Source organism: Mustela putorius, unplaced genomic scaffold (assembly GCF_011764305.1).
Source record: "Mustela putorius furo isolate JIRA1106 unplaced genomic scaffold, ASM1176430v1.1 tig00000174_pilon_pilon_pilon, whole genome shotgun sequence".
In the NCBI taxonomy this organism is placed as follows: Eukaryota; Metazoa; Chordata; class Mammalia; order Carnivora; family Mustelidae; genus Mustela; species Mustela putorius.
This window is the reverse complement of record NW_025421304.1, coordinates 36,494,571-36,566,659: the sequence shown is the minus strand read 5'-3', so window position 1 is coordinate 36,566,659 and position 72,089 is coordinate 36,494,571. Positions and strand designations below refer to the sequence as shown.

At 44.7% G+C, this 72,089-nt stretch overlaps 2 long non-coding RNA genes across 2 annotated transcripts; both read right to left on the bottom strand.

Annotated features, from left to right (window-relative positions):
• Nucleotides 1–30,534: 30,534 nt before the first annotated feature.
• On the bottom strand, nucleotides 30,535–49,810 carry LOC123391050. Its single transcript, XR_006605690.1, has 2 exons — nucleotides 49,679–49,810; nucleotides 30,535–30,884 (listed from the first exon to the last, which is right to left on the bottom strand). It is a non-coding gene; the product is annotated as an uncharacterized LOC123391050 (long non-coding RNA).
• Nucleotides 49,811–51,150: 1,340 nt separating this feature from the next.
• Nucleotides 51,151–67,793, bottom strand: LOC101678364. The gene is made up of 3 exons (XR_199551.3): nucleotides 67,713–67,793; nucleotides 54,552–54,634; nucleotides 51,151–51,392 (listed from the first exon to the last, which is right to left on the bottom strand). It is a non-coding gene; the product is annotated as an uncharacterized LOC101678364 (long non-coding RNA).
• Between the last annotated feature and the right edge of the window lie 4,296 nt (nucleotides 67,794–72,089).

Below are 72,089 nucleotides of genomic sequence, written 5' to 3'. Positions count from 1 at the left end.
CACACCAATGGGCTCGCATATGGCACCCTACTTATTTTCAGACAGTGTTTTGAGGTCAGTGCCATTATCCATTTACCAATAGGGATTGGGGAGGCACATAAAGCAACCTGCCCAAGAACACTCAACAATTAGGAAGTAGCTGTGTTAGGATCTGAACTGGGGTCAGTCTGGAGATTAAAGCCATCATATTATATCTAGCTCCTGATGCAGTATTTTCCAAGCATTTAGCAGCCAGGAGGAGGTAACAGCCAAGCTGCGAACAACCCTATTTTACGAAGGGCTTCCATTTATTGAACACACACACCTACTCAGCAATTAATTTCTAAGCACTTGCGAGTCCGGCCTTGGGCTGCAGCGGGGAAGAGCAAGGGCAAATGTCCGTACCTCAGTGAAGCCAGGGATGGAAGGAAAAGTAAATCCATTCTGATCCTGCTTGCCAAGCCACATAGCTCTCTCCAAAATTCAAGAGTTGTTACCATTGGCAAAAGCCATTACAAATCCACCGGTGCTTGACTGAGGTGGGTCTCGCCTTAGCTGCGTGTGCTCCCCAGTCCTCCGGGCTGCAGTCCAGCTCTGTTCCCAGGTGACAGTGGGGAGGGCCCTGCATCAGAGGCCCCTCGGTCCAGGCACTGGGGAGGCGCAGAGCTCCCCACATCCCACTGGGGCTACAGTGCGACTCTGCAAGTTAGGGTCTTTCCATGGGCTCCTCACTGGAAGCTGGGCCCAGAGAGGGCAAGATGTTGGGTCCAGGTGGGAACTCTGAGGAGGTCAGAAGCGTTTAAGAGCTTCTGCCTGCTCCTGAGCTCCCACCGTGGACTAGCATGCATTCTCTTCAAGGTAGGGCTTCGCAGTTGTCTAAGACATGAATAATGCCTAGAGGTATTTGGTTGTCATAACTGGGGGTGAGAGCTGCTGCTGGCTGACGTCTGGTGGGCAGAGGCTGGGGATGCTGCTAGACACCCCACAAGGGATAGGGTAGGTCCCCCTCCCCCAACAAAGAAATCCTGGGCCCCAGCGGTGACGTGGTTGAGAACACTTCTGCTGAGTTTGGTGTTAAGGACACAAATGGGAGACAGCGAAGTCCACTGTAGGAAAGGAGACCCTATCAGCAGCAGCTTGCCTGGATTCTAGGCCCAGGCTCTGGCCACCCTGGCTCTTAGACAATCCTGTGCCTCCCTCTATGCAAGACAGTTGGAACCGACCAGACTTCCGAGGAAACCATTCTCCTGCCCAAAATTTCTCTCAAGAGGCTTACAGCTTTGAGGCACTGTCAGGGGAAGGCTCGTCCAGGCTGAGGAGTGGAGGTGAGAGAGGGGGAGGGAGGGGTTCTCGTTCTCTAGAAGCATCGAGCAGTTCCAGGCAGGCGACCCTGAGTGCCCGGGCTGCAACTCTAGGGAAACCTCCCGCTTCCCAAGAATCACTGGGCAGTGTCACGGGGAGCAGGGGAGAGGGCCGTGAAGGGTTAAGCGCCTATCTTCCCTTGCTGGCCTGTCTCCCAGGCTAAGTGAAGGCTGCTTCATCTCACGTGGCTATGAAAGAGACAGTGCAGATGGAAAGCAGCTGTCCAGCGAGGGAACGGGCCACATGGCCACGGCGCCATGCCGTTCTGCTCGGCCGGGGCTGTTTTGTTTGACTTCGGAGGAGCAGCGCAAATAAATACAGTAGGTTCTGTTTAAACAAAAGACTGATCAATAGAGGTTTGGATAGCTTACGACCTTCAACCATAAACAGAAATTTGAGGTAAAAATCTACAAATCCCAGATCAATTACCAGATTATTTACCCTCTCGCGCTGCTAATGTTCCACTCTGCCTTGCATATTAAAAAGCCGAGGAAGAAAAGGATTTCTGTTTCAGGAGAGGGAGGGCCGTGTGGATTTATTAGTCGTGGCAATCAAAGCGTGCGCCATACGTTTTCCATAGAAACCCGGCTGTAGTGATTGTGCAAATTGGCTAAGGCAAATTTTAGATGCCCGGACTGTTGAGCCAATGCTGCCGGTAGCTTCCATAAACTCTTTTTCTTTTCTTGGAGGGGTTTTAACCATCTGCCACAAACCCGTTATTGTCTTGTGGTTTGCCACAGAGGAAAGTATGATGTTAGGGGCTTCGGTCCTCCCTGAGGTCCTTGGGGGCTGAGAGTCCCTGAGAAGAGCCGCCGCCCTCAGTTGCTCCCGGCTCAGTTTCCCAAGGTGAAACTGAAGCTTGCACAGAAAGGTCCCTCGGCCACTCTGTACCATGGCAGGTTGTCAATCTCTTGAAGCCTCTGTTTTCTCCCGTGTAAAATGGCAAAACCCACCACAGTTAGCTCCCAGAGCTCTGACGAGATTAAGCACTGTGTAGCACGTGAGAGCATCGCCCACAGCCGGCATGCAGAATGGGGCACTCGGTGGACAGGAGCTACTGTTCTTGTCACCGCTAGTGTTGGGGCTCCTTCTCTTTTGGCCTGACCTTGAACATCTCCACGATGTTTTGGGATGAACTCTCTGAGTTTAGGGCTTGTAGGGAGAACCTGGGAATGATGATCCGGGGACTAAGGGAGAGGGGCCTTAGTGCCACTGGGAAGAGAGGAGGAACATTCTCCTAACAAATACCCCTGAAGAAAGCCCCCCCCCAACAAGGAAAGGTGATGGGCGTCTTCATGGGACCCCACACCCCCTCCCATATACCCATAAAAGTCTTCTGGATGAGTGTCTGTTCCTCAGAACCTATAGATCTACTCTCTCAAAGAAATGGCTTGGGTGTTCCCTCCCGTGATACCTCTCTGTGGGATGCTGGATATGGCAAACACAATGCTCACTCCATCTGCTAAATTGTTGGTCCTTCCGAGGCCTGGGGGAACTGTGCCCATCTTGTTCACCTCTGGTGCCCAGCCCTAAGCCTGTGAAAGGCTCTGAATGAGCTTCAGAGCACATCTGTCAGATGAATGGCTCCTCCGGACTGTCCAGGAATCTCTCCTTTCTTCCATCTTGGAGCACGGACTCTAACTTTTCCCCATCATCCCGAGCCCTTTTTACTCCCCTACTCTGACCTTCTGAGCCAGTCACAGGGAAGATGTGAGGACTTGCTCTATGCTCCACGTTTCTCTTCCTTTCGCCCACTATCAGGGAGAGACAGAGAAAGCATTCTGTGCCTCGTGCTGTCTTGAGAGCTTGACACCTATGGACTCATTAATTCACACAAGGACACCACATTATCCCCATTTTACAAATAGGGGAGTATGAAGGCAATTATTTATAGGCTGCAAGCGTTAGGTTTTAACAAGGTCTGTGGAGCGCTTAACCAGTGAGTGGTTCTCAAACTTAAGCAGCATCAGAATTACCTGGAGGGCTTATTAAAATGTGGGTTACTGGACCTCATTCCAGAATTCCTGATTCAGGAGGTGGATGTGCATTTCCAGTAAGTCGGCAGGTGATGCTGATGCTGCTGTCCAGGGAACAACTGTTGGAGAAACGTCATCCTAAGTACGTTTCTTCTTCAGCCAAGGTCCCAGCAGCCCTTCCCTCACTCCCAGAAAGCAGGGGCAAAAAGTCCTCACCAGGGCACAATCCATCCCTTTCCTAAGTTTCTGGATATGAAATGGAAGACATTTACATCGTCAGGTGGAAGACAAGTTGAAGCCGTGACAGACTACGATTGTCATTTTGCTTCTTGTATTTTGCTGGGAGAACCAACTTAACTTCGAATCATTTGTGTCTTATAATTCATCTTTAAGTATTATATATAAGTTGAACTGAAATTGAAATTCTCATTATCCAAGTCTTGGAAAACTTTGTTGGGACATTAAAGAGTAGGGAATGGGAGAGAGGTCCAGGAGGTGAAAAAAAAAAAAAAAATTCTTCCAAATTAACCTTAGAGTTCTAATTATATAGCAGAGGTTGGCTGTTTCTTTAAAAGAAAGCCATTTCTTGAGTTGTAATTATTCTGCATATTATAAAATGTGGAAAGTAATGGGGTGGGAGGTAGGAGGCCAAGAGACTTGCATTCCTTAGTAATGAACTACATAAGCAGTAAAAGCCCAAGTTAGAGTATTTTTTCCAAACTTTTACTCAATAAATATCCTGTCTCCAAAGTATCACAAATTCCAAATTAGCAGTGTGTAGATTCATGAAATCCATTCATTTCTCCATTCATGCATCCCACAAACATTTACTGAATCCTCTACTCTGTGCCAGGCATCTGCTGGGTGCCAGGCCAGGGGAGGGACATGGCGGGTGTGTGCCGTTCTGGGATGCTGACGTTAAGGGAAATAAGATAGAAGCCATATCCTGGAGGAGCTCACAGGAGAGTGTGGGAGAGAGTCAGGGAGGAGGTGTGTTGCGCCTTTGTGAGGGGTTGGAAAGGTTGGGGAAGGGGTTTCCAGACAAAGGAATAGCATGTATTGGCAGGAGCTATAGATTGTGCTGGTGCTTCTCCAGAGACCCTTTATGGGGCCACTGCATCTGTCCCACAGCTGCGGGCTACAGCCCTTCCTTCCATCTGCTGCGTCCGTGTCAGGTCATGTGTCTGGCCAGGACCGATACCAGTTAACAGGAAAACCTGGGCTCTGATGGGCTTAACTAAGGGAGCCGCACCTCCAGAGCCGGGAATGAGATGAAGGTGGTGATTTGCCTTCAGTGACTAACAGCTTGGACTTGGGAGCCAGAATGCTGGCGTCCGAAACCATGCCCGTGCCGCTTACCAGCTCTACGACTTCAGGCACCTTAGTGACCTCTCTGGCTGGCCACGGGGCGTGAGAAACAAGAGAGCTGTGGTTAAGATCAAGGCAAAATATCAGGAGAAGATAGAAAGACTTCCTGGCAGGGGTGTTTATAGATGTCCGGTTCGGTGAATGGTCTACACCAACCCTAAAGTTGGGAGTTATACGCTGGGGCATCTGCATGGAGTTCCAGTGACCACCGAATCCCTTTACTTAGGCACATGCAGGTGGGCCTGACCGCTGGAATTTCCTAGTGGGAAGGGCTTCAGCTTCCCATGGATTCTCAGAAAGGTTGAGATCCACGGCACTGAATGAACTCCCAAATCACAAAATTAGCCACCTCTGTTTCTTGCTCATTTTCCAAGGGCTTCTCACCTCCAACAAGGACGTGTGAGCAATTTGTGTCCCTCAGATCCAATAATCTGTAAATCTGAGGCCAGGACCTGGGGGATGCCAAGTACGCCAGAGCATCCCACGCAGGGGTCCTCCAGCCCACCCTGTCTGAGCCATCGACAAGAGTCAGACTACGATTGCTGGGCTTTCACCTGATTCAACATTAATTAGTGAAAAGCCTGGCCTCTGTGACCAGGCAGAACCCCATTTCCTACTCAGCAAGGCTCCGAATCCCACCATCACGTCCCCCGGGACAGCTACTCCAGTGCGGCCTGGGTCATAAAGTAGCAACATAGAGTTCCTAACCAGGGAAACAGACATGGCAGGTCTGCATTAAGGAAATTTTATAGGAATCCGACCCAGTACTTTTGTTTGCTTCATCTAATGTTTAAAAATGCGGCTTGCTTTGATTGTTCCTTTTTTCCTTTTTCCAATCATCCACCTCTATTTTTTATAAAAGTGTGAGCCTGAGAAAAACCCCTGCTCTTCTCACAGAGTTTGGGAAGCCATGACCCGGGGAGCCTGGCCTGCACTTTCAAGACAGTGGCTGGGCAGAGCCATAGAAGCAGGGAGCAGATGAGCCTGATGCGGAAATTCAGAGGCGGAATTTCTGCAAGGCCTCCTGTAACCTGAAAATTTGCAGAAGTTCCACTTCATTCTACAATATATGCACTTTTGGTTTCATATAAACACTGGTTTGCTATTTTGTTTCTATTCATGCAAGTTGTCAAGTAAAATTTTAGCTCCCAGAAGAAACCCAGTGAGTTTTTGGTTTGAGTCTCTGAATCAAACACACAAGTTACATGAACGACTCTGAGTACCCTTTGAAACATCATTGTACACCCCTAGGAAATAGCAACCTGTGTCATCCAGGGAGGCAGCTTTGAATGGGTCTTCCACAGCATTTGGATCTCATTTTTTTTTAAGATTTTTTATTTATTTGTTTGACAGATAGAGATCACAGGTAGGCAGAGAGAGAGAGAGGAGGAAGCAGGTTCCCTGCTGAGCAGAGAGCCCGATGTGGGGCTCGATCCCAGGACCCTGGGATCATGACCTGAGCTGAAGACAGAGGCTTTAACCCACTGAGCCACTCAGGCACCCAGGATCTCATTTTGAGATTTAAAAACAATTGAATGGAGGGGCACCTGGGTGGCTCCATCAGTTAAGCGTCCGACTATTGATTTCAGGTCAGGTCATGATTTTAGGGTCGTGAGATCGAGCCCCAGTCAGGCTCCATGCTCATTGGAGAGTCTGCCTGAGACTCTCTCCCTCTCCCTCTGCCCTTCCCCTCCACGTGCTCTCTCTCTCTCTCTCAAATAAATAGATAAACAAATCTTAAAAAAAAAAAAAAGATAAAAGCAATTGAATGGAAGAGGGGGATTTGTTTTTGTTTTTCAAAAAGCAAATCTAAGTTCCATAGTCTTATACAAGCTTGGGTTCCAATGCTGTGTTAATATCTGGTCAGTATATACGTGCAATGCAATCTCAGTATATACGTGCAAACTCTTAGTGTTCACTGGGCATTAGGGAATGAACATTCTAGGTGCTTCTTCTACATCAGCCCATATAATCGTACAGCAGTCCTTAGAGATAGGTGCTATTAAGACATCTCCATTGTATAGATGCACACATCTATAGATGTATGTAGAAATGACAGACAGGGATGCTAAGTCACTTGCTCAAGGTCATAAAGCTGGTAGGTAGTCGAGCTCAAGTTTTGATTCAGGCATCCTGGGACCAGACACTGCCTCTGCACTTATCCAGTGAACTGTGCCTCCCCAGAGCTCCAAATGGGACGATCTTAGAGGCTGTGTCAACTTAAAAAGTCATGCTGCATGAAGAGTACTACTAGTACAGGGAAGCTATACACAGGTCTGCCATAGACTGTGCTCGGATAACACTGATTGGGTTATGAAACCAGCAAATGGAATGGCTTCTAGTGCCCAGTCTGCTGTGTGTCCTGCCAGCTGGGTGATGCGTCAAGTCGGTCCACCTGGGGAAGAATTGTGTTCGGGGCTGTCCAGTTCAAGGCACCCTGGCTAGAGCAATTTGCTGGAAAATTGGGGGCAGTTTAATAGCCCCAAGGACATCCCATCATTTCCACTAACTCTTCTGGACACGCCTGATTTTGTCGCGGCTGTGAAGATTCAGCCCTCACGAATTATCCACACACCAATCCACATCAGCATTCGATTTGGTGTTTCAGGCATCCCATTTGGTTTTGAAATTAGTTGAAGACGATGCTATTTAGGGGCCATGTGAAAAAATATATATATAATCGGTCTTGTGCTTATGAAAAAAAAAAATTGCCGTGTTCTGATTAACTGCACGTGACGCTGAGATATATCCCCGCGAAAATGACCTCCATTTGCAGTCTGGTTTTGATTTGCAGGCTGTGGAATTAGATTCCACCTCATTGCTTTTATGTTTCTCCCATCGTTTGTCCATGCATTCACCAAACATTTATTGAGCACCAACTACAGCCAGGCCCAGGGCGAGGTGCTTGCGGGGAGGAACAGAAGGGGAACATCCAGGGGCGATGAAGTCCTGATCTCTGCCCTCAAGCTTAGTTCCGTCAGTGAGACAGACCATGGAAACATGCAAAACCCAAGCCAGCCTCTACGACAGATCCCATGTTAATCCATCTGCTAAGAGCTTGGTTACTTTGATTATTACAAATACCAAGTTGTATTGCCTGAGGGTCTGTTACTGTGCTATCAATTTCTGTTTATCTACAACTAAGATTGAAACAACCAGTCAGGTGTTCATAGGCCAAACTCGAGATGATGAATGGAAGAGGTAGCTGCACTTGCGTACTCGACCCATTCTAGTTAAAACAAAGCCAACCAAGGACCAGATCATGTCTCTGATGTAGCAGCGTCCTTCGCAGTAACACAACCGCTGTCTGCTCCCAGGCTTCACAGAGCATTTCCACATCCACAGCTAAATTACCTTGAGGCAGTAACTGCTGATGATAAGCATTGATTGCTGGCTAGCCAGAGTTAGGTGACTTGCCCAAGGCCACCCAGCTAGTTAACGGTAGAACTGGGCTCTAACCCACGCCCTCTCATTCCCAAAACTGTCCCACCTGGTTCATGACGCTGCCGTAATTACTTACGGAACATCTGTTGTACATTCGGCTCGGGATTCACTTTATCACACGACAGCATAATTCCAGTCTCCGGACGTGGGTCATCTGGGTCAGCTGACCAGTCATTTTTTGACTGTAGGTGAGTGGCCGTTCTGTACTTGGTAGCATCATGATGAATCCAGTTAGGACAGAAGCATCTTCTAGAGGCAGCTCTACACCGTCCACTCCAGTCACTTTCCTGGCCTTGGAACCCTGATGCTTCCCTGTATTGCCTGAAGGAAATGTCTCTCTGGAATGATCTGTAGGATGATTGTTTAAAAAAAACAAACAACAACAACAACAACAAACAAAAACAGATTTTTTTGTTTGTTTTGGTTTGGTTTTTGTTTGACTCAAATGGGAAGCTCAACTCAGCTTTTTGAAAGTCAGAGTGGCCTTTGTGTTTGGAAATTAACTTTTTACAGCACCCTGGGGGGTAGTTATTACCCACTGGATACTTTTAGGAATTTAAATGTGATCGATTAATTGATGGCAAAAATTATATTATGTAAATGCAAATCCAGAGTTGAGTTTGGTGTTCGCAGAGGCCTGAAAACATTTTAAAAGGCCAGGGTAGGCCTGAGGAAATTGAAGTTTTAGTCATTGCTGTGAAAAAAGGGGGGAAAAAAAAAGAATGAAAGAAAGAAAAAGTGAGTTTGCAAGAAACTCAGTAATGAAGGCCAGAATTTTCTTTTTCTTTCCTTTTTGGACAATGTTATCGCGATCTGTTATCACAACCTAACTGTACCATAGAAACTCTGATGTAAGGAATCCTGCGAGCTTTTGTTTGACCCTTTTTGTGAGAGATTCTGCCCTCCCAGTCTTATCAAGCTTATAAAGCTCATAAACACTGGAACCCCAAACAACTTAGGGAGATAGAAAGACAAAAACTGAAAGAGAAGGGGGGGGCGGAGAATGGAGATAAAATGAAATTGAAGAGGGTAACACAATAGAATCTGGAGCCATTAGTTTTTATAGCTGATGCAGCTACTAATATTTTATGAGGTTTGGAAATATGAGCCTAAAAACACCCTCATATCTGCCCTGGCTCTCTCTCTGTTGTTGTTTTAATACAGAGATAAGCCCATCATATTTCGTACCTTGAATATGGCCTTATTACAGTTAAACACCCGATGGTAGAAAAGATTCTGCGCATTGGAGTTTTTCCAAATCGGCATCCTTTTGTTTCTGCTTAGTTTGGTTTTCCACCTTTTCCAACAGAAATTCATGGACCATGTCGTGCTATTTCTCGCGCTTGTTTCTTTCTTTTCTTTTCTTCCTTTAAAAAAAAAAAAAATTTTTTTTTTTTTTAAACTCATCATAGCTTATTTCCAGTTAAATTGCAGCAAGGCTGTGTTCACTAGCTTTCCAGGACTGTAGAGGCTGCAATGTCTCCATTTAAATGTAGATTTTGACTTTACACTGGGGAGGGAGGTGAGAGCCTTTCTGGTGTAGAATTAACATCAAGGTGAAAATATGAGCTTGAGATAGAGGCCCTGTATCCTTGAGCAGGTCTGTGTGAGGCCAGTGTGAATATTCTGAACCATTTATTTACAAGTTGCCTTGTACCCCATGGTGGGGGCTGGGGTGGGCGGACGACATGGCCCAATTTAGAGCTATATTCTTATTGAGGCCAGAGCACCAAGCTTTTTTTTTTTGTTAAGATTTATTTATTTATTTGACAGAGAGAGAGAGAGATCACAAGTAGGCAGAGAAGCAGGCAGAGAGGGAGGGGGAAGCAGGCTCACCGCTGAGAGAGAGCCCAATGTGGATCCCGAACCCAGGACCCTGAGATCATGACCTGAGCCGAAGGCAGAGGCTTAACCCAATGAGCCTCCCCGGCACCCCAGAACACCAAACTTTAGGTCAAGGAAATCAAAATGCTAAAGGGTTGAAAGGAGACTGGTAGGCATACTGAGCAAATGCTGCGGGGACACTTCCCATGACCCTTTGTAATTAATGATAAATAGGAATAAAAGGGATATTTAAGAACTAGTCACTTCTCTTTTCATTTGTTCGGGAGCTATGTCTACTACGAGGAAGTGGAATAAAAATACATGCACTGTAGATAAAGTTTAATCGTGCCTCTGATCTCCCACTTCACATACACTTTGTTTTAGCTGGACTGTGGTAGGTATCTATGAAATGCATTTTTAATTTTTAAAAGATTTATTTATTCATTTTGGAGAGAGAGAGAGAAAGCTGGGACAATGGGGAAAAAAATCACAAGCAGAAACCCCACTGAGCATGGAGCCTTGATCTTACTCTCTTGAGTTCACAACCGGAGCAAAAATCAAGAGCCGGATACACAAACAAAATAAGCCACCCAGGCGCCCCATTATGAAGGGTATTTTATTTTATTAAAGATTTTATTTATTTGTCAGAGAGAGAGCAAGAGTGAGAGAGTGAGCGAGCCCAGGCAGAGGGAGGAGCAGGCTCCCTGCTGAGCAGGGAGGCCGATGTGGGACTCGATCCCTGGACCCTGGGATCATGACCTGAGCTGAAGGCAGACGCTTAACCGACTGAGCCACCCAGGTGCCCCACAAAGGGTATTTTAAAGCAAGTTAGTGAAGTTTACAATTTGCCGCCCACCCCCACCCCCCCGTCTCTCTCCCTCTGCCCCATTTTACTGATAGGCCACTAAAAGGGGAGCAAAGTTAAGTTGCTGTGCTCACATCCAGGTCACTTACACAGGTTGGTTGGTAGGTTTGTTTTTCTCAACTATTCATGAGACAGTTCTGTTCCCCACTGATGTTGACCTGGAAATTTCTGTCCCTTTCAAATGATTGAGTGAAGAAAGTACTTAAGTTTGTCAAGAGTTCTTCAAACATCCTATCCCGGAGAGCTCCTAAAGATACCTGTACTTGTAAAATTATGTATCTTAGTTTGATTGACCAACAATATGGTACTCTGCCTCTCCTAATGCCCTGAATAGAACCCAGATTGGACCATAGGAAAATGGTTCTAAGCTTTCACTATATATGATTCTTAATCGACCACCACATGCAAGCTGTGTGATTTTGTTCAAATTATTTAACCTCTGTGTGCCCAAGTTTGTCCCTCTGTAAGTTGGGAATAATAATAGTGTTTGCACTGTGAGTTAATATGGAGGATTAATTGATTGTGCGCTTAGAAAGACCTTAGAATGCACGTGGCACAAATAAGAGCTCAACAAATGTTCAGAATTCACACCTGCACTGCCCCCCCACCCCCCGTACTGTACACACTTTGATATAGATTCTTTTCTGGAGATTTAAGGAGCCAGAGAAAAGAAAGTGTAGTTGTAAACTAAAGCCAAGTATCATCTACTATTTTGGAGACCTTGATATGGGGAGAGAGAAAAGTACTTCCAGTGATAAGAAAACAGTAAGAGAATCAAGTCAAAACCAGCAGATCCTGGGGCGCCTGGGTGGCTCAGTGGGTTAAGCCGCTGCCTTCGGCTCAGGTCATGATCTCAGGGTCCTGGGATCGAGTCCCGCATCGGGCTCTCTGCTCAGCAGGGAGCCTGCTTCCCTCTCTCTCTGCCTGCCTCTCTGCCTACTTGTGATCTCTGTCTGTCAAATAAACAAATAAAATCTTTAAAAAAAAAAAAACAAAACAGCAGATCCTGGTAGAAATGAGAAAGGAAGAAGACAAAGGCAAGTATTTTAGTTAAGAACCCTGAGGCCCGACTCGGCTCAAAGGCCCAGGATCTCTCAGGGCTAAAAAAAAATATGTAAGATGCCCTTCCCACTTTGACAGACCCAGAAAGCCATCCTTTGCACCTCATCTGGTCTAAATATTCAGTTTACAAATGGATGTTGTTCAGCATCGTGTGTTATAGATGCTTTATGTTTATTTAAGAACTCAGTTTCAAGGAATGTTTTCCAGACGTGTGGTTCACCGCAATAGACAGCTGTTGATATTCAGATCCCATGAGCATTATAATATGTTTAAAAATTGCGACACTTTTAAAACCAGATGTTCTACATAAACTGCACACGGGGGAGAAAAGTAGAGAAGGGAAGAAGAAAGAGAGGGAAAGAAAAGGAAAGAAGGAAGGAAGGAGGGACAGAAGGAAGGAAGGAAGGAAGGAAGGAAGGGGAGAGAAAAGAGAACTGTCAACTGCTCTAACAATAGAGCCATTCATGCTCACAGAAAATGCACAGCAGATTGAAGTGGACCCCATAAAGCTTGTTCTGTGTTTTCTTCTATAGGAAAGATTAAAGGAAATCATTTTCACAGAAAGGAAAGTTCTGTCCTCAATAAAGACAAGCAAGAAAGCCATAGGTAAAGCCTGAAGGTCCACCACTGGCACTCCTGTGGTTCAAGGTTTTTTTACCACAGCTATTTTCTGGGATACACTGAGCATGTGCATACTTAACTGACTTCCAGCTCTTCTGAGGCTCTGGTATGTATTGATCAATTTTACAACCAGCCTCCTCCACTTCCTCCTAAGAGTTCCTTTGGGTGGAAGTGGGCCTTGAGAGGTTGATGTGTTGATGTAGATATGTGTATGTGCCATGGAGTCTCACGGTCACAGGTAGAACATCTGGGGTCAGACTACCTGGGTTCAAACCCCACCTCCACCATTGCTGAGCACACATGGGCAAGATACTTTATCTAAGGCTCTTTGCTCCCTCCAGAGAATGGAGACCATGATGGCACCCACCTAATAAAGGACTAAAGCATTTAGCACACTGCTTGATATATAATAAATACTCAATACACTCTAGGTTATTGATATGTAAGATTTATTTCTTTCCAGTTCAAACCATTGAAGACTAACTTGCTTTGAGAGAAAGGTTGGCAACTCTACATCATCCCCTGGTATAACTGGATAATTTAGGGTGTCCTCAAGTCAGTCTTGAAAATCACTGGTCCACACAGTTGGAAATGATCAGTTTGGGGAGAAATGGAGCAGTAGCATGGTATAATGGAAAGGTTGCATAATCAGACAGCCCTGGGTCTGTGCCGGGCTCTGTACCTCACAAGCTGCATGGCCTTGCAGAGAGCCTGTTCCCCTTGGACCCCAATTGCATCCTTGGAAATACTCTCTTTCTCGGAGGGGGTATGCCAATTTAGGTGAAGTGCCTTGCATAGGGTAGGCACCCAATCAGTGTTCATTTATTTTATTCCATTATTTATATGATTCCTGAAAAAAATAGTTGTATGTATTTATCAGATGGCCTCTGCCCAAGTACAGAATTTATAGAACTATATTCTTTATGTACTATCTCTGCTAAAAACCAACCAACCAACAACCCATCCAGCCAACCAACAAAACAAGCAAATGAATCAAAAATAATAAACAAATAACAATAGTAATAATAAAGAGAGATATCAGAGCAAAATACAGCAAGATGTTTAATGGCTACCCATGGACTCTTGTATAAACGCAAGACCCCTGCTTACCTCTCCAATGCCATCTCTCATCATTTCACCCCATGCCAACCTCTCATGCAGCCACCTGAAGTAAGTTGCTTTTCACACATCTCCGTCACTTTCACCTCTGGCCTTTGCCCTTCATGCCACCTTTCTGTCCCCCTCTGTCTGTAGGCTTCATGTCTCAGCTCAGATCACTTATCCAAGGTGTGCCGCACTCCTCTGTGCTCTCTTAATACTTACTGCTAACCCCCACCCCAACCCAGAGTTCTTTATGGCACCCTTTCCTATTTAATTGTTCCTTTTCTTTGACTGTAAGCCTTTTCAAGACAGAGGTGGCGCCCTATTCACCATATTACTTCACCAATCAGCGCAGTGCCATCCCTGGAGAACTGAATGAATACTTGGAGAATGCATGAATAAATCACTGCATGGATGGATGGGTGGGTAGATGGATGGATGGTTGGGTGGATATTTGAGTAGCTATGTGGGTAAATGGATGGATGGATGGATGGAGATGATGGATGGATGAGTCATCTGGGACTAGAAAGTTGAATCTCTGACCTCAGCTACCTAGAACATATTTGACAGGTTGGATGGAGATCCAGCCACTGAATGTGGCTCATAAAATCAACAGTGACAATGAACTAATTATGAATCCAGACCTTCTGTAGTTGCTAACTGACTTCCCCTCTAGTAAGTTCTATGTACTCCACAAAGGGGCCTTCTTGGCTATGCCAGCTCTATTTCTCCAGCCTCATTTCTCACCACTGGTTGCCTTTTCATCTGTGCTTCTGACTCACCAGCATTATCTCTGCTCCTGTACATCTTTAAATTCTCATTGCCTACAGTGTCTTGGGCATAGTATTCTCCCACACTCATACATAGTGTTCTCCTGCCTGATTCATCCTTTGGGGATGAGCGTCACTGTGACATTTTTTTAGTGTGTTTTTCCAATATGTGTTCCATCTTCAACCCTTGTGTCCGAGCTGGGTAAGGCCCCTCTGGTGTTTGTGCTTACAGCCCCTTCTCCTGCCTGACATAGCACTTGCCACAATTCTAATTAAGTAGGAATTGATGTGATTATTTGTTTAACATCTGTCTCCTCAACCACAGTATAAGCTTGAGGGACAAGTAAAGAACATTCACTGCTGTAACCCCAGGGCATTCAGGACATTGTTGGGGCCTGACAAAGAGTATGCACTTAAGCAATAATACTCATCATTGAAATTAATATATGGTCAGTGGTGTTCCATGAACCCCATTGTTTGGAGAGTGCAGGATTGGTATTTACTTGGCATGAACTAATATCACTGTTCCAGTTGTTTACAGCACACGTCCATTCTGATTAGTCAGATCTGATTAGTTTGTTACAGACATGGTCAGTATGTCAGGTTTTATATCGTATTTTCAAATGGGGTTTGTAATAGATCCCTATCCCCTCAAATGAAGTGAAGAGCTCCTGCTCTGGAATATGAAAAGAGCTCATATCATGGAAAGTTCTGGAAAGCCCTCAGCGCTTTTGCCCACAGTCCTGGGTAATGAGTCAGTCTGTGTTTTCCATCTGTGCCTGCCTTGTATGTGTTCCCTGACACATGGTTGTTCCCAGCTGTATGTTACACATGAGGAATATTCTGGGGCACTTGAAGTCATCGATGACTCATCTCTAGGGAATGAGTGGCTCACCAAGAAAGACATACATGGAAGAGAACAACATGCACAGCAGTTTCTCTCCTTTGAGGAAAAAAAAAAAATGTTCAAAAACGTCTATGGAGAAACAGACCTCAGTGGTGCACGTGGCATATGTGAGCATCTCCCTCTATTGTCACCAGGGTGTGGGGAGGAGGCAGAAGGAAGAGGAAGAAAATGACAAGTCAGACAGCTATCTCTACCTAAAATGAGAATGCACAGTCCTGCCCAGATACTCCATCACAAATGGCAAAGAGAAGGGTCAATAATAAGAAGACAATACATATTGTTTACTGAGAGCTAGGTACTGTGCTGAGTGCCTGCTGGGCATTCTTTACTTCATGAGCTTAGTACTCTTGTTATCCCATTTGTGTATGATCAAAACCAGCCTTGGGGAGCTTAAGTAACTTTCCCAAAGTCATTTATATCACAAGTGGTGAAAGTGGGACTCACCCTGGGATCTGAGTCCAGGTTGGTCCCTAAACTACTTTACACAGTGTCAAGGAATCAAGGGATCTTCTTCTGGGCAATGGGGATAGTGGCATACCTAGGTAATCACTGAGCAAGTATTTACTGTGTACCTACAAATTTGCTGGTGCTCTTCAAGGTGCTGGACATAGAGTGGTGGTCAGGTCACATTTGTTCCTTGACCTCTGGAATGTGGTCTGGGAGAAATTAACTTTAAATGATTAACTACATCGGAAGAGTCTTTATAAAGGGAAATAGAAATGGTGGAAACCCAGATGCCAGCCCCAGGCATTGGATATTTAGTCATAAGTATCCAAAAAGATACACCCTAAAATATACTATTGATCTTTTCAATAGAAAAAAAAATGCAGCCCATGACATCGTGATCAGTGAAGTTTGTACACAGGTCTTCCATTACACTGTAAGTCCTGTAAGCTCCCTAAGAACAAGAATGGTATTGGATCCACTTATTTCTGTGTCTCTGGTGCATAGCACAGGGCCTGGCATATGAAAGATCCTGGCTCAATATTTGTGGATGAATGGTTGGAAGAATGCATAAAGGTCATAGATGCCCAGAGGAAGTATGGTATGAGCCTAGAAAGTTCTTATCACAAGAAAAAAGAAATGATTACATTGGGAAAAGAATGGGGGGAGGGATAGCCATGGCACCAAGGCAATATGCCACTAATTCAGAGGTCTTCTGAGATGTTAGCACCAACGATCTTTCAATCAAGAGCCTGAAGGATAGGAAAGGCTTGAATGAGAGCCCATTTGTTATGACATTCATTTGAGAGGGAGCTGTGGAAACTCATCATGCCTTATCAGCTTCCTAGAAGTCCAGACCCACATAGGAAATCAAGTGAGAAAGCCTGATTGAAAATTCTTGTCTTACTTCTAATTAGGTAAAAAGTTCCCATGGACTGATGGGTCGATGAGCCTACTTACTATTTGATGTTTAACATCAGCTGGTAGACTAGAATTGCTATCCCATTCACAATGCCCCAGTAAAAACAGGAACTGCTACATTCTCACACAGGTATGGAACTAACTATGTAACTGGCATTATGTAACTGATGTTAAGTGAGTAGTTCAAGCAACAACACCTTCAAATGGAGGGAATTTCTTGGGAAATTTAATGACCCAAGAAGATTTATCAGAAACAACAGGACTTGAAAGTATCAGTAGCAATAGTTGTAGTCATCCCAGAAGTAGTAGCAATGATTACCAACAGCAGTAGAAGTAAAACAAATAGTAACTACTATTATTTCAGCCTCAAGTAAGGAACAGGCCTGATATATAGGATACTCGATGTGTGTGTGTGTGTGTGTGTGTGTGCGTGCCCATAAGCATATGTCTAGAGAAACAGAAGGAGAGATCTTATTTAATTCTAACAAAATCTATGATATTATATAGTCATCACAACTATTATTTCCCACCTTTTTTATAATGGGGAAATGGAAGTGTGATGAGATTAAGGGTCTTGCCAAAGGTGATACAGCTAGTAAGTAGCAAGACAGAGTCTGAATCTCCCTATCTGTGCAATACCAACAACCATCTTTCCAATGGTTGCTGCTGTTTGGACACATGCCAGAGTTTCTGAAACTCAGAGGAAAGGAAAGGCTTGCTGCAACTCAGCAAAGGCAATTATGAACAAACCAAGATCATACTTGCTAAATACATATGTCTGGCTAGAGTGGACTGTGAATGTTGGGGACAAAAGTAAAGCAGGGTAGGAAAGGTTGACTGGGTTGTGGAAGATCTGTTACCAGAGGATGGGGTCTAGACTCTACCCTCTTGGCAACATGGAGCCTCTGACCCATTCTGAGCAGCAGCATAATTTGTTAAGAATTGTTTGTTGGACTGAAGTGCTGGGAGAGGATGGAGGCAGAGAGGCCAGCCAGAAGGTTGTTGCAATAACTTACTGAGGAGTCCTAGACTCATGTTGTCATCCCATTATGAAGGAATGTCTGTATTTGCCCAAGTCATTGATGTTAACATCTCAACAAGACATTAAAGACCATGGATGGTCTGTTTCCATTTCTCTCTTTAGCATCCTCTAGTGCCTTCCACCCAACTTTCCTCATGACAGTTTAGACTACTGGTCATTCAGTTGTTCAAGTTTTCTAAACTCCTGCCCTTTGTTCCTGAAAAATACTCTTACGTTCTTCAGAGGATGAACTCCTATGCATCTCACACAACCTTCCAGTCTCAACATCAGCCCCACTTCCTCCTGGGAAATTTGCCTAACCTTCTGAATGCTTGGATGACCCCTTTGGTATATTTGCATAATCTTGTGGCTTCTGTGTTCACCTTACTTATCATCACAGCGTTCCTGAGTTTGGTCATATCGTTTCTCATCTGTTTCTATTGTTCTGTCACTTATTCCTTGAGCACTTAGAGGTCTGTTTTGAGGCCTCACTTCATTAGAGGTCCTGCTTTAATCTCTTGGAACAGTTGGCCGAGTGTACGCAATGGACATTGCCAAGTTCCCCCAAGCTAACCTTCTCACTGGATCATACTGCTTAAGAACATTTTACCACAGGACACAATTGTCTCAGTTTACCACTCAGGAAATGGAGGGTTGTAGGATTTAGAGGGAATCAGTATGCTCAGTGACAGAGTCAACCCTGTAATTGGTCTGTTCAAAACATCACATGTGCTAGAACCTTATTCAGAGGGTGTACCAAGGACTAGCAGCATCAACATCATCTGAGAGTTGCTAGAAATGCATAGCCTCAGGCCCCCCAGACTTACTGAATCCAAATCTGCACTTTGACAAAATTTCCAGGTGACTGACATGCACATAATTTGTGAAGCACTGTCATAGAAGAACACCAGGGCAATGCACATTGCCGTGAAGATCATCCACTCCGGTACTGGTGTCTTCACCAGCTGAGTTTTACCCATATTCTATGAAGAATGTCTTAGGGAAGACAGCCCACAGCTTGAGAGAGAAAGCCTATGACTGTATTTGGAGCTTCAGGGTTTGTTAATATTTTTCAAAATCTGAGTCTATGTCAGCTGAGATTTATTGCCTATTTGAGGGGGAGAATGGCTGCCTGAGCAAACATACCGATCAATAATACAAATTAAGAAATCCCACTTTTAACGCTCACCCCAGACGAAAATGATGGCAGGGCCCAAGTTGTAATTATTACAAACTTCAGCTATTGGAGATTCCACTCTGATTCCTGTAGCCAGGAAAAAAGAAAGATGAGAAAAACCATTCTGCTTCTCTTAAGAGACGTGCTTCTTCAGGACATGACCAATGGTTTGTATTATCCCCATGGGAATCTTTCATTGTGGGCTGTATCATATTCTGAAAGAGTATGCACTTGGTCTCCATTAATGAAGATGGAGACACTGGGTTGAGTGGAGAATATGAAGCTTGCAAACACAACAGATTGTTTCCCAAAGATCCCGATACATCTAACGTCCTAAATGTGTTTTTGAGGCACTCAACACTCTTGGGCTGTAATTTGTTTTCTGAGAGGACAGTTTAAGGGAACATGGTCTTCCCAGGCACCATGAGAAATGTGAGTTACATAGAAGGAATGGTTTCTTCACAGCATAAGGCAGAAATCAATGAGGGGATTGTCTACGAGTGTCTCCACTTTGGGAATGTCTTTATACACATAATGGATGGCCGCGTGCTACAGAAGGATATTCTCTCTGGAGGCTGAAGGATGAAGCTGATGACCTTCAGAGGCATTTACCAATTTTTCTGGACTATAGCTATGTGACAAAGGCAAACTATTTTGGAAATAAAAATAAAAAGGAGGAATCCGTGGTTCAAAGTTTGTGGAACAAAATAGAGTGCCAATTCCACTCACTTCAGTACTCTTTTCACTGGAAATAGAGAAGTCCCTCATCAAAGTAGAGTACCCAGAGGAATCTCACAGTCACTCCTTCCAGAGCTTCAGTGCAGCTTCTCTCCCTTGATTTATACTCTACAAGGGGCCCAACTATACTATTTCCCCATCTTTGTAGCCCCTCAGTTTAAAAAATGTATGCACTACTTGAATGATATATTTAATCCTTTGAAGGGACTCAGAGGCAGATGATCCCTTGTTTACAGATGAGAGTGATGGGGCTCAGAGAAGCTGAGGCTAAGACACATTCTTCAGCTCACCTGCCTCAGCTTCTGTGAGTCCGAATGGGAGCCCCAGGAGTTTCACTCTAGAACAAACAGTACTGAGAGCCAGGCACTGTCCTAAGTTTTCATGTCAATAAGTATAGAATACACAGAGCACACAAGGGCTAAGGAGGTGTGAAGAGGAGCTGGAGTCATCTTGGAGGTAGCCTTTGAAGAGAAGTCTGGCCCCAGATAAGCCATTGGTGGAGTGCCCCATTACTCAATACTCTGGCATGGTGATAGTGAAATAGTATACATTTCCAGCTTTATGTATATACAATGGGGAATGCTTTTGTCTGCAAGTAACAGAAAACCTGACTCCAGAGACTTGAACAAATAAGAACTTAGTTTTCTCTTATTGCATGACATCTGGTGGTAGGAATTTTCTGGAATTAGTTGAATATAGTGGTTCTCAACTAGGGATAATTTTGTGCACTGCCAACCCCCGGCCCCTCCCTTTTCCCCACAGGAGTATTTGACAATGTCTGGATATATTCTGGGTTGTGACAAATGGGAAACCTGTTACTCATTGTCACTAAATGCTGCTGGCATCTAGTGGGTAAATATCAGTGATGCTGCTAAGCATTCCACAGTGAACGGGTCAGCTCCCACAACAAAGAATTATCTGGCCTCAAATGTCAATAGTCCTGAGGATGAAAACTCTGGATGCAGTAGTGAATGATATCAAGGCCCGTCTCTGCATTTCTCTTGGCCTTCACCTCATGGTCTCAAATTAGCTGCTGAGCCTCATCCTCATTTGAGACAGGATGCTGTGGCATAGGAGAAAAGATGGCTGCCATAGCTGTGTCTTTTTTATTTGTCAGGAAAAGAAATGCCTTCCCAAAGCCCTGAGAAGACTGCCACTTCCGTATATCTGGCCAGAACTGTGACCCCATCGGGATCTGGGACAGGCAACCTCTTGCACAAGACTGGGGACACTGCTGCCCCAAAGAAGCACAGGATCTGTTGGCAAGGAAGGAGAGGATGGGGCGGGCCACTAGTGTATGCCATACCAGGCTGGTATGTTGAACTGATAGTCTTCACAAATGCAGGCAGTTCTTTCAGATCAGTCCTATAGAGGCCTTGAGAAGTGCAGTGACCACACCCTCTTTAATGTTGTTAACCTGAGTGGCTTCCTTTGTCTGCCAGCATCTCTATTTAAAGGGCTAGCCCATCTCCCAAAAGCAAATGTTTTTAAAGCCTCTTTCCCATTGATAAATCGTCTGACCAGAGACAGATTGAATTATTTATCTGGACTCTAAAAATCAGTATAGGCTATTCTCAACGCGGCTGTGGTCCAATTTTAGAAAATGTATTTGTGGTGCAATAAATAACAATATTAATCCCAGACTCCTTTTATTGCTGTTTGATTCATTCATTCAACAGCTATATAGAGGGCTCTGATTATGACTGCTTGGCTTAAGTATCAAATCATGCACATGGTAAAATTTCCCGAGTGTAAGCTCCTCAAAGGAAGGGATTATGTTGTCTTGACTGTCTGGATATCCATGGAGCCTGGCTTGCTAAATGGCTTATAAATGAAGGCATGCAGTGTTATCTTCATGGGGACTGTGTTCTAGTTGGAGTTTGTGGTAGATATGGAAGGTATTATGATACTTCTCAGAAGTGTCAGATACTCTAGGATGGTCTCCCGATCCAGCTTTGGAGGAATCAGGGAAGATTTCTAGAAAGGCTGTCTAATGTGAAAACTGAAAGAAGGGGAGTCAAGATGAGGGAACTTGTGTGGCACCCCACCTTCTCCCACTCACACCAGACCATCTCCTCCCTTACCCACATTATATTTACCACATACTATACTTATATGTATTTATCATAAAATTGCACCTATAATTTTATTTAAGAAGGTAGACAACTCAACACAAGATTTAAAAAATTTCTCTAAGTTCTAACAGTCTATGAGTCTGTGATTTCAGTTCAGTATTTCTGGCTGGAATAAACATCAAGATAGCCTTCCTTCTTAAAACACCACCATGTACCAGAGACAGAGAAGAGAAAGGAAAAGCTGGACACTAAGACTGTCTCTGAGTTTTTGCATAGGCTATCTCCAATGTAGGTCAGAGGTGTTGCTGGCTGCCACAAATGTGTTTCCATTTTGTTCACATTCCCTTTCCCCCCCCTCAACATTCCCAGCCCCCACATTCTAGCATCCCATTGTCCAAGAAATGGCAGCCTTCTCCTTGCTGACAGCGCAGCACAAAACTCTCTCTTGGGAATGCTTTCATGACGTTTTTGGTTGGAGCAGCTTCTCTGATGCTTCTGTGTAGGAAGGGGTTATAATTCTCTCCAGATTATTCCATTTGCCCTGTGTGAGGAAGACTCCATTGCCAGAAATGGATTCAACAAGCCAATGACCCATGACTCAGCTCTAGAGTGGTCTCAGTCGCAAACTCTTTATTGACCTTTTGGCCCAAAGAAGTTTTGTTGTTGTTGTTTTTTTAAGATTTTCTTTATTTTTTTTTCAGAGAGAGAGAGAGTGCACAGGCAGGCAGAGTGGCAGGCAGAGGCAGAGAGAGAAGTAGGCTCCCCACCGAGAAAGGAGCCTTATGTCAGACTCAGTCCCAGAACACCGGGATCATGACCTGAGCCAAAGGCAGCCACTCAACTGACTGAGCCACCCAGGCATCCCTTGGCCCAAAGAAGATTTGATTGCACCCACCATGTCTATCAGCATATCTATCCATGTGCTTACTGATAGTGCTTACTGTACCACACTTATTTTTAACCTATCCATCTGTGGCTTTGTAGTATTTGATTAGCTCTACTGTCTCTGTGTTCATTGAGCTAATATTTATTGAGCACCTATAATGTGCTTGTTGAACACAGTGGTCCATGGGACAGACACGGTAGTCTCTGTTCCAATGAATATTACATGCAGGAAGGGAAGACATTTAGTTAAGTACTCAATTGTAAAAAAGTGCAATGAAAAACAGAGAAGGGTGCTTGGATGGTCATGTGCCATGGGGACACTTAGCAAGGGCCCTGGCATATGTAGCAAATTGGGACAAGCCCCACAAGAAGTGCTCTGTAAGCTGAGGGCAATAAAATAAGGACAAAAACTGTGTCTCATCTGCCTTGTGTCTCTAGAGCTTGGTATGCCTGAAACACAAAAGTGGTACTAACTGGAATAAATGAACAAGTCCGCCACTAAAGCATCTTCCAGGTCCTGCTTCTCGGCTCCTTCCCTTTGGCTCACTGGTTGTCTGCAAGATGTCACCATCCCGCTCTTCCACAACAGCCTCCCAGATGGCTCCATCACCTCTGCCGCTGGATCCTCCCTCTCCAGCCTCCTCCATGATGAAAGCCTTAAATCACAAAATGGATCATGTCGTTCTTTTGCACAAATTCTCCCATGACTCACAGGGTGACCCCACACTCTCTGTCTTTCCTTGTTGAGGCTCCTGTTTCTATAACATAGATCCTCACATGGATTCCTCAACTTGCCACATTCTTTCTTTCTAGTGTACTTTTGCACCTGCTGTTCTCTTTGCCCAAGCATTTCCATTCCTCCTCACATGGTAAACACACTAGCATTCTTGCAGGGCCCACATGTGGAACACCATCTTGGTTACGTTTTCCCCACTTCACCCTCTCATAGGTAGGCTCCCATCATGATTGTATCATGATTGCTGATAAGCCTTGCATCCCCCAGCAGACTGTGGAGACTTCTTCAAGAACGAGGATGTTATTATTAATCTTTGCTTCCCTGGCATTTTATCTCAAGTGCAGTAGGGACCCTATAAATGCTTTTGAAAAGAAAGGGCATTTTCACTGCCTTCCAGAAATAGTCACTAGAAGACACAAATTAATAGCCTTTTGTTTTCTAAAAGTGATAGCTACCACTACAGGCAAATCTTACAGTTATTTATTAAGTACTGAAAACTTTTTTTTATGAGCAGCAGCAGAACGACTGCATTTGGCTTTTGTTTATACTGTAAATACTTCACTTCAAAACGAATAATCTGCTTAGCAATGTCTGTGCCTAGAGAAGACCTTCAAGGGAACTCTGAGGAACACCAAGACAAATGGACACATTTCAAAAGCCTCTTACAGACCTTCTTTTCCAGAAAAGCATTTGAAATAGACAGCTCTTGCCAAAGGCTCTATTTTCCAATAATTTGCTGGAAAACTGAAATAGGAACACATCAGATTTCCTCCTTGAGAAGAGGACTATGAGTCAATGGAAATAAGCAGGCCAACTCCACCCTTACTGGGTGAATATGACACAGCCCAAGAGCAAAGATCACCTGCAAACCTTCCGATTAACTGGGGTATTTTCTTAATTGGTCATCAAGAAATGAAAGTATATATCATACTCTACTTAGTATCACTGTGATCACTTTACAGGGTCGATTTATCATTGCCACTTGTACCTTCCATGGAAGAGTGCTTTACTGCTGAGCCTAGAGCTCTAATGAACTTGAACTTCACAATAGCTACAGGAAATTAAGCAGTGTCATCTCAGAAGACACCAGCCCATTCATCAAGTTAATACTAGGCTTCCATGAACAGGATGTTCTGGGGTTGGTGAATCTTTTGAAGCATGTGGTGACTCAACAAAAATATCTTTGATAATTTATATAATTGACCATGCATGATACCTATTTGCCCAAAGATTCCAGCAAGGCAGCTAAGAAGTTGTTGTTTTGTTTCTGATTTCAAATCCCATCTGGCTGCTTCAAAGTGTTATTTGTAAAGAGAATTGCTGCCTATTTCAAATGGTGATTCAAAAGGGTTTTCAAAATGAAATTGGAAAGAAAGAAATAAGGCTTATTTGATGTTAAAGAGCTAAATTTCGCCTTATTATATTGTCTCTCCTTACAGGGACTCAAACACTTAAACACTTAAAGAGAATCTTGAACACTGGAGTGATCATTTCCATCAAATTCCAAGAATTTCAGCTAGTCCAATTCTGCTGGTGATAATGTTAATAATATATCTTTTAAAAGTTCCAACCATGAATTATTTGCAACACAAGTTTGATAGTAATAGCATGCATCATACATTAGTTCTTGAAGCTGAATAATGCAGGGCTTGTGCGGTGTGGGTCGATAGAATTTGGATTTCTCCAAATCATTTCCCTTTGCTCTCTCACGGAGAAGACAATCCTTCTGCAAGGTTAGTCGTGCTGTGATAACAGGCAAGCTCAGTTACCTTGTTTGATGCCAACAGAACAGCAATGCCTCCTCATTTAAGGATTATGCCCTCTGTGTCTATGATACCACCTCAGAGTGCCAGACAACAGTTATTAATTAATTGATGAGGATTTGTTTTCCAGTCACATTGCTAGAACATGTGCTCCAATTGCTGTATGGGCAGGGCAAGTTCAAGTGGAAAGAGGACATGAGATAGCATAGTCTTTGACCAAAAAAAAGCAAATCAAAAGTGCAGCAGGATAATAAAGCTGAGAACGTTGCCCTTGTAAAGCACATCCGGAGTTCCCCCAAATGGTCAGGACTTCTCTGCTCCTTACTTTCCACCTCTTCCGTGTCTCCTTTCTGAATCATCTCTGCATCATCTTACTCTTGATTTATATTCAAAGACTCTTCTCCTAGGCTCTCATCAGATTTTTCCACCACTAAATGCCCTGTGCCTACAATAATGCCTGATACATATTAGACACTCAGTAAATAATTGTTGAATGACCTGAATATATATTTGGGATTAGATGAAACACCTACAGAATGATAATGTATGTCTCCCTTTCTGCATCGGCTGATTCTCAGAACATGCATTTTCCCAAAAAGGATTGGGCTGGTTCAGTTAGGCACTGCTGTCTTATCTACACAGAGCTCTCACATCATGCTACTACATAGACCCCCTACATCATCCATAGCTTGGCCACCTTTGGATATGGGACTCTTCTTGTCTAATCATCTGTGGCCTGATAAGCGAGACACAAGACATCAAATGACAACTTCTGCCTAAGGACCAACCTCATGTGATTGTGTATAGGCATACCAAACACTCAAGTGTCCTGGACACCTCTTTGGTATAGCAACAAATATGTATTAATCATCTGTTTTGTGTTCAACCCTGAGATAATTTCCATAGACATCACTAGAATAGAATGAGTGGCTAAAGATGTCTCCTAGGCAAGAAGGAAGGAATAGAATGATGCCTAAGGAAACTTCTGGGAGTGATGGATATATGTTCATTGTCTTGAATGTGGCCATGACTTAATAGGTGTATACAAATGGCAAAACATCAAATCATATTCTTTAAATAGATGTACTTTATTGCACAGAAGGTATATATCAATAAAGCTGTTAAAAATGAAGTAAAAAGATGTCCTCCAAAATGGTGAGACAGTTGTCTCCAAGGCTTGGTTATTCCTCACAATCCCTGGTAGGGAGGGATATTCTTACAACCTCCCAATCCACAGTGTTTTCCTGATAGTTAGATGAGAAAGATATTGATTTGAAGTAATTATAACTGGGTCAGAAGGATGGGCCAAATTAAACACATGATATTTAATTTAATTGGGAACAATGTGGAACTTCTTCTTTGTGACTGGAAAGCTAATGGCTACATGTATAGGATTAGAGAGAAATGACTTCACATGATAATTATATAGATGAGAAGAAGGACATTTCACTGACTGTAAATTCAACAGTGCACCGTGATTTCCAAAAAGGAAAGGTAGAAAATTATGATTTTAGGATGTGTTCTCTAGAAGAAGGAAGGAGATTGTTTTGTTCTTCTGAGTTCTTTACCCTGCTGGGATATTGTGTTTGTTTTTTGTTTTTGGTGGATCACATTCTAATAGGGATATTTGAGTAGGATTTCTCTCTTTTTTTTTTTTTTTAAGATTTTATTTATTTATTTGACAGGAAACACACAGCAAGAGAGGGAACACAAGCAGGAGGTGTGGGAGGAGAACATCTTCCTGCTGAGCAGGGAGACTGATGCAGGGCTGAATCCTGGGACCCTTGGATCATGACATAAGCCAAAGGCAGCCGCTTGATGACTGAGCCACCCAGGCTCCCCTTGGGTAGGATTTTTCGAGGACACAAATCAGAATGGTGAAAATATTAAAGATAACATAGCCCAATGAACAGTGGAAGGAGCTAAGAATGTCTAACCTAGAGTTAGACAGTGATTTACCAACTCCTGGAGGAATGAAATTTGGCAGGTACCAGGCAGGGCAAGCCTGTGAGGAGATGTAGGCTCACTGTGTTCACCAATTTTTTTCTAGCTCTCCATTTTTGAAGGATATGGAAAGGCTATACCTCAAAATCAGGCATAGCCACTGATGTCTGAGTGCAAATGGTATATATAATTTCTGGATGGAAGCATATACCAGCTGGTTCAGACCCATCAGACCCATCATCTGGGTTTCTGAATCAGGACAGCATAGGTCAGAACCTGTCCTGAGCTAGACTACAGGCCCCACACAGCCACAGGAAAAATGAAACCTTGGTTATCTAAAGCTACTGAGATTTGGGGGCTGTTTGTTACTGCAGCAAGACAAAGCTCACCCCGACTGATACAGATACTAATTGATATCTCAGTATTTCAAATGAGGAATAATTTACCTAAAATCCTATATTCAGTCAGTGCTGGATCTGTGATGTGAATTCTAATGAGGCTGGCTCCAATTTGCACACACTTCCTGCCACACATGGGGTTGAATCTAAAGTGCAATCCTTGGGCAGAAGGAGAAAAACTAGGAGGTAAGAGAGACCTGATTTTTGGCTCCATATAAAGAGATCACAGCCCTAATCAGCTGACAATAGAAGAGACCTCAGGGAGGTTTCTGCTCCCCATCTCCAAAAGTGTTGAAGCAGAAACTTATCACGGCTTTTCTGGGATGTGGTGGGATCTCTGGAAAATGTTTGGGCTGAAAGACTTGTTCGTTTCCTTCTGGCCTAGAAGTCCTAGGAGACTATACCTTTTAAGCAGGAGATATGCCTGGTGGGCACTTCATAAACACGAGCTGACTGCATAAAGCATTCTCCACCAGGGAGGGGAAAGACACGGCTCCTTCTCAGCAGCTAGGTAACTGATAAATTAAATCAACATTGATGGCCCATACACCCCGCGTAAGTTCGGCAGGGCCTCGCCGAGTCCTCAAATATTAATTGTAGGCAATGATTTGTCTGCCCTAGGTAGTAATACTGCCTACAACCGCAGGTCAATCTTTATTCTCTAAGATCTCCCCAAAGCAAAATACAATTTTATATTTCTCTTTCATCCATGACTCCCCCTTCCCCACCCACCATCCCCACCCCAGCCCAGGTTAATAAACGCCAATGTTCTGTTGTGACCAGCGATTCTTTCTGCATTTTAAACTCCATTTTCCTTTGGTGGAATACTGAGACCCGTGCTCCCCCAGCCTGAAACTCTCAGCCACATATATCATAAAGCAAGGAGATTTTTATGCAAAATAAAGCACTTTCCATGCTTTTTCCCTTGCAATGATTACATGATTTTCCCCTGAAACTGAACAATATATGTTTCATAAATAGATCCCTCTCTCTGTAAGCAAACCTTGGAAATGGATTATTTGTTTGGTTTGCATTTTGTCTTTCGGGGTTGCAGCTACGAGAAGCCAGCTCTCATAGGCTCACCACAAAGAGGAGGGATTGGGAGGGCTGAGAGTCATCATGGAGACTGCCCTTTTCACTGGGGCTTGCTCACTAGATCAAGAGATACACAGAAAGCCTTGAAAACAGTCAATTTCTAATCTCAGAGGGGATGGTTCTCAAATTATCAGGGGGGGGATAGGAAAAAAAAGAATGGTAGGGAAAAATGAAGAACAAATAATGCGTTCTAACATCTGAAAGTTCGTAGCCTTTCTAAGCAGACGTTTATTTTTAGTAGCCTCTTGTCACTTCTGAAAAAAGGAGAGAGTTCAATATTTGAGAGAAGTTACCATTCCCTGCTGAAGGTACCAAACTGTAGGAAGTCAGCAGCTTTCTTTACAGGATGATGTGTGTTAGATACACAGTCAGCTGGGGCGGCGGGGGGATGATACCGGCGATTACTTTAAGAGAAAGGGCTCATTTAATACCCGGGTTGTGAGTGCTCAGTTTCAAAACACTCCTGAAAGATAGTTATCCCCCATTTCACGGAGAACGCCTGCAGGACAGAATGACCCCCACCCTGAGAGTGGGGATGGTGTTGGGGTCTCCGGGCTCTCTGACTTCACATGTCCAGAGGCCACGTGAGAGCTAGGGCTCCCTGCCCAGCCCGTCTGAAGAGACCGAGTCATTTGATTCCTAGGACAAAGGGGCCTCATCAGAGTGGATGTGGCCCCGCAGGGAAATCCTGACATCACACAAAATAGAGACAACCTCATTATTCTGGAATGTGAAGGGTTTAAGGGAGAGCAGAGTTGAAAAGTGCCTTTGTACCTTACCTAAATCTGAACGAGCCCGTGAGTTGTCAAGTTATCGTTGAGGTTCCGGTGAATAATTTCATCACCCTCCAACACACGCAGCCTCTGACTCAAAGGATCTGTTTGTCCAGCTCAAGTTAGCCTTCTGTCTTTCAGAAGGTAATACAGCCTAGTGGCTTCAGAGCAGGGGCCCCTGGTGTCAGGCTGCCCACGCTGAGCTTACTTGTTCTCGTTACCCAGAGATGACCTTGCACAGGAACTTTTTCAGACCCCTTCATTCATCTGTAAAATGGGATAAGAACGGATTGTCGTCGGGGTGTGTGCAGTTCCCGGGCACAAAGTGACGTTATATTCACCACGATCACACCACCGTGATTGTTGTAAGGAGAGATTTCCTAAATATCTCAACTGACCACCCCGTTGCAACTGTAAGGATCCTGATAAGAAAATCCATACATGTTGAAAAGCGCAAAGATCCTAGACACTGGGATTTAAAAAAAAAAAAAAAACCGCCAGGGTGTTGAAAGCCCGAGATCTTTATATTCAAATGCTTCAGTGGGCGTGTTAAAACTGAGTGAATCTCAGTTTCTACCTTAACAAAGCAATAATTATATTATATATTTTGTATTGTATAATTATATTATAGCCTGGGACCAGGTAGGGTGTAAAATAAACAGAGCCGTCTATGTAAATGGCAAGTCCATTCACTCGCAGACAGCATGGTCAGCAAGGTCCTGTCTCCCTGCCCAGCCTTGTCGTGAACTCATATCCAGGATTCGTGTCTTGACAGCCTTTGAGAGTGTGGGAAGGGGGCCCAGGGGCGGCTCACCCCACCTGGCTCTTCCAGAGAAGGGGGCCTTTGGAGTGGGGGCCTAACGCCGATATCTGTACCCTCATAACGCTCCATGCCATACTGTGGCTGCCTCTGAGCCTAGCATTAAGGCCTGTCTCCCTTCACCTACTGGACTACAGGCTTTTAGGAGCAGCTAAAGGGCTCATGCTTTTACCCTCACACGCAGCATTCAGAACACAAGCAGTGTGTACACATGCACGGGGATCATTCATTAGGTGCTTGTTGGAGGAATGAATAATAGAACACTGCCTTCCCCCGTCATTGAGCATAGCAAGCCATATTCTATTTGCTGACTTCGTGTCATGTCTTTCCAAGCAGCACCTATATCCTGGTTTTATTTGGTGACATGTCCCCAGGCAGAACACAGTGCCTGGCACACCCTGGGTGCTTAATAAATGTTTGTTTTGTGAATGAATGAAGGAATGAATAAATGAGTAAACCACGGAGTGGCTCAATGAATATTTAATGGTTCAGGCTAAATAAAACATTTGCCATCTGATGACTTGGGTAAATTGGGATATATGCATCAGCTCATTAAGTATATGGCAAAGAATCAGTCATTGAACTTGTCTCTTTGTAAAATATGATTTGGGGGCTGTAATAAACCCAGGATTATGCATGCATGAAATAAAACTTTGGTTGTAGACTTTCCATAATGATTCTGTTCCTCTATGTTCCATTCTGACTTGAAGGTCCTTTTCCTTAAAGCCCGTTGTCTTCATTCCCTATCTTCTCATCTCACCCCTCCTCAGGGACAGACCTATAAATGCCAGCAGATTTTGTTGTCGATTTTTTTTCTGGAGGAAAAAAAAAAACAACAAACAAACATTAAATGGCATGTGATTCATTTCAGAAACACAATTTAGCCTTTCTTTTATAAAGTGGAAAAAGCATAAGGGGTTCATCAGAAATAAATGTCTGAACATTACTACGTGCTGGCCAGGATGTGAAAGGAGCTCTCACACCGTGTTGGTGAAGATCTGCGATAGTAAGGCTACTTTGGAAATGCATTGCAGTTTCTATGAAAACAGAGCACACACCTGCCCTATAATCCAGGATCTATATTCCTAGGAATATTACCCAATAAAAATGGCAGCATATGTTCAAAGCAGACATACACAGAATGTTTCTAGAAGATGTACTCACCTTAGTGAGAAGATAAGTGGGTGTGTTTTCTCCATTCGATGGAATACTATATAGTGGTTAAAAAGAACAAATGATGGGTACAATAGTACTATCCATTTCAAATGCATCTGGAAGGATCTCAGAGATATTTTGGTGAGTGAGAAAAAGTGGACACAAAAGGGCACAAACTATATAATTCCAGTTACAGAAAGATGAAAAACAGGCAACACTAATCAATGATAGTGGAAGTGAGAAGAGTGATTGGGACAGGAGACTGTGTTGAGAAGGAACATGGGGAGCCCTCTGGAGACCTGGAGATGCATCGTATCTGGTTGCCAATGGTGAGTGCTTAAGTAGTACCTGCCATCAAAGCCATGGACATGAGATTAGTGCTATATGTATATTATTCTTCATTTAAAAAAATTAAATGGCAGCAAATGTCAGGATTCTTTAACTATATACATATTTATTACTTTTTAATGAAAGTTTGTATCCCTCTTTATTCATTAGCACAGTCTTCTTACTTCTTTTAAACTATCCTCAAGCATCTTTGGGTGTGTTTTCGAGGTATTATATTAATAGAGTCAGTTCAGCTACCGTGGTGTTTGTCATGTGGACCTCTCGGCTCAGAGGACAATTGCCATAGAGCAGTGTGAGCTTAAACTCGGGAGCCATGAGAACTGGCTTTGCTGTGAATTAGCTGGGAGACACAGTGCTGGACACATTATCTTAACCTCTTCGAGTTTCAGTCTACTTACCTAGGAAGTGGGAATAATACTGGTATGGCCTCACAGGGATCGAATGAGAAAAATGTATGTGGGTAGCTCAGTGCTTGGCACAGTGTAAGGGTAACTAGTCATCATATCAGTAGTATTAGAAGTAGTGGTTGTAATAGTATGAACAGCAATCACAAAAGGAGTAACATTATAGCTGGAGCCACACTGGCCTGTCCAGACCAGAACTTAGATTGCTGGGTTTTGAGGGGAAGACATCGAGGAGGGGCAGGGGGGAAATATGAGTGCTGTGAGTAGTAATGATACTGTGGCCATATCCACATCAGAATGGAAACCTCTGAGCTTGGCTTGGAAAAAGGAGAACACAGCCTACAAGACATTTGTTCCTGGATCTGGAATACCCCATACTTAAGGCAGGACATTTATCCATGTTCCTGGTGTCACCAGAGCCCAAAGTAAAGCCAGATGTGCCTTGCCCCAGTCTGAACCCCAGCCTGTGGTTCGATGGGCAGATGGATCACATAATTCTCTGTAATGATTCTCCCTCAGCGGGCTGCCATGGGACAGTGCATGATTATTGTGTAGAAAAGGAAACCAGGGGTTAAACCTTGGTGGAATCCATGTCTGGTTAGATCATTTACATTCATAATTGCTTTCCATCACCACAGTGGAGTGTGTCTGGTTGTTCATAATGGGAAAAGTGATTTGCTGCGGTGTCCACATGGAGAAGGCTGTGTGACTCACAGGTCCAGGCCCAGCTTCGGGAACGCAGTGTGGCTGAGTCCCTGCTTAGACTGATTTAGTCTGAGATGTTGCCACTCTTCCTGGCAAGGCCTTTAACACTCAGAGACAAGAAGTGCCATGAATTCATTCAGAATGTAAAAGATAGGTTGATAATGCTCATGGCAACTCTTGCCTTTGTCAACAGCTGTGGAAGCTGTCACATGTTTAGCCTCCACTATGAGCTAAGTGCTTTATGTGCAGTGTGTCGCTATGACCTCACACCTACTCTGACTGTCTAGACTTGATCATCCCCATTTTAGAGAGGAAGAAAAGAAGGCTTATAGCACTGAAGTCAACTTTGTGAGTGACAGAGCTGGAAATCACATTCTTCCATGCCTCACTCCCAAGTCTGGGCTTCCCCAGTGGAATCTGGTAGAGTATTTGAGAGTTGGACTTCAGTTGGCTACGACTGGGCTCTATGCTCAGGCTCTCCTTAACAATGATCTGAGTTCCCTCCTCAAAGGGCTGTGTCAGGATCAAACCAGAGACCCTCCTTTCCAGCTCCCAGTCCCCAGCCCACATATCATATCCATTTGGAAAGCACTGTAAGTTCATGGTGGCCCTTCTTTTTTCCAAGGAATCTGATCCCATGAGGAGTTATCCTCAGGAAAACTTGGAGTGAGAATAACTCAGTTTTCCCAGGGTAAGTCTCACACATGCTATCAGATTCCTAGAAGACCCCAAGATGAAAAGAAAAGATGTGAAATCTTATATTGTCTCCACCAAAATGTGAAAACAAGTTCCAGTTCACTAGGGTGCCATATTGGTGGAAGCTCGATAACAGAGGCCGATAAATGAGATTAGCTGCTATTGGCTGTCATGCTTGACATATAGGGTATATTTAGTGAACTACAGTAGTTGTTTTTATTCTCATTCTGTAAAAGATGAGCATTAGTTTTCATCTCTTATAGATGAGTTGAGAGACTTCTTACAAGGATTCAGTTTCCGAACAAGACCATAACCCCCAAAGGCATCCCAAATGTCACTGTTTTGCATGAAGGGGAGATTCTACCATTGCCCATGGGCTGCTGGTTCTCTCAGACCAAGTGGAGGACCAGATCTCCCATGGAATCTTGGGAGTAATGTGTCTTCGTCTCACAGGATGGAATCAAGATCTTGATAATAGAGAAGAATACTGAAAAAAATTGGACCCCTGCGTAGGCATTTGCTTATGAGAAGCTAACACCTCTCCTGCAGTCGAATTGATTTTTGTCTGCCCACTCTGGGGCTGCCAGGAGCCATGGTGCCTGGCTGATGCTGGGTGTTCTCCACCAAACCATCTCCAGGTGCATCAGAAGTGCACATACACAACAAACTGTTTGTATGGGGTACTGTGGTTGCCTGGAGTTGTGGCAATGGTGCACTGGGACACGCTTGAAGCAGAACGAATGAGAAGCTGGGTGTGTTTCAGTCACATCTCCCAGATTTACATCTGCTTAGAATATTTTTAGCTCAACACATTTCTTGTTACTGAAACTGAGCCGGAGCTGTCACATACAATTCAAGATAGAGCCAGGCTTGACTCTGTTTCCTATTTTCCAACAGCCAAAGGCCCACACTTCAGAACTCATTTGAGTGATTATGGAAAGATGAAGTCGTTGTAGATTTCATCACCACTAAGGCCTGCCATGTCTTGTAAGTGACTTGATATTTACATAGATCAGGCTTTGAAAATAATGAACTCCCAGGAAATATATAGTGGACGTGCCTCCCTAAGTCACAAAGAAGAAAATGCCTGGTGTAAGAGAAGTAGCCAGGGTAGTAGTAGCCAGAGTGTGCACTGTGGAACCCTCCATGAAAAGAGGGCTCTTTTACCAAATAATGGATGTATATTATTGCCCCTTCTTAGAGGTTCCTTAATTATGTGAGCAAACTAAACTTTCTAAAGTCACAAAACCTTTATCTCAGGGTTTTCTGAAAGTCTTTGCTCATGGAAACATTTTCCCCCCACAAGGATCACCTATTGCCTAGAATGTGTTCTAGGAAATAACCAGTCAGCAAAAAAGCATCCACTGTTGCAGGGGTCCAGGAGCACATTTCTTCTTGATCTCCAGGTCCTCAGAGAGATCTCCCAAACAGAAGTCCTGCTGAATAGAATCTAGTTGGCCATAATTATTTAACACTGATCAGATTTTCAGAGAAGGAGCTGAGAGGCTGGAGAAGAATCACCTTCATAAATACAAAAGAAGTTCTGGACTTTTCTTCATGGCCATCTGTCTTGGTCCATTTGAGCAGCTATAACAAAATGCCACAGACTGGAGGGCTTAACCAGCAAATGTTTATTCCTCACAGTTCAGGAGACTAAGTAGTCCAAGATCAAGGTGCCGGCAGATTTGGTGTCTGGTGGGGGCTCACTTGTTAGTTCTTACATGGTCATCTTCTTGTTGTGTCCTCACAAGGCAGAAAGAGTGTGAAAGCTATCTGGGGTGTCTTCTATAAGGGCATTGATCCCATTCATGAGGTCTGCTCCCTCATGCCTAATCACTTCCCAAAGTCCCCAACCATCTAAAACCATCACCTAGGGGATTAGGTTTCAACATGTGAATTTTAAGGGAACACATACATGCAGTCCATTGCACCATCTAAGTTAATCTCTTGCAAACTAAGTCAAAAGTTCAGGAGGGAAACCAATATTGACCTTGATAAAGTCATAGGCAGGACTTTGGTTCTTGATCTGAGCTCTGGAGTCCTTAGAATAACATCTAAGTCCCTCTTCCTTATTAACTATGGTGTGATGTTAGGCAACTCTCTTCACTTCTTACACCCTCAAAATCTTGATCTTTAAAGTGAGGACAATATAATAATAACAGTAGCATCTGCCTGTATGAATCTCCTGAGGATGAAATGGTGTAAACCCTGGACCTGTTAGAAGCCTCCAATAAATGTTGGCCATTAGATCTCTTTGCTATTTTTCTGATTCTCTTGTCTTCTCATAGTGATGAACACTGAAGCCCTTAGACAGTAAAATCATCTTATTCCAAGGCAATGAATACAGAGCAACCCCACCCCCAACTGAGGGAAATAGGGACCCTGCGATGCAGAGTCAGTGGTGGCCGCCCTGGAATGGAAAGGAAGCAGGCCAAGGGGCTGGGACTTGTGCCAAGACGAAGAAAGAAGAGCACAGAAGCAGCCCTGAGGCCGAACAGTCACATACAAAAGGAAGGGACCTGATTGCCGCCAAAACAAACTTGTAAAACATGGCCACAAAATGCCACTGAGCTACCTATGAAATGTTGGCCATACCTTCAGGGAAAAGTAGAAACAGCTATGCAATTTGGTTGCTTCATTTTTCTCTTGCATGTCTGGTTTAGTTGTGCGGGTTTTTTCTTTTAACAGAACTTTGCTATTGTCTGGGCCTACAAGTTTTTCAAGGATAGGCAGTCCTCTCCATTATTTACATTACACAAAACCTTGGCACGCAGGCCTGAAAAAATGGGTGCTTGCCATCTGTCAGGAGTCTTCAAGAGTGTGTATGGGGCAGTGGGTGATGAAGTCAGGGCTGGACTCCTGCATTTGTTTCCTGAGGCTGCCATGACAAATTACTGCCAACTGGGGACCTTACAACGAGAGCTGGCAGTCAAGAGTCAGCAGGCTGTGCTCCTTTAGAAGGCTCTGGGGAGGGTCCTTCCTTGCCAGTTCTGGTGGCTTCTGGTGCTCCTGGTGGCTTCTGGTGCTCCTGGGACCTTTTGGCTTGTGGCCACATAACTTCAGTCTCTGCCCCCATCTTTACATGGCCTCCTCCCTATGTGTGTCCTCTCTTCTTTGATCAGGATACCTTCATTGGCTACAGGGCCCATTCTTATCAAGTCTGATCTCATCTCAAGACCCTAGATGAATTACATCTGCAAAGACCCTGTTTTCAAATAAGGTCACATGCTGAGGTTTCAGGTGGACGTGAATGTGGGGGAACATCCATATTCAACACACTCCCACTTGGGACCCTGCGGCAGAAGTTACTGAGGGACATGGTGATGGGCTAAGGGAGGAACTGCACTCAGTAGGAAAAGGAATATTGAAATAGTAAGTGGAGCCCCTGGGTGCCCCTTGTGCTGTGTTCATGTATTATCTCACTGGGGGCTCACAATAAACACGTGGGGTGAGTGTTGTTGCTATACCTGCTCTGCAGGGGAGAGGAAGTGAGGGCTCGGTGATGCTGTGGGACTTGCCCCTGCTCACACATCTAATGAGTGGCTGTCAGCACTAGAGCACAGGTCCGTGTGCCTTTGGCACCCATGCTCTGTGACTTTGTGCAGAGAAAAGCCAGACAACACAGTTCTTTGTGGTTGTGGCCTGTTGCAAATAATGCAGAAGACCCAATGCTAAATATTTGGTCAATGTTTGGTTAACTGTGTAAGACTGTGTGATGCTCACCTATAAAGCATTTTCTTTATGCTGCTCAAAAGCTCCCCACCCCTTCTTCCACACCATCGCCAACAAACATTTCCTCTACATCCTCCATAGGCCTAGCACAGAATTTATGTTTTCCAGAACATTCTCTAATTTGAGATGAGCCCTTGAAAGTCTGTGTGAGTAGCACCAAGGCAAAAAAAGAAAAGGAAAAAAAGAAGGGAAGCAAACAAACAAAGAAGCAAATATGCTGTTTGGGACAGGCCATCTGGGCACCAGACTTGGGGCTGTCCCTGAGGTGTGATGCAAATTCTTCCAGGTCTCAGGGTTTCTGTGTCCTCAGGTAAAAACCAGCGGCTTAGACAAGAGTTTTCCTGAAGTCTGGCCCAGCTCCAACCTGCTGTGGCTACCCCTGCTCTCACGGCTGTGGTATCTCCAACAGGAAGCAATCTGGTGTCTCAGAATGAAACTGGCTCCCAATTCTGTCTGGCCCTGCTGGCCACAGGCCTTTCTTCTTTGCTTTTCTCCTCCCTATAGACATCTCAGTATCCAAAGAAACTCACAGTCACGTTGATAGAGAACTTCCCTTTTCAGTAGGATATGGACTTTCTCTATATTTAAGATGATTCTGTATTACAGTGTTCTCACCCTGCTGTCCCATGCTTCACATGCCTGGCCTTACCAGACCTCAACAAGTGGCAGGAACCAGGGATAGAGCTGGCTACCAGGAACTGTCTCAGCCTTGATCATGATGATTTAGTGCACAATGAATTCTATTCCAGATATTCTGCTAAGACTTCAGTCCACTTGTAGCTCCCCTGGTCTGAGCTCAGGTGCAGGTCTCTGAGCTGCTGTGAGGGAACAACAGCACATTCGTTCCTGGACCAAGCTCAAGGCCCTCTGATGGCGACAAGTGATTCTTCCAGCAGTTGCCACATGCTGCCTCATCTCCACCTTGGACTTTCTATTTTATTTTTAGTTGAAAAATGATTCATACCCCCTCCCCCCCATCTCCTGTGGATCTGCTGCCCCTCAATCATTAGGAGTTGGTAGACTGTCCACTCTGTATACAGAATTGGCCACCTAGAATAAGCAGAGTGATCCCTGGAAGTGGAAGTGGAACAAAGAAGGGCCCTGTGAAGGTGAAGGTCAAGTCTGGAAGGCAGTCACTATAACTGTTCTTGCCATGCACAGCACCACCCTCCTAGGCAAGGTACACTGGGTAGGCAAGGGCTGGGTGGGCAAGCCTGGGAAAAATTTCTTGGATGCCTGATTCCAGCTACCTCTTGGTATTTGCTTAGAAGAGAAAATGGGGGAAAGGAAGCAGGTAATAGTAGCTGAGCCTCCTTGACATCTCTTTGGCCTGAGTGTTCTCTGCCATTTTGTGGACTGAAGCACAGGGGGCCAGGGTGACTAGAACCCGCATGGATTTGAGAGGAAGGCATTTAGAGAAGACAGTCTGTCCGGCTAGTAATTGAGTCATAATCTATCCACTGATGGACTGACCCGTCTATCTAAAATACTTATCAGTAGGTCATATGCTGGACTCTGAGGTCATTGTATAGGTGAGAGATACACAAATATTTTCTGTAAAAGTCTGGAATGTGAGTATTTTGGTCTGTGGGTCATAAGATCTCCATTACAACTCCTCAACTCTGCCATGTAGTGCAAAAGCATTCAGAAAGGATGCGCACAGATGAAGGTGACTGTGTTCCAATAAAGCTTTATTTATAATTATACATAGCAAACTGGATTTGGCCATGCGCCATAATTTGCTATCCCTGATGTACATGAGTAGGCTAGGGCCCATATTAATTGGGGAAGACATCCTATTTTCTGGCCATAATTTGTTGTGTGCTGAAGTAGGTAGAAAAATGAGGGAGTTAAGAAGCAAGAGGAGCAGCGACAGCTTCTCAAAAGAGGACATACTTTAGCTGGGTTTTGAACAATGAATAGTAAATCACCAGGCTAAGGAAAGGATACATTTGAGACACACAAAAAAACATTAAATGAGAGTCTAAATGTGTGAAAGAGCATGACCTCTTCTAGGGGCCAGATGAAGCTCTTGATGCACTTGGAAAGACGGCAGAAAAGAAAGAGGTATTTCTGTAGCAAGTACATTTCTGTAACAAGACTGATGAAGTTCTTGTCTTTCCCCATTGTATCAAAAAGGATAAAACCATCGTAAATCCAGGGGTAGGAACCCCATGCTCAAGCTATCAGGACAAAGGTCTCAGCATTGATAATGATAATTTGATGCACAGTTAATCCTGATGGAGATACCATATAAGACTATAATCCATTTTTAACATTCAATCCCTCTGAGGACACTATGAAGATAGTATTATCAGACCCATTTTACAAGTAAGGAAACTGAGGCCCATATTGATTATATAATTCATGAAAATTCACATAGGTCTTCAGTGGCAGAAGATGGGTTTAAATTCAAGTCTGAGCAACTTCAAAGGTTATGCTCTTATGAACTAGCTCAGCTACTCTCAAACTTAAATACGCATAATAAGAACCTGGGGGGTGTCCATCAAATGCAAATTCTTAGACCAGCCTCCAGATGGTTTTAAACCACAGGTGTGGAGCAGAGCCTGGGAATTTGCGTTTTAGCCAGCTCATCCAGGTGATCTCAGTGCAAGTGGTTCTTGGGAATGACACTCTATACCATAAGTTACTCTACCTCCTGAGCTCACATCCAAGATAGGATGGCCAACTGTCTGGGTTTGCACATACAGAGTCCCTCATACCCCAGGAACTCAGGACAGCCAATGAGCCTACATGCCTCACTCAGTCCACACACATCATTCCTACCTCGATTCCTGGCACGTGGTCGACGCTTGGAAAATATTTGTGGAGTGAATGAATGAACACAGCTCACAGCAGAAGCCCAGGGTTGATTGGCAGGGCTTTCCTGCAGCTGGGAATTTGAGGGAATCATCCAGGGCTAACTCAGAGGGACAGCTTCTCCCGCTCCCCTGAGGAGTTAGTCACAGCCCTGGAAAAAGTGATGCCTCATCATATTCCTATTTGTGCTTACGTGTTCAGGCGACGCTTGTCCTTAATGCGAGAAGAAAGGAGAAGGAGGCAGGCGTAAATCTTTTCTGTCATGACTACTCTTTCTGCCTTTCTTTTGTCCTCTCCCAAACTCACAACGGTCCCTTTCCCCTCCTGAGAGAGACCTACCCACTGGGCTCTGGGGTCTGTAGGAGACACCATGATGGTGAAAAACCAGATTGTGACATTTCGCCCAAGGTCTGCTTCCCAACTGTTGATAGCACTCCTTGGCAAGATGATGACACCCTTAGGACCTGAAAAAGGCACATAAAGTTGGGGGTACCAAGACCGTTTCTTGGGAATCTCATTGGGCTGGCCTGCGGTGCCTGCATGTGGACAGGGCTATGCAGAACAGAGGCAGCAAGGCTCAGATAATAAAATATATTTTTATCATAAATATCTGTCCATTCATCACTCGCCTACTTAGTGGGTATCCTGCGCTCCTGTTCAGAGGCAAGAATGGCCACAGGCTTCGGGGATCTCACTAGTTTAGAACTTAAGGGGTGTGTGGGGGTGAGTCAGGCATGTATTGAAAAATCACATTCATAGGGATAGAACTGCAGTCATTACAGTCATGAGAGAACTCACAAGGGAAAGAACAGGGCTTTGTCAGATCCCATAACATGGGGATGTGGCCCAGTCTTGGGGTTCATGGAAGGTATCCCTGAAGGAATAGCACTTAGGCTGAGGTCCAAAGGTGGAGTCAGAGTTAGCCAGATGAAGAAAGGGAGGAACGGCATTCTAAAGCAAGAGAACAACATGGGCAAACACGTGTTTACAAAGGGCAGCAGAACTTTCTAGCATAACCTTTCTTGTCTTCCTTTCTCACTCTCCTCTCTTCCTCCTCCGCCCTTTTTCTCCCCTTCTCCTTCATCTCCTCCTAATACTTGTCTGATTTTCCTTCTAATGTGGTCGCTGTGTGTATCGATCTACGTGCTGCTGTTATGGAATAGGTATCATTCCCCAGGCTAGAAACAGGCTCCCAAACCCCCCAAGGGCTGTATGCTTTCCTTCCAGACTTCCGTCTCTTGCTGGCCCCACACAAATGCAGGGGTTCCGTGGTGTGAAAGAAAAGCAAAAGCCCCCGGGGAACTCCTCACTCTGTTGCAAATCGCTCTAGAACAGGACTGACGCCCTGCCCTTGCACAGCCCCAAGCCCTCTCTGGGCTCCTGGTGGGCCCTGGGGTCTCCAGGTGGGCCTTGCAGCCACCGTGGATCTGGCTCAGGCTGCACATTGGGTGAGAGTTTGGAAGACGATTCCCCAAATGCAGAGACAAGTGGCATCTTCAGGGAGAAGCCAAGCTCTTTTCACATAGTTCGCTCTGATTTGTGCTACATTAAAGCAAACCTTCCGAGTCAGCTTCTGGTGCGAGCCCTAGGACTCTTCTAAATGTATTGTTTTCACAAAGACGTTTTCATTGTTAATCAACGGGGCGCCATGGATTTGACGCTCTGGAAGTGGAGGACAGGTTTTGCAGCTATTTATTTACCGAGAGGGAAACAGAACAGTGGTTGCATTTGCCACTCCTGAATTTATTGTCAGTCCTTCTGTGTGGTGTAAAATTTGTCCTCGTCTTCAACAGCCCTCAGAAATAAGCATTCCAAATATATTCGCCTACTGTACAGAGATGTGCTGATGCCTCTCCTTGCGATTTTGCAAGAGAGGATGGGAAATAGTAGACCTAAGTAGTAGGAAATGATTCTTGGGAAGAAAAAAAAAAAAAAAAAACCTGGGGCCTTTATAAAGCCTAGGAAATGCCAGGAATCACAAAGCTGCCACCTGGGGTAGCCCCTTCCGAAGGACCTGGGTTAATACTGCAGGCCAGGGGGACCAGGAAGGAGGGTGTCCCAGGACTATAGTGAACCGGTCATAGGACACACTTTCTCTGCAGGATAATCACAACCGACGGTCAGGTGATGGGCCCATCGGGTCTTCCAACCACACCTACTACCTGGCAGCTCACGCCTTTCTCCCTCCTCTGCCAACACAAAGGGAAATATTGGGACTTAGGCTGGAGAATGAGGATTGTGTCAACTTATGCAATCTGGAAGTCCCCAAATCTTCGTGCCCAGATGCAAGAAGCTTCCTGAAAACAAACAGGAAATGAATCTGGTTTCCAACCACTTTACCCGCGGGCCAAAGGTACACGGGAGCTGGAAGGCCCCGCCCCCTGCTGCGGGTGGAGCGCATCTCTCCCCAACTCCATGTGAAGTCAGCCGTGGAGGGAACATTTTCACCAGGAAACTGCTCATGGCTACAAATCAGGACTTCTTCTTCTTCTAAATTTTTTTTTCAGTTTGTCAGCACAGGGATGCCGAATACCACGCTATTATCCATTCTCTCTCCCCAAATGGCACACCCATTAATTTATTTATTCACCCAAGCCATATTGATTGAGCGATTATGTCCCAGCACTCCGGAGTAGGAAATCCAGTTTCCTTTTTATCGGTGTGAAAACTGAAGGTCAGAGAAGTGAGCCGATTCAGGCAGAAAGACTCTGTGCCAGCTCTCTGCCCAGCACCGGGCATGAGGGACCAACAGAGAGGCAAGTCCCTGCCCTCGCAGACTTCATATTCTTTCCACTTTTTACTCTGCGTGTATTATATAATTACTCATTTACAACTTTTATAAAAGACGTAAAGGCATGCGAAACCGTATCAAAGCTTCAGATCAGTGGAAAGAAGCAGTGCGGTTACGATGAACTAACGGCCCCTCCCCCGAAGCAAAAGCATTCCGTATGACACTGGGAGGAGGAAGTGTCTTATTGTAGGTTTGCTTTCCACTCATATCACTGATGATCAGAAAGCATCATAAGTAAACGCCTGGAGTCGGAGTTCTGGCTCCCCTTCATGCAGGAGGAACCTGTAGAGGCGAACTGGAGGAGGCAAGGTTACTTCTTCAGGAAACCCCAAATGGGACTATGTAGTCCCAGGTGCTTTGTAAATAGGGAGGTGCTTTCCAAAAGCCGGCCTTAACCTCCATGATTGTTAAGTCTTTAGTGTTACTATTACTATTATATTTAAAAATGAAAGCATATGACCTTGTAATACCTAACACAATCCTGGACTTGCCTTTCTGGGAGAAAGAGCTCCTGTAACCTTTCAGGTGTCCCCTTCCCTTTCTGCCCTTCTGACAGTCTCCCAGGGGAGCGGCGTGGGGCCAGAGGGGATTTCCTACTCCAGGGGGCCAGAGAGCCCGAGTCTGCAGCTAGTACCACGGCGAGGCAGTGGCTGGCATGATAAGCCGGAGAAGATTTCATCGGTTCCCCGAATCCAGTCATTAGGCTTTAGCCAAATCAGAGCTATCACGGGACCCTGAACAAGAGATGAGGCACATCTGCTAGAAATCGAGGCTTCTCGCCCTGTCCACACAGTAAACCACTCTCCCTAGCAAAACAAAATGTTCCCGTTTATAATTATCTATTTTATTTATTTATTTTTTTTCTTTTTTAAAGAAAGTCATGCGAGGCACTAGCGTGGTGCCGAAGCCGGTTGCGTTCAAAAACTCCAAAAATGATAACAAATGTTTTTATTTTATTTTCCAAACCATATGGACTTGCCAGCTCAATGCATCACTGCTTGTTTATTCTAGAGCAGCTGTCGGCACCCTGATAATGCTCTAGTATCGTTCGAGTGCAGACTGCCAAGCCACAGTATATGGAAGTCATCTCACAAATTGAAGGAAAGAAAAAATAATAAAACCCCACTTCAGATTCCAACGGCAAACTGCTGCGAGGAAGAGGGTCGGGTAAGGGGTGTGGAATCCTATAAATAGTCTCAAAACCCAGCATTGTTTTAAGTAGGATAAAGTGTGACTCGTCTGGTTCATCGCAGCTAGCATTTGACCTTTACAAAGGTACAACTTGTGTGTCATTGCCAAGTGCAACTTGGTGTTTTCTTCTTTTAATTACTAAACTGTGATTCGAAAGTCAGCAGGCCACAAGAACACAGTTTAGAAACTTGATTCCCTATAGGTTTCAGGCACTTTTTATGTATTTATTTGTTTTGACCATGATAAAACAACCACTCATGACAGGGGTAGACAGCCAAACACACATCTCAGCCTTGTGTCCTAGGATCACCCGAAAGTTTTATTAGAGTCAGTTGATGGAGTCTGGCCCCTGTGTCCTACATAGAGGAGAGTAAGTTGAGCAGAGAAGTCCTAACTCTCAGCGGGGAGGAAGTGGCTCTGCCAGGATGCATAGTGCTGTGCCTTCATTTGTACTGTGGACCCAAATTCTACCTACTAGGACTTCCTTCATTGTTCACATATGACACTGGAGGCAGCTGGCTAGAAAGGAAGAGAAAGACAGGTCCTAGGTAAGCCTGGGGCATACAAGGCACTGAGCCTTACCTCACCTAATCCCCAGCAGACCTCAGTGAGGTAGGCAAGATTACCCCCCTTTTACAGATGCAGAAGCTGAGCCTCTAAGTCAGGGAGCAGCTAGTCCAAGACCATAGTGGGTTGAACTGTGTCTCCAAAAGGGATGTGGACTCCAAAAGTCCTCACTCCGGTACCTGAGAATGTGACCTCATTTGGAAAAAGGATTTTTGCAGACATAATTAAGATGCAGGTTAGGATGAAGTCACAGTGGAGTAGAGTTGGCCCTTCCTCTGACAAGACTGGTGTCCTCACAAGAAAAAGGAGAAGAGGCACAGAGACAGACACACAGACAAGTGCCACCTGAAGACATAGAGCCTCAGAGGGGAGACGACATGAAAACCCGCGGGGAGAATGCCAGGGGACTGCGGAGGCAGAAATGAACAAGGGAAACCAGGGATGCCTGGTCAGCCACAGCAGAAGCCACGACAAAGCCACAGAACAGATCCTGCCCTGGAGCCTTCAGAGAGAGCAGGACCCTGCCAGCACCTTGCTTTCAGACTTCGAGCCCCCAGCACTGGGAGAGAATAGATTTCTGTTGTTTTAAGCCACTTTGCGGGAGTTTGCTTTGGCAGCTTCGGGGTACGAATACGAAGGGTTCGTATGGTTTAGACACCTTCCTGTGGCTGGTTATCCTTTACAGTAAGTGATAAAGAGGAATGCATTTCGAAGAATCCCAAAGATAAATGGGAAACACGACATGGGGATGGGACAGGTGAGGAAATCCCCGCCTACGTCCAATTCCCCCTCACAGACTGAATGTTTTCTCCACACCATGCATTCTACCAGGTGCCCGGCATTCAGAGATGAGTCAGCCATGGTCCCTGCCTCGGGGAGCAATGATCCAGCGATGTTAGCATTATTATCCCCAACGTACAGACAAAGTCCCTAAAAATGGAGATCGAATCATGAAGGAGATCAATAGAACTTGGATGCCCAACTTTTTTTTTTTTTTTTTTTTAGAATAAGGCAGTGTTGAAAGCAGTGTGCGATGGCCATCTGGGGTTATATCAGGGAGAGGAAGGGGTGGCAACTGAGAAACTGCTCCAAATAAGGATCTCTGGCAGTGACGTCCTCGCTGGGGAAGTCGGAGGGCACTGATGAGAAAGGCTAGCTGCTGCAGAAGCCATGCATTGGCAAGGACGTCAAGCCTTGAGACTCCCTGTAGGAAGGCCTTGAACAGCACTATGAGTAGTTCTGCGGGGTTCTGGTAGTCCACCGCAGGTTTTGCAGAGGGGAAAGACATGCAGGGTGTCCTGGCTGGTTCTAAATGACTAACCCCACGGGAGAGGAGTTCCAGCAGCCCACAGCTATGCCCAGACTCTCACATGGGCAGCAGCTTTCTCATATCAGTTAATTCCTCTAGAACCGGTCTAGACAGTCTGGGTCCTGGGTCTCCACTACCATGTGGCTAAGCCTGTGGGCCCCCAAGTCTTGATATATCTATTCTCTTATGGGACATGACACCACCTAAGCACCAGCACAGATCATTTTGATCACGTGCTCCAATATCTCATTTGGCAAGAAAAATCCAGCTAAGGAGAAACCATACCCCCGCCTGTGGGGACCTCTGGGTAGTGAGTTTCAGGAATGAAGAACCATTTTTCTCATGTAAAAAAAATTCTTTGGGGTTCTCCAAAGTCTTAATATTTACCTAACAAATAAAGTGCATTCCTCAGTGCGTGTTGCACTTCTGATTTATTCCGGATTTAAGTCTTGCACCAATTAGTGTAAATAGTTAAATCTCCATGTTTTTCAACATGCTTATTAAGTGTCTGGCTTATGTCATTTCATGAAATATTTATTTTGTCAGACACTTAGACTTTTACACATTTTGCACATTTGTATCTCATCTTGTTTAATCCGAATAGTGTCCAGGATTATGATCCCCAGTTTGCAGATAAGGAAACTTAAGGCCCAGTGAAGGCAGAGGACTCCTGCAAAGTCAACTAACTGGTTGGTCTCCAATACTGGCATCTTGATTCCAACACCTGTTTTGTGACCCACTACGTTACTCTTCCAAAAATCAAAAAGGTCAATGATGTCCTTTTTTTCCAGGACCATAAAGGAACAGACCCATACTCAGTTCATTTGTTGGCTTAGAGAGGGAGAAATCTCCCTCAAAACATCCTGGTCCTCTGACCCCCACCTTTGCCAAACACATATCTACACACAAACACCCACAACTGAACCTATAATAACATCCTCGCCCTCGAAAAGGGCCCCAGACACAGCTTGAAATGAAGATTGCCGGTCCCTCAATGCTTTGATCTAAGAACATGTGGTGGGTAGAATCTTTGCAAGGCATTCCATGTAGTGACCCTGCAGGTAGCTCTTGCTCTAAGTAGTGATCACTTTGCTGAAAAGTTGCATGTAATTGATTATTGGTAAATCTATGTGATTTAAAATTCAGTTGCAGAACTTCTATTGAAAGTTGTTCTGGGGATGCCTGGGTGGCTCAGTTGGTTATGTGTCTGCCTTTGGCTCAGATCATAATCTCGATGTCCTGGGGTCCAGTTTCCCGCATCGGGCTCCCTGCTCAATAGGGAGTCTGCTTCTCCCTCTCCCTCTGCTCCTCCATCTAACTTGTGCTTTCTCATGTACTTGCTCTCTCTCTCTCAAATAAGTAAAATCTTAAAAAAGAAAAATAAAGTAGTTCTGCAGCATCTTGGTTTATATAATGAATCGTCCTTTTGTAACTTATCCATTTACAAATTACAATTTGTTAAAACCTTAGTTGCAGGGAAGTTGTGACTACCCATCTACCAAAAGGGGTTGATCATTTCTTTTTTCCTTCCCCTCCTAAGATGCATCTCTGATTTGAGGTTTATCAATCCCCAAAGATTAAGAGATGTAAAGCTTCTAAATCTATCAAACATTTAACATAAGCTCTCTAAAAAATTCACCTCCATGGGGTGCGCGGGTGGCTCAGCCAGTTAAGCATCTGCCATCAGCTCAGGTCATAGTCCCGAGGTCCTGGGATCCAGCCTCACACTGGGCTCCCTGCTCAGCAGGGAATCTGCTTTTCCCTACCCCTCTTCCTCTGCCCACCACCCCCTGCTCACGGGCTCTCTCTTATGCTTTCTCTCATATGCACACACTCTCTCTCTCTCTCAAGTAAATAAATACAATCTTTAAAAAAAAAAAAAAAAGCTAAAAAATTCACCTTCAGTTAGGTCTGTGCATTCCAAATGTTTGAGTCTCAGTTTTCTCATGTAAACAAACTGAACTAAATGCTCTATGCCTTCTGCTTCTGAAAATCAAACACTCTCCCATCTCCCAGGCTCTCTAAGACAGAGTTTGTGGATTGTGGAAGGCTAGCATTAAGCAAGAAATGATGAAGAGAGTCCCTCTTTCCAAACACATGAAAACAATGAATTCTAGCAGGAAAGAGAAAAGAAAATAAACAGATTACTGACCAGTATGTCAAGCTGTATGGGTGTCATTCTCTGGAGTCCTCACTAAGAACTTCAGCTACACCCAGAGAGGGACAATGAATCCATGCAAATACTCCGGATGGAGGTGGTGGACAACTTGAAGGAGCGGTTTTTGGGGGAGGAAAGAGTGGTCTTCCCAAAGACAGATTAGACCACACCCAGGGGAGTGTTAGCTTATAAGCAGCTCCACACTGACCACTGACTTCCCAGATGCTGGTAGCTTACCACCAGGAACCAAACACAGGGCAAAACACATGAAATTTCAGACTTGGTTAGGATTGCTGGATGAGACTCCAAAACTGATCAGCTCCACCAAAGACTGACCCAGAGAGTGAAGGCTTGAGTTTTATTTAATTCTTTAGCTGTGCTCAATTTTTATGTATTTGTCTTCTCTGAAATAGTTAAAATTAATGGTAAAAGGAAAATTCCATGCTTTAGTAAATATATGTCTTTCAGAAAATTTCTAGAATTCTCTAAACCTCCCTTTTCTCATCTGAAGAAAACAAATTGTTGTATGAGGATTAAATAAATACACATCAAATACTACATCTGGTCCACAGAAAGCCCACCATAATTTGGATGCCCTTGTGGTCTTGGTTGTAGCAATGCTGAGGGTGGTGCTGATGGCGCTAATGGTGGTGGTGATAATGATGGTGATGGCAGTGATGGTGATGATGGTGATGATGGCAGTGGTGATGATGAGGGTGATGATGATGGTCATGGTGATGATGTTGATGGTTATGGTGGTGGTGGTGATGATGGTGGTGATGGTGGTGGTAGTCATGGTGACAGAAGCTGTTGCTGTGACTAGCATTCGAACTAAGATATTTTCTCACTCCTTGAATCTCACTGACTCCTTGATTCGGTATTCACTCTCCCATTAGTCTTTAGATCCACTCAATCTCTAACCATCATTCTTTTCTTGGTGTCTGCATATGTCTATTCACCTAATACGTCTATCTTGCCATCTCTCTTTCTGCCTATTTTCTTCCCAAGTTGAGTTCTCCAATCCCAGTCCCTCTCTACATGCCCCACTAAGCCCAGACATTATACTAGTAGCTCTATTTCTCTGCCATGTGTCATTTTTCTACTCCTTTTCCTCTTTTAGAGCCACTATGGCTCTTTTCATTTCTAATCAAATCATGCCATTGACTCCTAGGAGATAGCTGGTATGGACAGAGGTAGTTCTAGCTATGCCCTTATGGTGTCTCACAATGTACTATGACCCACTACATCCTGGTATGGGCCACCTTTATGATGACCCCTGGGTGTCCTACATCAGCATTTTACATTTCCACGGGGTCTCTAGCCCAACTAGAATAGTAACAATCAATATCTGCTGGTGGCAGTCATTTCATTTTGGTTCCTATCACATTGATAAGCATCCTATGAACTTAGGACCCCTGGCTGAGAGCAGCCAATGGTATTTAGAACAATACCATATATGACAGTACAAGCTTTGAAGTCAGGCCAAGAGTTCCATTCTGATCCTGATGCTATGGGATGACCTTGACCTTGACTAGTTTTAAACTCTAAGGAACAGTTTCCTCATCTATATGGTAGAGATACCAGAACCAACCTCTCAGGGTCAACTGAAAATTAAATGAAACAATATATTTAAAATGCTGACATTAGCACCTAGCATATAACAAATGTCCAGCAAATACTGCCCACAGTTATTTCTCCTTGGCTTAAAAATTGAAAGTATAATCCAGCAATACCTCATTAAAGGTCATTCTTCTTGTCTAATTTCACAAAGATGCTGAAGGCCAAGGTGACTTCAGATGACAGTCCCAGCAGTGGAGGTCCCAAATGAAGATCCTGAGGCCTCTGTGATAAGCAAAGGCAAGGAAATGTACAGTACATGGAGATGAGATCTAGAAAAATAAGAAAATTAGGCCCCGTTTAAATTACCTTTACCCAGCATTAATCACGATGAATGCAGCATCTGGTCTATTTTTATACCAACATTAGAGGTCAAAGCCAGTGGAGATTTTGAATTTTTTTCTCCTTCTCAAATTACTCAGGTCTCAAAGTGGAAAAGATGACCTGTTGGTTTGCTGACTAGATATTTTAGACAAAGTCATGAGGCACTGACTTTTCTCTCCCTGGGACGGATTAAGGTGATGCTTTGTCAACCACCTGGCTAATTTCATTGCTGTTGACAGTTGATCCTAATAATGTGGTCAGCAGAGTAGGCTGGGGGCTCCTATATGATCTACTCTGGCTCCTGGATTTTCCATACAGGCTGTCTCCATTGATCAGATATAATCGAATAATGGCTGAAATTCTGCTTCTCGATGGGCCCTATAGGCCATTTCTTTATGACATGACCAAATTGGCCATAGCGCATTCAATTTGTTTTAATGGCCAACACAGAGGCAATTAAGGGGATTGACCGTGCAGCGATCCAAATTGTCCATTAAGAAGGTGGCCAAAACAACTGGACCAAAGGCGTACGCCCCATCCACTTACTTGGGGATGTCTAGACTTGGCTGCACCTTTCATTTTCTTAAAACCCCTGTTAACTAGTTCTCCTAAATGTTGACACTACAGTTCTCTAGAATGAAGCAAAGCAGTTTTGGAAAATAAAGAGGGATTTCTTAGGATGATCCTGAGCCTTCTGATCTGAGAGAGGTAATGGGAAGTAAGCACCTCATTCGAGCTCTGAAGATTTACAAGGATATGCAAAATTAAATGCACTGGTGCAGATTGCTACTAATACTCGTTTTATGAGGAGGGATTTATCTTTCCACTTAAGCAGCCCCCAAGGTTGTGATCCGTCTCTGTAATATGTACCTGCATTTGATCCATTGACAATTGACTTCATCTGTTCCTACTTTGCTAATTCACACAGCAAAGGAAAACTACTCTTGCAGGAATTTTTTTTTTTTTAAAGATTTTATTTATTTATTTGACAGAGAGAAATCACAAGTAGGCAGAGAGGCAGGCAGAGAGAGAGAGAGAGAGGAGGAAGCAGGCTCCCTGCTGAGCAGAGAGCCCGATGCGGGACTCGATCCCAGGACCCTGAGATCATGACCCGAGCCGAAGGCAGCGGCTCAACCACTGAGCCACCCAGGCGCCCCATTGCAGGAATTTTAAAGATGAGAAACACACTCATTATTATTGAATACAATTGATCTTTGAGTATGCTTGCATTTAGATATACGCATTTGATTCCTTTGTACGAATATCAGAGACACCCCATGCCAGAAGGCATGTGCACTAGGCAAGGGTAAGAACATGTCTGCTAAGATGTTTTCACCAAGAAGTTTAGCAGTAGAGGACAAGTTTAATTACCAGCAGAAACAGGCAAAGATAGTGGGATCACCCAGAACAATCCTCGACTTCCATACTGCATACTGTGCCTGTCAAAAGTTCCTATCTTCCATTTCAGTTGGCACTTCTCTTTTATATATTCATCATCAGTAGTCACTGGGCAAAATCAAAAGAGAGCGTGTCAAAGTAGAATAAGCAGCGAATGAATAAATACATTTCAATTTTATCCGAAACAATAAATTTCTCCCATTTGCTAAAATTAAGAGTATCTTAAATGGATGTTGTGTATTTTGGCTTTCAATACACATTTTCATTACAGTTTCATTTTATTTTCCAAGGCTCCTCCCCAGTCAAGGGGGGCCTTCTCTATTTGGCTAATAGTGCTTTACTAAGGTAGGATGGTTTTTAGTGGCAAACAGAAGAACCCAGGCTGTTGGCTCAGAGCCTGGCGTTTACCTGGGTCCTCTGGCTTGGTAGCTATCTGACTGATGTTAAGGAATGACTATAGTCACACTGACCATCTATGCCAAGTACTCACAGTCTTAGAGGATGGCAGCTCATCTCAGCCACCACACCCCAGTGTGTCAGTTCCTCTGAGCCCACACAATTTTCTCAGAGGCAATATGGTGTCAAGGTTGAAAGTGAAAAATACTTGAATCTGAATTCAGTCTTTGCCATTCGTGAGCCACATCTCAGTCCCTCCTTTCCCTTAGCTATAAACTGAAGATAACAACAGTATCTGCTTCGTGGTTGTTGTATGTTACCTCCTGACCGGGTTTGTGACATCTCTCCTGTTGGATAGTGATTGGACCACCGTGAATACCCAGCCCTCAGTAAATGTTTGTTGAATGAATGAATGAGGCATAAATGAGATAAAAATGTCAAGTGACTGGCATATGGTCATAAATACTCAATACACATTCATTATTAGTAACAAGACTTTTAGTAATAGATTATATCAGAGTGATAGACCTAGTGTCTGCATTTCTAAAACGGACAGAAAGGTATTGCTCTCTGAGGTTTGTTGGGAATATTGTAGACAAATCTGTGAAGGATTTCTCTCATGGTATTTATTCTTGGTGTTACTGTAGGCTCTGATTATGATTATTATTTATATGTTCTGGGATCCCTTGAGACTTTGCATATGAGCAGAAAAATGGAAGAATCTGATAGTATCCCTAAATGTTCACCATATGCCATAAGTTTAACCTACAAGCAATAACTAGCCTATGTAAAGAGCATTGACATTCCCATTTGCCAGTCATTGAAACTGAGGCTTAGACCTCTACAAGGTCATGGCCAGTGGGACAGGGGTGCCAGTCTGCTTTTCTCTAGTGTTTTCGCTTTTTTAAGACCACATGTCAGCTCAGCTAGTTGCTTCTGTCCCTTACCACTTTGCTGCATCCTTTTTCTCTAGAATCAAAGGGAGAGAGAATTCTGAGTGCCAAGGCCCATGTGAGGACAAATCTAGTGGCTTCCCCATTGGTTTGAGGAAATGGCCGGAACTAGCATCCTAAACCAGCAAACAGCAGGAACTCACTAAGTGTCTCTTGATTGAGTGGGTAGAGCCTTCCTCAGAGGCAGTGTCAGAGGCTCAGAGTCTTAAGGCCTGGTCACATTCCTTGGTCCCCACACAAACTCTCAGAGGCTCCATAAGAAACCAGCAAAGTAGATCCTTGTTACGCTATTGCTACCGTAAATACTTTTGAGGAGTTATCTCATATTTCTTATCAATTTAGAGAGAAAGATCAGTTTTGTGGCCCAAAGTTAACACTGTCCTTGGTCCATTCGACATTCGAACAGCCCCCTGGTTGGTCCCCATTTATAGTCTACAGCAAATCTAATAATACCTGTGAAACACGAACCACTTTATCTACCCCTCTCTTTTCTGTGATAGCACAATTAGCCAGATGATAAAGCTCTTTAAAATGAAAGAAAACACTAAAAAATATTGATTTTCCTCAGAGCCATAATATTAAATGTATCATTCCAAACTGAAGTGGGCACTAATTTAGAAGGGATGCATAAATCTAAAACTATCTTGGTGCAGTGACATTTTTTTAAAAAGTGTAGCAAAAAATTATATATATGGAAGCTTGTCTATCATTAAATTACTCAGTTTGAATTTCCACTAATAAAATATAAGGACTTGTTACTATATTAGGCAAGTCACTCCCATTATTAATTTGCTAGATAAATGGCTTCTATATCTTGGAACTTTAAATGAAATTGAATTCACTAATTCGAATTGCTTTGCCTTCTACCAGAGGTTTTTTTTTTCCCCATTAGTTCAGCATAGTTGTGTGTGTGTGTGTGTGTGTGTGTGTGTGTTGTTATTGTTGTTTTTTCTCCTCGCTCCCCCTTTTCCACTTGAAGACAGGAGCCTTCTTCAACTTAACGCCTTAGGGTGTACTTCATGGGTTTATTAATTATCAGGTATTCATTCAGAAGGGTTAATTAAGCAATAACTTTCTGTTGACTACCGTATACAACAGACAAAAGGGTTGGCTTTGCCCGCTGACGAAGCCCCAAGTGATTGTGCCTTCGTGTCCTTCCCTGTGGTCGGACGGAATGCAGATCTTTGACCAGTTCTGGTCTTGGGTTGCCAAGCCGCTCAGGAGGCCAGTTAAAACCAGTTTATGTTTATAGTTCAAGCCACCTTGACATCATCCCAAAAGGAGTCAGGCCTCCTATTCCTTGGGGTTTCCGAGGGGAACTTTCATTCCCGGAGTCTTCTGCAATAACCACTATTCTTTCCGTTTCAGCCCCAAACTTAACCATTCGCAGATTCCCTCTCAGCTAATTACTCAAGACACTTTTTTTTTTTTTTTTTTTGGCATAGCTTCAAATAATCTGTGGCATACCTTTGAGCAGCAGGAGGTAAAGAATGAGTATCTTCCCTCTCCCTAGGGAGTTTGGTGGAATCAAATGAGTCAACAGGATAACTCCACAAACCAGGCAGTGGTGGTGGTATTTTGGAATTTTTATCTATAATTTTAATTTCAGAGTACATCTACTAAGGTGTATGCTCAGTGGTTGTAGTTCCCAAAAGCAAAAGCAAAGTAGTGACAGAGGCACCCCACGAGGCAGGGACAGTGGGCTCCTTAAAGACTGACCAACAGATCACCAAGCAAAAGAAAGACATGAGTGTCCACTCCTATAGCTCGATTCATCCAGCCTTTAGTAGGGAAGAAAAGGAAGCACTACTGTCATTGCCAGGGTCTTGGAATGTTCTACAGTGTTCCTTTGGGAAGGCACAAAAAGTGCATGAAAACCCTATTCAGTAGAGGCTTCTAATGCTCTAAGGAACACTACCTGTGTATTAGCTGGCCACGGGAGATGGGAAAAGCCGCACCTCTTCTGTCTTCCAGAATAATTCAGACCAGATGACACCTTATCTGGGAAGACAGAGAGCATATAGGTTAGTGGTCACAAACATGGATTTGGCATGGTTTGCACATGGATTCATGCCATGGCTCTGCCGTTTATTAGCTGAGTAACTGTGGGCAAGTCCTGAAGCTCAGAGACCCACACACATATGATCTCATTTCTTCCATGTACTATCTGATGACATAGGTATTTCTCCATACAATAGAGGAGGAAAAGGAGGCACACAGAGGTTAAGTAAATTATCAGAAGACACACAGGTATCTGAAAGGTTGATATGAAATCAAGTAAGAAGTTGGTAAAATCCTTGGTATGGGACTGAACCAGTCTGAACAGCTGAATGTGTCCGTGGGTGCTGTCATTGTTCATGATGCTTGTCAATTTAGCCAACGTGTCCCTAGCTCATACTCTCTCTTTCTAGAGAGAGAGGGAGAGAGAAGAAAAAAAAAGCCTATATATGGTAACTACACCTTTTTGTTAAGCTACAGAAATAAATCTATTAAGTTTTCCTTGTGTAAAATTCTGACCTCCCAACATATGCACACACACACTTCAAAATCCTTCTCATAACATTCTCTGTGTTTTACCCAACTTACAGAGCAGCAGAGTAGTCAAACGAGGCATCTGTCCTCTGTGTGTGGAGCTGTACATGCCGAGAACCACAAAACTATTGCTGCCATATACACCCTCCAGAAAGGACTTCACCACACCCATGTTGGAGAACAACAATAGAGATGCCAGAGGGACTCTCTAGTTCTCAAGAGTGCCGTATGGCAAGAAGGGCACAAGTCAGTGTGGGGGGGACCCTGACAAACACAATGTCAGCCAGGTTGTCGACGGCGGTGTGAGCAGACATAAGTCATGTGCCTTCGGTGTGATACGATGTGCTGAAAATGGCACTTCGCCTCTGGGGTCTTCCTCCCCCTAATCCATGGCCCCAGTGTAATCATGAAAAAAACATCAGACTAATCCCCACCAAGGGACATTCTACAAAATACCTGAGCAGCACTCCTCAAAACTGTTCAGGTCATCGAAAACAAAGAAAGGTCCGAGAAATGGTCCACAGCCAAGGAGAGCCCAAGGAGAGTGATACTTAAATATAACAGGGGATCTTGGAACAGAAAAAGAAGGTTAGGTAAAAACTAAGGAAATGTGAATAAATTATGGATTTTACTTAATAATAATGCATAGATAACAGTTCATTGATTGTAACAGATGGGTTATTCTGGTGTGCAGTGCTAATAGGGAAACTGCATGCAAGAGACAAGGAAAAAGGTCATCTGGAAGTTCTGTCCTGTCTGCTCAATTGTTCTGTATTTCTGAAATCGTTCTTAGAGTCTATTAATAAGGATATATTAAAATAAATTTATAATGTTGAAAATGTATATAACAAATAGCCCTGCCTTGCTGACTATGTGGCACGCTCTCGCCACCATGGCTATACCAAGGGGGTGGGGGACCACAGTCACACAAACACAGGAGAATGAGCATTCGAGCTGATGGTCCGCTGCATGTTCACTCCTCGATCTGTCCACATTCTACCCCTCGAGCCCATTTTGCCAATGGGAACATCCATAGCTTTAGGGTCCCCAGAGCAAATCTGGCTTTTTTGGAAGAAAAGAGTCAACCTTCTCTCCAGGTGTGTGTCCTTCTGCGGTGCCTCTCGACTCTAGCACTGGGTTAGAGAGGCTGAGGAAAGACGCCTTGCTCATCTATGAAGTATTATAACAAGAGTTGTTAAGTGGTTACTCTGTGCCGGGCTCTATGTTTGGAGCAACTGACAACTTCAGGAAGCTTCCAGTCTCCTGGAGAAGACAAGGAGGCTGCTGCAGTACTAGTGAACACCAAAGTCTTAATCTGTAAGGAAGGCCAAGAGACTGAGCAGGGAAGGGCAGGAGGGAAATATACATCCCCTTAAGGACCAAGGAGAAGGGTCTAGAAGAACAGTTCCCATTTGGGGTCATTGTGATACACAGAGCTGGGGTCCCTCCCGGGAGCCCACAGCCCTTCTTCAGATGCCTCATTCCAGGCCGATGGGGAAAAAGCAAGCCTCAGTTCAGCGTTTAGGAGAGAACAAAGGAGAAGCAGTGGTGACCCAGAGACTACAAATGTTTTTGTTAAGCAACCACAAGGGACAGCCTCTTTGGTGAGTGCACTTACCAGATGGCTGGGGCTTGTCAGCTGCTTCCAATCAAATCTTGCACCACTGAGTTGGTGCATCCCACACACTCAGCAAGATTCTGCTGAGTGGAGGAATTAAAAAAACAAACAAAAAAAACACTTATTTTGCTCCATACCTAGAAAGTGTGCTCTTGGGGTTTTGGGGGACAGAATCCAAAACCAACAAGAAAGTATCAGAAGAAAGCAATAGAAACTGAAGACAGCACCTTGTCCTGGGCCATGTGTTTTAAGTTTCCAGTGTTGGAGTAAAGGCGAGGAGAGAAATTGGCTCTTCCAGTCTAAGTTGGTGTGGGCAGAGCCAGGCAGGAAAGAGCTGGAACAGGCCATTAAGGCCCTGCTTGAGGAGACACAAAGGAGGAAGAGAGGGAAGGAGAGAAGTGAGGACCATACAAGACATTCACGAGGTTGACAAGGCGCAAAACTTCAATTTATTATTGCTATTTTGCAAATTACAACTCCTCCTGCCTAACTGGAAGTATGAAGAAAAGCAGGGACTGAATTCATTCAGTTACATATATATGAATGTCATAGTTAGGGTTATACATCCATATCGGTGTATGACACACACAAATATACATATAAATAATATATAAATTATATAAAGACACGTCTATAAAATCAGTGCTCACCATAGGAGCTTCGGAATATACACTTTAGTGGAAATTTTCTAAATCCTACATATGCTACCTCCCTAAAAAGAAAGTGGTTTCCCTGTAAAGAAAGTGCTGGAACAACTGTTTTTCCAAAAAGGGAAGGAGGGCCTGTGAGGGATGAGACAATTTCTTGTGAGATGGTTGAATATGGTGCTGTTGGGTTTTTTTTTGTTTGTTTGTTTTGTTTTTGTTTTTTAAGATTTTATTTATTTATTTGACAGAGATCACAAGCAGGCAGAGAGGCAGGCAGAGAGAGAGAGGAGGAAGCAGGCTCCCTGCCCAGCAGAGAGCCCAATGTGGGGCAGGATCCCAGAACCCTGGGATCATGACCTGAGCCGAAGGCAGAGGCTTTAACCCACTGAGCCACCCAGGCGCCCCCGCTGTGGGGTTTTCACGCCTCCCTGCTCCCCCCACCCCCAGCCCACATGCAATAAAACACAGCTCCTGGATTTGAAATGCTCCCTCTCCTTCTCGGTCTCAATGACCTGTTTTACTTTCTTCCTAGAAACAGAACATCCTTTGGGAACTAGGACTGCGCATGCTGAGTGAGACGACGCCCCCCCCCCCAAATAAAACAGTGCACAGGCCCTTGTGAACTGGGTTCTGCAAAACTGTCCAAACTTGCTGGGGGCGACCAGTGTCCTCCAGCTCTGCGCAACTAGCCGCGTCCCGCAGCCGCCAGCCTGGTCACACTTGCTTCTCCTATGGACACAGAGCAGGCATGTCTGTCCCTACAAGACACTCAGGGAAAAGGAAAGGCAAAGAAAGCTCCGCTCTGGAAACCAGTCTTGGCCCCACGCCCAGCCGTTCCTGCCCACCACATCACACACACCCGAAAGTGAACCCCAATAATCCTCTACGAATGCAAGAAAAACTGATTACTTAGGTTGGCCGCCTCCTGTCCTTCAAAGCTCTCTCGCAGACCCTGAGACGGAAATCCCTGAAGTTTCCGCATCTGTAAAATGGGAGGCAGGATCCCGGCTCGGAGAGCGGGGGGAGGCCCGAGGCCCAGGTGAGCCGCGCAGGACGCCCGGAGCTCGCGCTCGCCCCGAGTGCGGTGCGCAGCCCTGGTCCCGCAATGTGGCTCAGGTAGAACAGAGTTGGGGGAGGGGGGGCTGTGACATTCCCAAGGTCTGCACTTGGGTCCTGTCGGGGGAGAAAATTAAATGGCGTGCATCTGAGGTGAAACCCAGAGCTCAGGAATGATCTGGCAAAGAGAAGCTTGGTTTGGAAAAGGGCTTCTTAGTTCTTCCAGCTAGCCGGCGTAGAGGCGCCCCCAGAAAGGATCAGACGCGGGACATGCTGAGGTTGAACACGACTATTTGGGGAGCAAGTGGCAACTTCAGGAAGCTTCCAGTCTCCCAGAGAAGACAGGGAGGCTGCCCTAGGAGGTAACGCAAATCTCCGTAAGGACCAAGGGGAGAAGTCTGAAACCATCCGGAGCCAAGTAGAAGCGCTGGACCTTGGGAGCACACACTTTTGGAGGACAGACGAAGGTGGGGCCCAGGAGAGCCAGAGGTAAGCCTTGCTCTTTCTGGGAGCTGGAATGGAACGGCGCCTTCCAAATCCCGCAAACTTCTCTGTCCCTGGGGCGGGGGGACTTTGGGTCGTGCGCATTCACGCTTCCAGTGGGCAGCTAGAAATCCATCCGCATAATGTGACCAGAAAGCTGTAATTTTCCCTCGGGGAAGATTGCCCCCATTGTGTTGAGATTTTGCTTGTTTGTTTGTTTGTTTATTTTTATTCTAGTAAGATGCTAAAAATAGCATGCGGCCAGTTGACAAGTGTAGAGAAATGTTTCTAAATCGGGATTTCAATGAATATTGCTACCCTTATATGTGAGCTTTTTCTTGAGAAAGAATAAGTGGGGTAAAAAGGGCCAGGACGCAAATATCCTATCTTGTTTATTTCAGTTCAGTTCAGTCAAGACCTCCCCCAGTCGTTTCAGCCTGCCAAATTTGCATTTTAAAATATTACAAGAGCCCAGTGTATCTATATTGTTATTCTTCTTCACGGGGTCCCCAGCGCCTTTAGGAGTGGGGTCCTGGTTTGTGATATATGGCCAAGTGTGGAAAAGGATAAAGGAATGTCTGCATGTGGGGATGATGGAATTAGCGGGAAGTGGTTCCAAGGTTCTAGCAGTTTCTCTCTTCATCCCACGACTCAAAATGGCTTCCTAGAAAATACTCAAAAGTGACAGGTGAGCCTGGTTTTAGGCAACCGCTAGGCTAACACTGGTTTCTCTCCACAGTGCTCCCTGCCCCTTTCTCCTACAGAGTTTTCAAACCCCTCTGATCATAAGAATCACCTGGGGTGCTTACTAAGCACACAGCCTCCCAGGTTCTTCCTGTGGATCTCAGCCTTGGTTGCACATTAGAATCAGCTGGGGAGCTCTTAAAACGGCTGATGACCAAGCTGTCTTCCAGACCAGTTCTATCAGAAGCTCGGGGTGTGGGATCCAGGCATCGGTAGCTTGAAAGCTCCCTGGGAGATTCCTGTGTGCAGTCAGGGTTGAGTACCACTGTCAAGGTCGTAATTCAGCAGGTCTGCTTTGGGGCCATGGGGAATGTATGCCAAGCGCTCTGGGTGATCGTCTCCATCGTGGAGGGATTTGGGAAATACTGGGTTATAGTCTAGGGGCTGGATCAAGCACTGTTTCCAAAAGGCCAGTCCATTTCTCATACTAGTGGTCAGTTGAAACTCACTCCCCTGTGCACGGTGTCAAACACCTGCCTAAAATCGCCGGCCCAATCACATTCTCCCACCTGGTATACTGGAAGGTGAGGCACTCGGCAGCAGGTGGTATCCTTTGTAAGAAAAACATGTAAAGTAGATTCGGGATGGCCATGCTTTGCCCGTTGCATGGTAACAGTGGCAGAAGAAAGGAATGAAAACATGGGCAGATCCACTGGGGGAAGAGAAGATACCATGAGAAGAAATAGGGATGGAGAAGGAGAAAGAGAGAGAGAAAGAGGTCTCCTTAGATCCTGAAAGCTTTCTTTCCATTCCTGGTTCCTGATCCTCATGAGGCCCAGGCACCTGCTCTACTCATAGGTTCCTGAAATACTCATTTTTTTTAGTGTGTTCTATGTGTCTCCATCTATTTCTTTATATTTTTAGATTAGGTGGGGGTTTTCTTTCCACAACCACAAGATGCCTGGGACACCAATTGCCTGATAAGCGAGATTCACCAGTAGCAGAGTCCAGTTTGAAAATGCAGGACCAGGAAGAAGTGCATGTCCCAGAAATGTCCCCTGTGCTTTCCACAGCCACTTCCAGTCCTGTTTTTGCTAAGTCTTTCCTGTTTGATCATTTACAAAGCTTCGAAGGTCAGACATTGGAGATAGATGACTCACGAGCTGTATAGACTCGAACACATTACTTGGTGTCTCTAAGTCTCCATTTCTTCTAAAAATAGTGGAGTCTACCTCATCTCATCATGGAAAAGATGGAACAGGATAATAAATAGGAAGTGGTGAAAGCAGGCCTCAGTTTACAGCAGATCTTCCTCAGATGTTACTCTGTTCCCTTCTGCAAAGTGAGTCAGAAGCAGTTTCCCAGAGGTTAACCTGCAGTATAATAATAGTTTTATGTGAGAAAGTCAAATAAGTGAGGGGAATGGTAGATTAAAGGAAGCAGAAACAGGTTTCTTTCCTGCAGTCCTTTTCAGAGCACTTAGATGCTAGTGTGCATTGGGGATCTCCAAGACGGGGATGTGATAGGTAGAGTTGCCGCATGTTACTTAGCATTACAGAACCTTCTCACCCATGGAACAGTTCAGGGCCTGGTATCCCACAGGTCACCCTCTGGGGTAGTCTCAGCTAGGCCTGGCATTTTCAGACTGTGCTCCATGGAGCTTAGAAATCCTAAAGAGTAACATGGAGGAGGTTTTCAAGGAGCATGTGGATGGCAGCGATGACCATGTTGAATAAAGCTCTAATGCGTGTACTTCCACTGGAAAATATTCCCACCCCACATCAGGAATGTAGCTTGCAAGTTTGTAAAAATTTGAAGGAAAAGATATGCTTATGTTTAAAAATCATTGACCTTCACCGGAGCTTTCCAATTCAGAAACAATTGCGATGAGACACAGTCACCTTTCTTCCCAAGGTCAAATGAACAGTGTTTCCTTGTGTATCTTCAAGCTCCTTTCTCCTAATCACCAAGGCTTTGTTTTGATTTTTTTTTTTTCCCAGTCAGGCTTACCGAGCTGTAATTTATAAGCAATAAAATTAACGTTTTGTGTTCCTTTTATGCACTTTCACAAATATGTGCAGTCGTGTCGCTACCCTTATACCCAAAACATAGACTATTTCCATCACTCGAAACCGTTCTCTTGTGCCCTCTTTCTATCCCTAGCTTTTGGCATTCACTGGTATGTTTCTCTGTTGCTTTAATATTGTTTTTCCTTTCCAGAAGGTCATGTAATTGGAATCATACAGCAGGTTTGCTTTTGAGTCTAGCTTCCTCTGCTTAATGCAGCAGAGACCTCGTTCGTATTGTTGGCTGTGTCAGAAGCGCGTTTCTTTTTGCCGCTGGGTTGCGTTTCGTCACATGGATAGACCGTAATTTGTTTATTCCTCCTGCAGCTGAATGACATTTGTGTGTTCTGTTTTCTGGCGATTATGTATAAATCCACCATAAACATTTGGATGCAGGCTTTCGTCTAAAAGCCTACGTTCCTTCCTCTTGGGTAAATACCGAGGGATGGAGTTACTGGATCGTATGTAAGTTTATGTTTAAATTTATAAGGAAGTGCCAACTTCTTTCCAAAGTGGCTGCATCATTTTGCAATGCATGAGAGTTTCTGCTGTTGCCGGTCTTGCCAGCACTTGGCATTGCCAATTTGATTTTTTTTAATTATCCCAGGCATTGTGATAGGCAGTGTTGTCTCGTGGTTGTAACTTGAATTGTCCTAAGGACTAATGAGGTTAAGCGTCTTTTCATGTACTTACTTGTTATCTCTGCCTTCCTTGGTAAAGTGTCTTTCAAATAGTTTGCCCATTTTTAAAATAATGTTGTTTTCTTATTATGGAGTTTGGAGGGTTCTTTGTAGATTCTTAATGGAAATCCTTTATCAGACACTTCCTTTGCAAATATTTTCTCATACCTTGTGGCTGGCTGTGTCTTCTGAAAGGAAAGACATTTCTAATTTTGATGGCATCCAACTTATAAAAATAGATTGTACTTGTGTTGTATCAAAAAAAATCTCTGCCTAACCCATCCTTTCTTCAGATGGTTTGCATTGAGGTCTATACTCCATTTAGAGGTAATTTTTTTTATGTGGTGTAAGGTATGGACAAATATTCATTAATTTTACATATGGATTCCCCATTATTTTCCAAAACCATTTTTTGAAAAGACTGTCCTCAATATTAACTCATTATACTTACTTAACTATTTTTAGTTTACTGCATACATCTTAAAATTATGATAGTCAACCTACAAATAACATTTTAACCCTACATGTATAGTGAAAGAGCCTTATAAAAATAAACTTCCATTTCTTCTCTAAGGTAGGCCTGTGTGCCTGGGCCTTGAGGGTGGGTTTGCTGGATGTTCCTGCTTCCCTTACCCATGGTAGCCAAACACCACCTTGAGTCTGTGGTAGGCAGTAAACTGTCCCTCACCCAACAACAGATCACTATTATGCCCTGTTGGTAGAGGGTGTGGATCCCAGAGCTCTTCCACTGCCCAGATATAGAAGGATTTTCTCTTTCTCCTTCCCCAGTCTTAATGGGTCTTCACCTCTGCTCTGAATATTACAGGGCTTGCTAGTGTTCTCCAAGCAGCTTAAGAGGGTCCTCAGGGCATTCCTGCCTTTTGTGGTGGCAGGCCGCCCCCCCTCCAGGCCTACACCACCAAAGGAGACCCATTCGGTCTAGTGTTTGCCCCCAGTCTTACTTGTGAGCATCTGGTGGAGGTCTATATTGAAAATCCTGCAAGCATGTGAGAGCTCGCATTAGGTCTACAGCTTCTGTGTCTCTGGTCCCACACTCTCATGCTAGCCTACGCTTAATCTCTAGCAAGCCATTAAACATTTTAAGATGCTCTTGGTGTTGCATCTTCCCATGGCCTGTCCTATGGAAAACTTGTGCTCCTGTCCCAACTACCCCCAGAGAGGCCTGTCTTTACTTGGAAATTGCCTGGTAACCTCAACTCTCTCATGGACTCAAGGAAAGTCTGTTCATCTGTATTTTTCTTTTCTTTTTTTTTTTTAAATTTTTTTAAACTTATTTTTAAGTTTATTTTATTTTATTTTATTTTAAAAACTTATTTATTTGAGAGAGAGAGGGAGCACGAGTAAGGTGGAGGGGCAGAGGGAGTAGGAGAAGCTGACTCCCTGCTGAATGGGGAGCCCAACACGGGGCTCAATCTCAGGACACCAAAATCATGACCTGAGCTAAAGGCACACACTTAGCCATCTGAGCCACCCAGGTGCCCCTGGATTTTTCTTTGTTAGGTTAAGAGCAAAACTCTGTCCAGTTTTCTGTACCCAAGGTTAAAATGGGATCCCTCCTTCTTTACACAAAGATTTTGAGCTTCTATCAAATAACCCCTTCTATCTTAGACACATACAGAATATAGACCAGGTCAACAAGTTTCTTCAATATCCAGTCAGCCATTCACAAGCTAATCAAATTAAGCTAAATATTTCTGAATTATGTACACAACTACTGATGGGTTGACCCTCATGAACTATTTGTTGATAAACAGATATACAAATCTCATTTTCGATATTTCTTCGAATACATTTCTAGACAGACAATTTCAGCTTAGAATTCTTCTAATGCTCTTTTAATGCTTTTGTCTATTGTTTCAAGTATGGTAAAATAATTTAGGACTTGTATTCATTTCTTAGGGCCAGGATAAATCTTCATGAACTAACTTGGCCTCGAACAACAGAAATTTATTCTTCCACGGTTCCAGAGAAAAGCAGTGCAAATGAGGTGTGGGGAGGGTTGGTTGCTTTTGGAGGACCCGGAGGGGAGATTCAATTCCCTGCATCTCTCCTAGTGTCTGGTGCCGGCCAACGATCATCGGCATTCCTTGGCTTGTGGGTGCCCCACTCCGGTCTGCGCCTCTACCTTCCCACCACCTCCTTCACTCTGCCTCCGAATCCTCTCTCCTAATAAGGACACCTGTCATTGGATTTAAGGGCCACCTTGAATCCAGGATCATCTCATTTTGAGGTCTTTACCTTGTTTACATCTACAAAGACCCTTTTTCTAGATAAAGTCACCTTCACAGGTTCTGGGGGTTGCAACTTGGTCGTGTCATTTTGGGGGCCCTACGGATTTGAGTTTACCAGTTTGCACACGTGTTGTTTTTACAGTTGTAAGTTTTGTGTTTCCCTGAGTCACTCTAGCTTGATGAGCAGGGGAAGGCTGGAGGAGGTACTGGCTGTGATGATGGCTGTCCAATATTTGCCAGTTTCACCTAGAATTAAATGCTTGACTCAGTGAGGCCATGTGCCAGTAAATGTTTTCTCTGAAACATCAAGCAAATCATTAGACTTATATTTTGCCTGGACTGAGCTTTTCAGTCCTCCTCAAATGAGCTTCAGGTTGGTCTGTAGCTTCAAAATGAAAGGGGCACATCATCACCAGAGAGCCCACCAAAAATTGAAACAAAACTGAATTAAGAATAATTAATAACCCAAAGTTAGTTGAATCATGACCACAATAGACAACTTCTGTTTGGAAGGTATAGATTCATTTCTTTAATTTACACTGTCATTGAAACAAACCTCCATGGGACCATGACGATTTGAGTAATTTAATTCTTCCACTCAGGAATTAGGAAGAACTGAATTCATATCTTGGCTACTCCATTTACAAGCTGAGAGACCCTGGGCAAGGGATACCACAACTCTGTGCCTCACTTTTCCCATCTGTTCAATGAAAATAACATCCCCTCCCTTCTTTCAGTGTTGTCCTGAAGGTTCCATTAATTGAGACCATGTAGGCAAATCTGGGGCAAACGCCAAGCCCTGCCAAATGTTAGTGACCCCTTTAACCCCATATTGCTATTCATTAAATTAACAACCTCTCCCCACTTAAACTGGTGATATAATGCTTCATACAAAAATAAAAGCAAGGAGGAGGCCTGGAATGGAAGTCAGGAGAAGTAGGTTCTGACCTAAATATCACTGCCCCCCAGCTGCTTAAACTGAAGTAAGCAGGCTTAGTTCTCTGGGCCTCGGTTTCTTTAAAAACAAAGTACTCCACTGTCACTGGCTGCCTCAAAAGCCCTTCCATCCCCTACAGTGCATGATTTGCATCTTGGTTGGCAAAATAAGTGTCAGGGACACATCCAGACTCCCTTCTCATTTACTCCAGACTTTCACACCATTGGTGATTCATGGATAATCTCTTAACTCAGAGAGTAAAATCAGCACAATCCAGAGAATAAAAACCAGGCCTCTCCTTGACAGGAAAGAAGACTCGGATTTGGGAAGGAAACAGATGCAAGAGTATGTGGTTTTTCTGTCAGGCCCAGTGGAGAGTGCATTCAAAGCTTGTCCCCTCCCGGAGGACTTGGCACCACACCAACCTCACTCTCACACAGACCAGCGTTTACGGCCACTCTAAAACCTCCCAAGTATGTATTTCATAAAAGCAGGGCCTGGTTCAAATCCCCTGTAATGTCTCCAAAGGGAAAGAATCGAGTCAATAATCAAGGCTGTGTCTGTGTGTCGTAAATTCCCCAATCCCCTATTCCCTGGCCCGGCTAGCACACACAGGCGCACGCACACACATAAACACAGCCATAAATATATACACTCCCATTTAATAGACCAGGGATTCAAATTACAGTTACAGTGTAATAAAACTGACTAATCTGCAGGGTGTGTGCAGAAGTTTAAGTGTGTGTGTGTGTGAGAGAGGGAGGGAGAGAGAGAGAGAGAGACTTACAAGCTTCTTCCTATACTTGAAGTCTAAATCCCCCTAATGTGAAATTCCTCCGAGACATTTAAATAAGCTGTCTTCACAGAACTATCCTAGACACCCTTATATCTGGATTCAGGGCTGGCTACGTAATTTGCAGGCCCAGTGCAAAAATCAAACAGAGTTTCTTTTTCAAAACTCATTAAGAACGTCCAAACAGCCACCAGAGAGCATGAAACCAAGTGTGAGGACTTCTGAGCGCAAGGCGCCTTGTGATTGTGCTGGTCACACGCCCATCAAGCCCGCCCAGGCTTGGTCACAAGCAGGCTGTTCCGATCAGCCCCCTGCCACATCTCCGTTTCTGTAGGACCCATCCTGGTGAAACGTGCCTGGGGAGGCTGTGACAGCGTGGAAAGGGGTGCTCTGGACCAGCCTGGGTTTGAATGGTGCTAGACCCGTACTAACAGTCTCCTGGGGGACCCTTCCGTTTGTCATTTTGACCTTCAACTTCCACTCTGTTAAAAAGAGACAGGGAGACCCGAGATCATTTCCTGGAACTGCAAGGACTCAACACGAGACCAGCACCCCCTCCCCCTAGGGATAAAACCCTGGCACACGACAGGCGTTCCTACAGCCCTTCCTTTGGGCACAGATCTTACAGATCTGTTCCAGCGAAACACACTATATGCTAAGAGTGGAGCTGCTGTGGCTGAGGATCGCGAGTGGTCGCTGGTGGTGAGGTCCGAATGGGACCTGAAAGTTTGTCCTCTTTTTCCTCTAATGAGAGCCCCCTCCACCCCCCCCCCCCACACACACACCCCTGCCCTTGTGTGGGAAGAGCCGGCCTTCGGGAAAGGGGGCTGAGGCCAGCATCAGCGGAGAGAGAAGCTGCCCCGGGAAGGGGCTGGGGGAGGGAGAGAAAGAACGCGAAGTCCGAGCTGGAGTTTGGAGTCCCGGGTCTGTTTTTTTGGCAGGCGCAGGCAATTTCTTGGCAGCCAAGTGGCCGGAGCGGGCGGAGGCTGCGCTGCCCTTATTGGTCCACCCGCGGCTGTTGCTACGCGGATGGACCAATGGCGTGCGAGGAGGAGTTGGGGCTCCTCCTCCCCCCGGGCCTGGTGGGAGAGCCCCGGGCCGCTCCTCCTCTTCTGCCCTGGCCCGTGGCTCCCCTGTCTTTCTTTTTTTTATTATTCTTTTCTTTTCTTTTCTTTTCTTTTTTTCTTTTTCCTTTTCTTTTTCTCTCTCTTTCTTTCTTTCTTTCTTTTTTTTTTAAGGAGGGGTGGGGAGTGAAGTGGGGGCACAGCCCGGGGCCAGACAGTCGCCTCCCCGCCCCACCCCGGGAGGTTGGGCGCCCTGGGGTGGCTCACCTGTCAGACTCGTTCCTCCTCTCCCCGCTCCCTCGCCCTCCTGGCTTTGCACAGCCTGGAGGTAAAGGGCTGGACGCGGCGGGTTGCTTGATTTTATGCATTCCCCCCCCCCCCCCGGCCTGGTGCATGTGTGTGTTTTATGTTTTAATAACTTTATCAACTCGGTGAACTTCCGCCAGTGCTGTTGCTGCTTCTCTTGCCTCCCTCCTTCCGCGTGTGTAACTGGCTGCCGGGACACCTCCCAAGGTTGAATCCCTCTACCCTGCGTGCACCCTCTCTCGTGGGATAGAGCGGTTGGCACTGAAGGGCTCCCTAGCTGCAAAGCAGGGCCTCCGTTGAGAAAATGGGCATCGTCCAGGAGAAAAGAGAACTGAGAGATAGGCGCAGCTCTGGATGCTTTAGGTCCATAATAACAGTTAATAAAGTATTAAGAAGAAGAGCTATCATTTGCTGCACCAGACGCTGTACTAAGCAGTTACAGTTCTTCACGCTGCTTAAAGCTGGGTAAGACCAGTGCACTGAAGCAAGGGCAGCGCAACACTGCTGAGTCAGGTGGCAAGGCCCAGGCAGGGCTTGATCCTGAGTCTGTCTCTGGCTCCAGAACCCTAGGTTCTACCTACTTGCTGGTCTTGGTGCCTAAATCTAGGACAGCGCAGGTGGTGTGGAGATCCTTCGGTCCCCCAGTTGGGCGTGTGTCTCAGTAGAGTCCCATGGGCAGCTAGCAGGGCTCCCAATAGGGACGTCTTCACCCTAGGCCTGTCCCTAATTTTAGTGTTTGCATGTTACGTGGATCTTTCTTAAGAATTCAAGAATCTAGTAGAAAAGACGTATTCTCTCTCTTGTAGAGAATGTCTTATCTTCATGCCACTGGACACATCTGTCTATGCAACTTCTCTTTAACTGGCTCAGGAACTACCGCTCAGAGAGGGAAAGTGACTTGATCAAGGCTACGCAGCTTGTAACTCAGCATGTCCATCGCACATCAAAGCCAGCTGTCTGCACAGGAAAGAAAGCCTGTAAGAGTGCTGCTCTGAGAAAGGGCTGCAGATTTACATAAACTCAACTGCATGCCGAGAGCCACTATTTTCAAATTTTGTGGACCACCATCTAGTTGGGCATATGTAAAAAATATGTTTGTTTTTCCAAAAGAGTTTCCTTTTGTTGTTGTTGTTGGGTTTTTTGTTTGTTTTTTTGTTTTTTCAAGGCACTTCCAGCTCATCTTTCATGGCTTCACCATTGTAGTGATGGGTACAGCATGCAAAATTAACCCTATTTGTAGGTGAGGGCACTGAGGCACAGAAGCAGTGCCTGTAGTAGCAAATCCAAGGCTGGGTGTAGATTTCCCCTTTTCTCCCTGAGAGGGAGCTGTCTTCTCTGCTTTCCAAGAATGCCTGTGATTCAATTATGAATTTGAAACAACAAAAATGGGGCACCTGGGTGGCTCAATCAGTTGAGCATCATACTCTTGACTTCGGCTTGGGCCATGATCTCAGAGTCTGGAGTCAAGCCCCATGTAGTGCTCCATTCTTGGTGGGGAGGCTAATTTTCCTGCCCCTACCTCCGCTCACATGTGTGCTCTCTCTCTCTCTCTCTAAAATAAATGAATAAATCTCTAAAAACAACAACAACATGTAGGGACTGAGAATTTTAAAAGGAAGGGAGCGAGGGAATAAGAAAAAGAAGAGGAAAAGAAAAGAGAAACGAAAAGAAAAAAGCCTGAGTGAGTCAGTGAGAAATGCAATCGGTTCTACTTTTCTGTTGAAAACTGCCTGGAAGTGGCCCCCCAGCTGGGAGCAGGATTGACCGGCGGAGGAGCATCTGCTGGCAAGGCTGGTTTCTACCTGGCAGACGGCTGCCTACCACCCTAGCCCTTGTTCTGAGCCTGGCACCAGAGGGAAGCGTGTCTGTACTCAGTCTGCTGTTGCCTAATAGACTCAGCAGAAAGGCCCCAACTAGCCTTCCCTCTTCTCTTTCCAGAGGGAGAGGGACCTGGGCATGCTTAACTCACTCTCTCTCTCGAATACAGAAGGAGCCTAAGGGGTGTTTCTTTTCTGATGAATGAAAAGGCGATGTGTTTGAACCTCTATACCCAGTATTACCCAGCCGGTGGGAGCCTTTCCAGTTCCACCCATCCCCAGAGATTTTCTTGGTCCCAGAAAGATAGTACTGTCTCCTTCCTTAAATCCCCCTAGCTTAAAAAGCCTAGCCAAAACCCTCCTCATAATCTTTTGCCATAAAGTTTATCTGCTAAAACTTTTCTTTAAAACCTATGGAAAATAAAAATTGGGATTGGAGCAGAACAGATTATTATGTTTGCAGAGGCTGATATAATTGTTGGCTGTTTTCCATGGTACCCACTGTAACGCTTTAGGCAGCCCTGAATTTGAGAGACTGTTTACAAAGCAGCTTTCTTCCTGAGCACTAACCGAAATCCCTCCTGTTGCAACCTCTACTCCCTCAAGCTTTGCCCAGTACAGCCAGCCACCTCCCCACCCGGTGCTTTGTCTCTCCTGCTTCTGCATTCTTTCAGCCAAGAGCCACGCAAGCTGTCCTTTGTTTCTTGCACAGTGCTTCTTGGAGTGTGCTCTGCCTCTGAGCTAGGCACTGGGGACTCCCACCCCCGTGCTTACAGTCAAGTGGGAGAAGCACTATGACTCAAACCCCACCACAAACCCAGATTTACACCATCAGCTCTGTCACAGAGGGGACATACGTGCGTGATGCAATCACAGGGAATGATAAAGGAACTTAAAGTCATTTGGAGCAATCAAGACAGCCCTAACGGACAGCTGTCCTCTCCTGGGTTCTGGCATCTGCATATCCACTGAGAACAGTTAGCTGAGCCTGTGGCAATCCAATCCACTTTCCATGGACGGGACATTACTTTTTATTGAAACTGGTAAAAATTAACTTCTCTAAGAACATTGGTCTTTCCCCTAAGACAAGAAATTGGGACCATATGTTTAGGCCTGGTTTTGTTAGGTGGGCGTACAGCTCACCAAAGGGATAAAATCAACACATTTTTCACTGCTTCCATAATCAGGGAGTGGGAACATTCGAGTCCTACTGATTTCTGCCTGGGCCCAGTGTAACTTATATTAAGAAATGTTTGAACTTGCAGTGCCGTTGAACTGAAAGGGTTCAGATTCAAATGACACCAAGATTTATTAAGGACTGAGTGCAGCCTGGTATTTGCTAAATAAGACCCGGGGACCCTTACAGCAGTAACTCTGGCACTTCATCTGCTGAAGGGGCACTTTTCAGCCCCTTCAGCAGATGAGACAGAACAAGGCCCAGAAAACCCTTAGGCGCAGACTCCAAGTGTGTTTCTCAGACACAGGATAGGATCAAGTATTCACAGATAGGATGAACATTTCACATCACAGGCTCATGGAAGATCTGTTTTGGGCAGTACTTCAGAGCCACCATTTTCTTCTTGAATTATGACCCAGAGTGAGATAGAGATAGATGTAGGTATAGATTGACATGTCCAAATTCCATGTGTATCTCTCCTCTAATGGAGACTTCTCTGGCTTTTTGACGAAGCCTGGTTGACTTTCAGATGTCGGTTTATTCAAAAAAGCTTCCAACTTCAAGATTTACAACTGGACCAAATAGAAAATATGACCTTTTCCAGGAAGGTATCGATGGAATGTTTAAGCGAAGTCAATGGGCATAAACAGAATCAGGTGTACTAACAGCAAAGCTCCGTACCTGGCGATGACACCAACCCTGCAAATGAAGGAAGAAAGCAGAATACCTTCTTAAAGACCCTAATGGAGGTGTCCAAGAGTCCTTGGGGGCGACTGCATTGTTGTTTATGACCTCTCCTGCATTCTTAGGAGCCTCAACTATGATGCTAAAATAACTGAATCTAACGTTCTTCTCAGTGGTCTTTCAATGGAAACCCTTCTGGAGTAATTCCACCAAAGGGAGGCTCTGAGTTTCACCTTTGCAGGCTTCTGTGCCTGGTTAGTGAGAAAGACAATGGGGTTGCCATTTTCAGAACACCTGGACTCAGTTTCCCCCCTCAACAGGTATCCTGTACTCTACTTCTTGACTCTCCACTTGGCTACTTCCCTGATTAATACCAGTTAGCTTGTACCTCTCCTCCTCAGTTAGAGCCTTTCTTCATCCATCCATGCACCCATCCAACCATCCCACAATATTTACTGAGCGCCTACTATATGCAACACAGGGAGGATGAAGTTAGCAAAGCAATGCTTTCCTTGCTTTCATGACATTTATAGTCTAGTGGCAGGGAAAACTATAATGTCTAAAGGACCGACCCACAATGAAATGTGAAATGCCAATGATTACACATGGTCATTTTTTTCCCCCTCAAGAAAATCTCTGTGGCTCCCATGAGCAGAAGGG